General features: G+C 40.1%; 6 protein-coding genes across 9 annotated transcripts in view; 4 read left to right on the plus strand and 2 right to left on the minus strand.

Moving 5' to 3' along the window:
- The window catches only part of LOC137284799 (uncharacterized), a 5403-nt gene extending 2182 nt beyond the window's left edge, over positions 1 to 3221 (minus strand). Inside the window, exons 1-2 of the mRNA XM_067816783.1 lie at positions 3193 to 3221; positions 1 to 1734 (exon numbers count right to left, since the gene is read on the minus strand). The exon at positions 1 to 1734 is cut by the window's left edge and continues 2182 nt beyond it. Coding sequence (XP_067672884.1) covers positions 1 to 1734; positions 3193 to 3205 — 1747 coding nt within the window. The 5' untranslated portion in view covers positions 3206 to 3221. The remainder of the gene's footprint in view (positions 1735 to 3192) is intronic.
- Positions 3222 to 5973: 2752 nt separating this feature from the next.
- On the plus strand, positions 5974 to 7059 carry LOC137283955 (beta-1,3-galactosyltransferase 5-like). The gene has a single exon (XM_067815626.1). The coding sequence runs from the start codon at positions 5974 to 5976 to the stop codon at positions 7057 to 7059; it is 1086 nt and encodes a 361-aa protein (XP_067671727.1).
- A 4456-nt stretch (positions 7060 to 11515) lies between these two features.
- Positions 11516 to 13243, plus strand: LOC137283956 (beta-1,3-galactosyltransferase 5-like). The gene is made up of 2 exons (XM_067815627.1): positions 11516 to 11534; positions 12084 to 13243. Exons 1-2 carry the CDS (start codon positions 11516 to 11518, stop codon positions 13241 to 13243), a joined length of 1179 nt encoding a protein of 392 aa, XP_067671728.1.
- Positions 13244 to 25111: 11868 nt separating this feature from the next.
- Positions 25112 to 26545, plus strand: LOC137283957 (beta-1,3-galactosyltransferase 1-like). Its single transcript, XM_067815629.1, has one exon. It carries the CDS (start codon positions 25112 to 25114, stop codon positions 26543 to 26545), a length of 1434 nt encoding a protein of 477 aa, XP_067671730.1.
- A 3905-nt stretch (positions 26546 to 30450) lies between these two features.
- Positions 30451 to 47753, minus strand: LOC137285013 (E3 ubiquitin-protein ligase XIAP-like). Of its 4 annotated transcripts, none has more exons than XR_010956937.1 (7): positions 46667 to 47734; positions 45831 to 45994; positions 44974 to 45004; positions 42610 to 42708; positions 40973 to 41476; positions 32176 to 34097; positions 30453 to 32104 (listed from the first exon to the last, which is right to left on the minus strand). XR_010956937.1 is itself a non-coding variant. In XM_067817128.1 (6 exons), the coding sequence occupies exons 1-6, from the start codon at positions 47637 to 47639 to the stop codon at positions 34003 to 34005; spliced, it is 1935 nt and encodes a 644-aa protein (XP_067673229.1). In that variant the 5' UTR covers positions 47640 to 47734; the 3' UTR covers positions 30451 to 34002. The 4 variants fall into 4 exon arrangements, 2 of the variants coding, with proteins under 2 accessions (XP_067673229.1, XP_067673231.1); XR_010956936.1 differs by having other exon boundaries at positions 42541 to 42708; XM_067817128.1 differs by having other exon boundaries at positions 30451 to 34097; positions 42541 to 42708.
- A 6894-nt stretch (positions 47754 to 54647) lies between these two features.
- On the plus strand, positions 54648 to 66773 carry LOC137285014 (uncharacterized). The gene is made up of 3 exons (XM_067817131.1): positions 54648 to 55216; positions 60727 to 60882; positions 64159 to 66773. Exons 1-3 carry the CDS (start codon positions 55012 to 55014, stop codon positions 64518 to 64520), a joined length of 723 nt encoding a protein of 240 aa, XP_067673232.1. The 5' UTR covers positions 54648 to 55011; the 3' UTR covers positions 64521 to 66773.
- The last annotated feature ends 5316 nt before the right edge of the window (positions 66774 to 72089 follow it).

The raw sequence follows: 72089 nt of genomic DNA on the forward strand, positions 1-72089 counted from the left end.
CATCTCCGTTCTGTTTGTCCACTTTCAGCATTTGCACAGACTCATCTTTCAAAACGTTTTCTAAATCATCTGTAAATGACTCCTCCACAACGGAGTTATTATCATGTGGAAGAAAAATCTTTGACTTAAGACTTTCAGATTCTTGCACCTCTGGCCCTTGGGTTTCAGTTCGTTCTGAAACTGTTCCAGGGGTCAAATCTCTCTTCAGTTCGAGTTCCTCACGGTTTGTTGTAGAGGTATCGCCATTCCATGTCGACAGAATTCCACGGCTTGATGAACAGCTATGTTCTGTTTCAAGGTGCAGGGAAAGGTCAGTTCCATCGTGACGTTTCGTTGTTAAATTTGGAACTGACTGATGCATCTGCTCTGATTTGAGTGGAAATGCTTCTGTAAATACTGTCCCAAGTATCTTCACATCACCTGCCAGTGGTTTCTGTGTGTCAAACATGCCTCCATGAACTGATCCAACGTCCAAACACTCCTTGTCATTTGGAGCAGCCTTCACAGTAGTGTGCGAATCGCTGTTGAGCTGTGGGGCCGAGTTGTGCCTTTTTCTCGATCTCTGGAGCTTTGAGCTCTTTGCACACATTGTGACCATGTGTAGGCTGTCTGACTCGTCAGGACTCATGGACCAAAGCTTCGATTCACATGTCGCGTCTTTCTCCATATCTGTACCACCTTTGTCATTGTTCTTCATCGGACCGTCATGAAAATTTGCATCAAGTCCATTCCAGAAGTTACGTTTGGAATCTGTTTTGATCTGTTCGTCTGTGTCCAGCTTTGGTCCCTGTCTGTCAGACTCACTTTCCTGTTTAGTCTCAAGGTTTCCATGTATACCCGTGTCATCCGACTCTTCAACAGTACCAATGCAACCTCGGTCATCTCTAGCCTGCATGTCTTTGGCTATAGTCGACGATACACTACCTGCATTGTGAGACTCCGAACAGAGCAACAGTGACTCGTTCAGAATAGTTCTAATATTTTCCAACTCTGCTTTAACCTTGACCGCCAGGTTCGGCTGAATTTTAGTTATGGCATAATCTTCAATCGACGTTGCAAGAATCTCCCCCGATAAACAAGCCTGGTACACCTCATATATGTCCATGGTGTCCTCAGACTCCAGGGTTCTCTGAATGAATTCTACATGTTGTTTATGCATCACTTCTTCACTCTCCCCACTCTTGATGAGATCATGTAGAGTCTCCCTCTGTTCCCTCGTCCGTTTGTCGAGGTCCTTCAACATAACATCCTCTTTCTCTGTGATCAGTTCCCTCGTTAACTGACAGTAAGAGGTGATTTCAGACTGCAGACCAGTTATGCCCTGTTGCATCTGGGTGTAGATGCTCCTGTTGGCGCTTACCTTTGAATGAATATCTGTGATTTTAATAGAAATAATCTGCGAGTTTTCCTGCAAGGTGCTTCTCATTTCCGGAATCATAGACTGAAGAGTAACAACAGATTCACACTTCCGGTGGTACAGAACGCAGCAGACTGGACAGACGGTCTTCATGCAATCCTTGCAGTAAAATTCCAAAGTTCTGTTTGAATGTTTCTCGCATTTGTTCTTGTTCCTGATTCTGGTTCCTTCAACATCAGTAACTGTGTGATCACGTGACACGGGCAAGGTACTGTGGATTCTGTGACACGTTGTGCACAGGTAGATCTCACACGTACTGCACCAAACACTACCTTGAGAGCAGTTTCCATTCTCCCTGCAGCTGTAGCAGCTCATTTCTGAAACAGAGACTGGAATTGACAAGCATATAAAATGTTGATTGTTTATTATTATTACAAAGTGCTTGAAAAACCAGTGAAAATAAAGGAATGTACGTAAATGAAAAAGTTATATAGTCATGTATTCAGGTTCAAATGTTTTGTCGATTATCTATGGATTAATGTCTTTGTTCCAAGACATACCCACCAATTGGAAAGTGACGTCAACGTCGTAATTCTCGCTGACTTGTCACCACGGAGGGACACGCTCAAAGCACTGCAGTCTGATTATTATTACCCTGGATAACCCGAGCTGACTGTGAGGCTATAGACGATTGACAGGGAAATTACTACTTGTGTTGTTGCTACTACTACTACTGCTACTACTACTACTACTACTACTACTACTACTACTACTGATAAAGCAATCAGCATCAGTAACGACACCGGGTGTCTGGGAAATATTGTTGTTACAACCACAACATAAGACTGATGGGAATGTTGTTCCTACTTAAACTCTTTACATACATTGTGTCTATTTTGGTCTTTAGGTGTCTTACACTTTGAGTTTGGGTTCTAATCCCAGTTGGGCGAGAGTATAATTCCAAGTAGTACTACATGTGAAGTGGGAGGGACGGCTGACTTTGTGTGCTGCTGATTAGGTGCCTGACTCTGACTGTGAGTTTGAATCCCGGATTGGACTCAACGCAACAAAACAACCAGAATCCGTACTTTACTGGGGAAGTGTAATCCAAACTTTAACGTATGCTGCATTCGACAGCTGCATTGCTAAATGACATCGTGTAGTCAGTACTCCCGTTATACTTGAACAATATCCTGTTCATCTTCTCCAGGTATGGGATGCTTTTGTGATTATGTGTTTTCTTAAAATACGTTTGAGGCTAAATGTAGACTGCATTTCATATTGAACAAAACATTCCTGAAGAAATTATCAGTACACTCGGATGGTCAAAGTCCATTGTTATGCGCTATCTTAGTTTTGGGACGGCTTTGTCAGTTGGCCTAAAAATATCTAGGTGCAGGCAATGATAGGTGTGACAGTAAGCGATCTGACATCTAACAAGGGATCAGGTGCTCGCTGTCCGTTAGGAACAGTGGTATTTTGGATAGGGCAATAGCACCTCCCTCTGTATAGTTGTATCTTTGTGTCGCTCTCTTGCTCTCTCTTCCTTTGTCCTGCCTACCCTCTTTTATCCTAACGTGTCTCTCTCACTCTCTCCTTACTCTTTAACTGTTCCTTCTCTCTCCTTCCTTCCTTCAATCCCCCTCTGCATCCTCCTACCAATCTTTCTAAACACACATATTAACAGTCACGCAGACAAACACCTCACATCGGTTCAGCCCTTTCCTCCACAAATCCACATATACACCTGCCATATACCTTGAATATTGCAGATCGCGACGTAACAAACCTCACACACTTAAACACACCTGTACACAGCACACAGAGCTTCCTACCTGGAGCCTTCATCGGGTCGCCTCTCACCGCGTACGGCCGGGCCATGTGACCTACGTACTGGAACGTTATCTTTACGTATCACATGGTATAATCTACTAAATCAGGTGTGTAAGGGACGTCGATGAAGCAGCTACTTTACAGCTCTTCAGATGTGAGTGCACGTGTGTGTGCGATTGTGTGCATGCGTGTGTGTGAGCAAGCGATTGATCTGCTGAGTTTAAGGTGGGCGGAACTCATTTTTTACTTAGGAGGAATTTGTTCATGAAAAGCTGGAAGGGTCACTTAAGTTGAAGAATGAGAACTGTGATTTATGGATATACGACTTCTTTTATTCAATGAGTGCGACTTTTCAACATAGATACTAATGTCGTTGTCAAGCAAATGGTACAGGGTAATAAATTTGTGGAGTGAATATATACATTAATTGTTGTTAGAGAAGAATGAGAAGAAAATGTTTATACGTCACACTCACTGAGAAAGAAGTGTATATCCATAAATCATAGTCCTCATTCAACAGCTACTCAACTTCTAGAATGCTTATCAAAGATGTGACTTTATTTGTATATAATTCCGTGTGTGTGTGTGTGTGTGTATGTGCGTGTGCGTGTGCGTGTGCGTGTGCGTGTGAGTGTGCGTGTGCATGCGTGCTTGCCTGCGCGCGTGCGTGCGTGGGTGAAATAATTTTGTGTCCAATAACCTACCATCAATCTATACATACATTTCACTTGCCTATATTTTCAGACCATCTGTCTTGTTTCGTAACTAGATGGGAACACAAATCTAATTAAGACCAGTCGTGGCATGACTACTCAAGCAGCACTACCATCTCACTCCCTTATTCTCTCTCTCTCTCCCTCCACCCTCCCCTACCTCTCGTGTATTTAAGCATTGTCTCTGTACCGCATGCAGACATGATAACTCAAATAGCACAACAAGACTTTCCGCATCCTTTTTATCTTTTTTCTCCGCGTCTCTTTCCTCTATGTCCCCTATCGCGACATGATTACCACACACTGCTGTTCAAAGTTCAAGCAATATCGGTGACACACACTTATGTTCACTTGAGGTCATTTTCTGTATACTTGACATGCAAATTCATATTGCAAGTGTAACGGGAGTACTGAATACATAATGTCATTTAGCAAATTGTGGTCAGATGGAAGTAGTTTTCAAAATAACATTTGTTAATGAACGCTGAAGCGGCCTTAAAATCAGATGAACGTTAATTAAGAATTGATACCGCCTGATATTTCTGAACCGCCAATCAGAATCTAGTATTTTCTAAGGAAGGAGTGACTGAATGACGTGTTGTTCTACGATCCATATGGCTTTCATTTATTTTTCGCTGGCAGACACATTGGTCAATAGGACATCTTGATATCCTTGACTAATTGCCAATGTGGGTATCCCAGTCGCTGATGGGCGGATTTCGTTGGGCAGAGTCGCGTCCCCTTGCCGTGCCCAACTTGACCTGTTTAAGATCCATCAGCCTTCCGTTCAAAACGTCCAAGACATACATCACATCCTCCTTTACCACGTGTCATCTCACTGACAGCCTACTGATACACTAAAGACACATGGCAAGTTTCCAACGTGACCACACTTCCCTAGCAAACTCAACACCCGATGCATCCTGTTGCATATGGTCTCTGATTCATATTGCTGCATCAAGTGGTGGGATTGTAAAACAATCCTTTGAATATCCTGTTTGTAGGACTGTTCAGTCAAACAGGTTATACTACCAGAACATATATTTAACAGGACAACTTTACTATTTTACAGGGAACACTGACACTTTTCATTTTACTAACAGAATGTACATAGTTAACAAATTCTGAAAATTTTAACTCATTGTTTCAATTTAACATAATGGTTTGGGGTATGTGTTTTCCATGATGCACCATGAACACATCTATGAACCTTAGTGAAGACAAGCACAAATCAAGTTTCCGATTGTTAACAATGAACCATATGTTCTTAACTGTCTGGCAACAGAGGAACTACAAAGCCCGAGGCCCGACTGTTAACAATGAACCATATGTTCGTAACTGTCTGGCAACAGAGGAATAAAGCCCGATGGAAGACTGTTGACAATACCATATGTTCGTAACTGACCTGGCAACAGATGATCTACACAGCCCAAGATCCGACTGCTGACAATGAAACATTAGTCGCTAATCGACAATGTAGATGAAACAGCACGTCCATTGACTTTTGCCTCACACAGCTTGGAATACATATTAAACTGGACAGTGATGAAAGGTGAATGTTGCGAGAACATTTCGCTCCAGGAAGGTAGGGGACATGCTGTCTCAAGTCGCAGGTTTGTTGGTTCTGTTATTTACACATGTATATTTTCATTCGATCGTTTCTGGTCTTGTTTGATTTCGTCTTACAAGGTTACGGCACGGATGTCTTCGTATTTACTGCGTTGTTGCAGGATAAGTATGTGTCTGAAAGTCACCATCTGCTGAATCATGATGCCCATTATGTGAGGCGACCTTTTTATCCTGGAATTCCAATGCAGTGTTATTTTGTGTCTAATATGTAGTGTTTGACAAAGGGTTTTATTGCTGATTTTAGTAATAGTCCAGAAAATCACGGTTGGGAATATGTATGGTAAACTGTCAATATCAAAATCTATCTCAGCTGGGAGTTGTGTTTCTGTGATTCTGACATGTTGCCACTATTTTCTTCCAGATGTCATTCGCAGGATTATATCCATTTGCAACAGGAGGACCCGGAGGCGTGCGTTCCTCTTGTTTGTAACCGCGATTGTCATGGTGTCGCTTTACCTGTACCTTGTCGGATTCCCATCTCCTGCCATAGGTGTACAAAACGCGCGTACACGCCACCTGGGTACGGTCCTCGGGAACAGAAATGACAAGCAACATGCCATTGACATTGTCTCCAGTAAGATCCTTCCACTCAAACATCCCGCTTATGAACAGATACCTGGATTGTTCAACTATTCTGTGTTAAAGGAAGGTGAAGAGAGACATCCTCTTGTAAATCTGCATCAGTACCAGTTCACCTTGAACTCTGACCTCTGTCTGAGAGGTCACGTGTATCTGCTAATAATTGTTCACTCAGCCTTGGGTCATTTCAGTTATCGACGTCGAATCCGAGAAACCTTCGGAAGCGTTCGTAAAGCGTGGAATAAAACAGTCGTCCTTGTTTTTACCGTCGGGGTTTCAAATAATGAAACACTTCAAAACAGTGTCGTAAGAGAAGCTAACGAATTTAAAGATATAATTCAAGGGAATTTCATTGATGTATATAGAAATCTGAGTATAAAACACATAATGGGTTATCACTGGATGCTGAATCATTGTCCTGAAGCAGCCTTTGTGTTGAAGACAGATGATGACATGTTTGTAAACCCATATGTGATTGTTAAGTATCTAACTCAGCTAAAGGAATCTACCAATCAGCTCCTAGGTGCAATTGCTCACAGGTTTGCCCCATGGAGGGATCCAACAGTGAAATGGTTCGTCTCAGCTGCCCAATATCCTTTTAAAACGTGGCCCGATTTTTGTCAAGGACTTGGTTTTATTGTGTCCAAAGACGTGTTGCTGAAGCTTTACCATGCATCCTCGGTGACGCGCTTTGTCCCTATGGATGATGTATTTGTCACGGGCGTTATAAGATCAAATTTAGGCATTAATGCTACAGATTATGGGGACCTGAGATACAAATGTACGACAAGAGCAAGAGTGCCCGTGTCGAAATTTCTCAGGACTGGAGTGATGTTCACATTTGATTCCTGTCTAAAGAGTGCGTTCAAGAATGCGAGCGCAATGAAAATGTACACCAATGGTACATACCATTTGTCCATGTCGGACAAAAGTATATTTGTTTCATAAGTATATTTATGAACACAGAGTATCAGTTTGACACATGGAATAATACCATAGCGACTCATTCATGTATGTTTCTTACTGATAATTCGCATTCAACTTTAATATGTTTCTCAAAACTTAAAGGGAACATGGCCTACAAAGACGCTTAAGCGTTCCTGTTATCGATGACTGTTGACCTATTGAAATATCTACTAGACACTCATGTTTATCTGTCAGCTGACGTTATTTGTGACTTTGGTTTTGAAAGATAAGGAAGAGTGTTTTACAACGCTGCTTGAAATCGTGTAATCCGTTGTGTTTGGAATCAGGTTTGCAAACTTCTTTCAGCGGCACTTCAAAGGTTAGAAAGGACAGCGTTCGACATTTTGGCAATCCAGGTTTAGATTATTTGGATGCTATGCCCACAATTAACATCACCGCTAAGAATTTAATTAGTATGTGCTACTGTGCATTTCTCTTCCTGTTGTTTTGATTTTGTGCTTTTTAAACGAATTATATATTATTAAAATGTTCAACGTTCAACATAAACGAAAGAATGAGTTTTATGTAATAAGCTATGCACCTTCCAGATAATTATCGGAGTATATCATTAATGAGTATCTCGTTTACTTTGATACTGAACAATCAGACTAATAGACTGGGCGATATGCCGGATACGATTCCTGAATCCCAGGCAGGATTTAGAAAAGGATATTCTACTACGGATCACACGTTTACATTGTATGCACTGGTCCATTATCATTAAGAAAGCATAAGTTGTACATTTGTAGATTTAAAAAAACAACATTCGATTCGTACAATGGTACTTATGGCAGTGTTACTTAAAACATGTTAACAAGGGAAAATGGTTATCATTTTGAAATCTGAATGTATTCTAACGTTCGATCTTGTGTGCGTTGCAAAGGCGAAGTTAAAGATCTTTTCAACTGTCCACCTGGTTTAAGACAAGGTCTTTGGTTAAGTCTGTTCCTATTCACTAGTGTATTGTATCATGATATCAGTTTAGGTGGAAAACATGGAATCCTGATGTATCCAGATCTTGTAGAAGTCGTAGTGCTCCCTTTTGCTGACGAGTGAGTGAGTTAAAGTTCACACCACTCTCAGTAATGTTCCAACTATATGGCGGCGGTCTGAAAACAGTGGAGTCAGGACCAGACAATCCGGTGATCAAAGAAATAAAGAAAAAAAGGAACGCAAAACCCAAATATCAATGAAAGTTTGGTAGGTCAGCGGGGAAAACGAAATCGGTCCATATTTCATGAGAATAACAGTGATCAGTCATTACTGCTGTCCACCAGATGGTGTTGAAATCAGTACCTTGTACGACCACCCCCAGCTGCTACCACTGCCCGACACCTCCTGGGTACAGATCGAATCAGCTGTTGGATGTCTTCTTGTGGAATCCTTCTGCATTCCTCCTGCACGATGTGGAACAAGAGTTGAAGATTCCGTGGTGGATTACGACGTCGACGTACATGTCGATCGATCTGATCCCAAAGGTGTTCGACTGATGTTGTTATTGGCCCGGGAATCCACGGTGGCACCTTCTGTGTGGAGTGTGGCGTTGTCCTGTTGGAAGAGCTGTCGTTGACGGTCAACAAAGTGGAGGACGTGCGGACGGAGAATCTGGTCGCTGTATTGATTGGCCGTCGGATTGCCATGGACAAGCACAAGTTCCTATCTGCGGGTGTATGAGATCGTTCTACACACCGTAACACTTTTTCACAGAATCTGTCCACTTGTCTGATGCAGTCGTGAGCAAAACGATCATGAAGCCTTCTGTACACACTGTCTTCACCATGACTTAGCCTGAGGCGATAACGGGATTCATCGCTATACCATATGCGCCTCCAGTTTGTCAGGCTCGAAGGTAGCACCTTGTTACACCATCTCACTCGTCGATGTAGTCGTGTCAAAGAGGGGGCAACTTTTGGACCTTTGGCACGTATTCCTACTTCTCGGAGACGGTTCCTGATTGTCTGATCGGACACTCTTCTGGCTCTAAACTGTTCTTGTGCTGTGTCCCGGGCGGTACGATGGCGGTCACGTAGATGGGTTACCCGGATGTACCGATCTTGGGCAGGTGTGGTGACTCTAGGTCTTCCTGATCTTGGACGGTCATTTGTCGAATTGAGTTATTATGCTGGGATGAACGTTGAAGATCCTTGTCACCCTACTCTTTGATTTGCCAGCTTGCAGTCGTCCAATTTCCTGAGACGTCCCGTTTTCATGTGCAGTACTTGGAAAGATCGTGGATGAAATTGTGAGATTCACTGGGGCCTTTTATAGTCACATACTGTAATCATGCTTTGCACATGAGAAACAATCATTGTGCCTGATATTCGTGCTGCATGACATGCACGCACATCATGACAATCCTGATTGGTAAATAATTTTTGGTTGCGTTTGGTCAAGCATGATCTCCTAAAATATTCCAGAAACAATGTGCAACCCTAAAAATGTTTGAGTTTACATATGAGTACAAAATTGTAAGCATCATTTTTTAATTTCATTTTGCGTTTCTTTTTTTTTTTTGAGTGTATTTAGGAAATCACATCCAAACAGAAACACTCGTTTAACAAGAGGTTTCTGTGAGGACTGAATCATCTGACAACTGTGATTGAATGATTTGTTGTAAGGTGTTAGTTTTTTTATTACGTAAAATGTTGCATATGGTTTCTGACCACACCGTTCAATGTGTATTGTTGTGTTTTCAACATGGTGACTTGCTGAAAATGATCAGAGATAGCTTGTGCGAAACGGGGGTTAGTCTGTTTAGTTTCTTGTACTCGGATGCGGTGTTGGTTAAGCTATGCCTTTCCTTTGGTTTTCTTAAGGTAAGAGTGTGCACACATATAATTGTAATAGTTGTTCTTGACTCAGCTACAGTTAAATATGTAATGAAATAAAAACAAAAATAACGTGATGATTAGTGAGTCTTTCGGGTTTCGACATTCCACATTCAGTCTTCAATCCTTAGTCCACTAGCCAGTTGTTGTGTCCTTAGGGTCAGGCAGATAGGCATTCCATCGACACACTAACACTCTCTTTCCCCAAGTGATGAGAACGGTCTAAGTATTGGTACAGATTTGACTGATGCTGCTAACCGGATCAGGAGGACGGGGTCACTGAGATGATCAATGTCGTGAGGCCGTGTCCCAGCAGCTGAGATCTGTCACCTTGTATATTAAAGTATTCTGCCAGTGATGCTTATAGTCATGATGACTCAAAACTGACATAATGTTAAAGGCAGCGTTAAGCCAAACTCGTTCACTTCAAGCATGTACGAGATAACATCAGCTATCGCAGCAGTGTACTTATGTACTGTGCTTTACAGTTGGTAACATAACGATTATCTTACGTGTGAGCGAACAGATGGGACATGTGGTTTCAATCTATCAGGGAGTCTTGCCTTTACAGAAAGAATACATTGATCTATTTGTAATTCACAATACAACATGACGGCGCATTGATGATTTTCAATCCTTTCGTTCAGTCTAATACAAATAACGCGAAAAGATGACTAGGGTTACCCTAGTGCCCTTGAATGAATGAATGAATAAATAAATGAATGGGTGGATGGATGGATGGATGGTTGAAGTGTTGTTCTACGCTTTATATGTCTTTTAGCTGACTTAGTTGGGTTACTATTACTATTACTATTAGTTGAGTTACGTACCCTTGCCATGTACCATTTGACCGGGTGTATAATATCATTTATTACGTTTAAAACGTCCAAGACATATATCACACTCTACCACATCACTCTGAATTAAAAGATGTCAAAGAGTCCACACACACTAAAGACACATGGCATGTTTCCAACGTGGCCACACTTCCCTGGCAAACTAAACCCCCAATGCATCATTGTCTCTGATTCATACTGCTGCATCAAGTGGTAGGAAAGAAGAAAAACCCGTTTGAAGATCATATTTGTAGGGTTGTTCAATCAAACATATTATGCTACCAAAGCTTAACAGACTTTTATAATACAGTATAGTACACAGTAGCTCTATATACAAGGGATGGTTTACATGGAAGAAATACTGTTTTCATGAAGCTATTACAGAATGTGCATAGTTTTGATATACACGCATTTGTTAACTGTTAACACATTCTCAAAAGTTTGGGATATGTGTTTTCCGATGATGTTTTAGCATGAACACATCTATGAGATTGACTGAAGATAACCCGAGGTTCCCGACTGTTAACAATGAACTATGTGCTCGTAGCTAACCTGACAACAAAGAGACGTTTAAAGATTCACTGACAGCTACAAAACCCGATGCTCGACTGTTGACAATGAAACAGTAGACGCTAATCGACTATGGTGGTGACCCAGAACGTTTATTGACGTTATACTGACGCAGCTTGCAGTTTACATTGAACTGGACAGTGATGAAAAGTTCCGTGGAATGAAAATATTTTCTTCGAGGAACTGGACGGGTGGGAAGGAGAAATGGTCTCTCAAGCAGAAGGTATGTTGATTCTGTTATTTCGTCATGTGTATTTTAATTTGACCATGTGTGGTTTGGTTTGATTTCGCCTGACATGATCGCGGCACATGTCTCCATACATACTGCGTTGTATGAGGATAGTTACATGTCTGGAAGTCCCATCTCCTGATATGAAGCAGCGGCCATGATTTCAGGGCGAACTCCTTGAAAAGCATTTCATCCCATAACAGTGTATATCCTGGGTCAGATATAGAGTGTTTGAAAGAAGGTTTTATTGCTGATTTGAGTACTATTCCAACAGTATCAAGGCTGGGTACTCTGTCAGTTGGCTTCACATGTTGTACCCAAAGTCAGGTGTTGTACTGTTAGAGTCTCTGTAAAAACAAACGACCTCATGCTTTAAGTAAGATAGTTCTGGGGAAAACTAGGCTTTCAACACCATACATGGGGATAGAGAAAAATAAGTTTCTCCAATAAGGTATGGTAAACTGTCAATAGCAGAATCTATTTCAGCTGGGAGTTGTTGATGTGTTTCTCTCATTCTGACATACTGCCACTGTTTTCTTCCAGATGTCATTGGCAGGTTTATATCCATTTGCAAGAGGAGGACCCGGAAGCGTGGGTTCCTCTTGTTTCTAACCGTGATCGTCACGGTGTCACTCTACCTGTACCTTGTCGGATTCCCATCTCCTGCCCCAGGTGTACAAGACGCGGGTACACGCCACCTGGGTATGGTCCTCGGGAACAGAAATGACAAGCAACATGCCATTGACATTGTCTCCAATAAGATCTTTCCACTCAAACATCCCGCTTATGAACAGATACCTGGATTGTTCAACTATTCTCTGTTAAAGGAAGGTGAAGAGAGACATCCTCTTGTAAATCTGCATCAGTATCAGTTCACCTTGAACTCTGACCTCTGTCTGAGAGGTCACGTGTATCTGCTAATGATTGTTCACTCAGCCTTGGGTCATTTCAATTATCGACGTCGAATCCGAAAAACCTTCGGAAGCGTTCGTAAAGCGTGGAATAGAACAGTCGTCCTTGTTTTTACCGTCGGGGTTTCAAATAATGAAACGCTTCAAAACAGTGTCGTAAGAGAAGCTAACGAATTTAAAGATATAATTCAAGGGAATTTCATTGATGTATATAGAAATCTGAGTATAAAACACATAATGGGTTATCACTGGATGCTGAATCATTGTCCTGAAGCAGCCTTTGTGTTGAAGACAGATGATGACATGTTTGTAAACCCATATGTGATTGTCAAGTATCTAACTCAGCTAAAGGAACCCACCAACCAGCTCCTAGGTGCAATTGGTCATAGGTATGTCCCATGGAGGGATTCTACAGTGAAATGGTACGTTTCAACAGCCCAGTATCCGTTCAAAACGTGGCCCGATTTTTGTCGAGGACTTGGTTTTATTGTATCCAAAGACGTTTTGTCCAAACTTTACCATGCGTCCTCAGTTACGCGCTTTATCCCAATGGATGATGTGTTTGTCACGGGCGTTATAAGATCAAATTTAGGCATTAATGCTACAGATTATGGGGACCTGAGATATAGCTGTACCACAAGAGTGCCTGTGTCGAAATTTCTCAGGGCTGGAGTGATGTTTACATTTGATTCCTGTCTGAAGCTTGCGTTCAAGAATGCGAGCGCAATGAAAATGTACACCAACGGTACATACCGTTTCTCCATGTTGGACAGAAGCATATTTATTTCATAATTATATTATAAATCAGGTTAAAAACCAAACATAACGCAATAATACTTCGGCCAACCTGTCAAGTGTTTTTTTCCTGATGATCCGCCCCTGTGATAATTCACACACGGCATTAACAACTTTCTCAGAACATGCAGGGAACATAGCCTGCAGAAAGCGTACCTGTTATCGATGATTGTTGACCTATGGGAGTATTTCATAGACAATAATGTTTACATATCAACAGACGTTACGTGTGACTCTAGTTTTGACAGATAAAGAAGACTGCTTGAATCGCGCATTTCCATGTGATCCGTCGTGTTTGGAATTGGGTTTTGAAACGTCTTTGAGCGGCACTCGAGCGAGAAAATGAAAAAAACCCCAAATTCACAAGGTTTATGGACAACAACGTCTTGTATTTCGTAAGTGTGACGTTTCGATACAGATCAATTGGTGATGCAGGTTTGGAGTGGTTGGATTCTATGCCCACTGTTGACATCACCGTTATGAAGCATAATTAGTATGTGCAGCTGTGCCTGTATGTGCCAAATATGTTGATGTAAAGTGCTCTTAAAGTGAAGCATTACATGTGCAAAATGTTCATTGTTGAACATAAACAAATCAATTAGATATACACGGGGTTGAAATAAATTGAAATTCAAAAGACCAAGCCTCAACGGTTCCAAGAGGAACTGAAAGTGATGGAAATGACAAGATTACGTACAGATCAATCAGCCGTAGTTATGGAAACAGGAATGATGTTTATTCAACTAACTGCTGTAGTGGAAGTGAATAAACGACTTAAACTACGAGGACATACTTATTTCAAACGCATGTAAGGCATTAGACATGATGAAGATTTGTCTTCTCCAGATGCACCCAGACAGCTCATGGTTGTACCACACTAAATCAGAATCATTCTTTTAATACACAACCTTCACCGGAGATGGATTTTTTTTGAGAGCTGTGATTGGATGATTTTGTGCACGGTTCTTAGTGTTTATCCAAATATATAAAATTTAATTCAGTAATGCCGTTGGTAGCCTTCTTAATGTTCTAAATATGTGGATTTGTGCTCATGGACACTGGCTTTTCGAAAAGCTGTCTTAATACAAAGGGCGATACCATCATATAAACTAGAACATTGAAAGTGTATCTAGTACGTTTTTCACGATAGTGCTTTCATTGTTTAAAATTGTAGCCCTAACTACAACCAGAGCTGAAGAGATGGTTTAAATGCATGAATCAAAGGCCTATTTAGTCAGCCCGGTTCCCTGGGTCCGTTGCGCCTGCGCTAACTCTCTGACACTGACCCAGGCAACCACTGCCGAATGGCGGCGTTCACAGGGAGACGCACCAGCATTTACTATAGAAAAATCCGAGGACGGGTGGTTAAAAGTTTTTCATAGCATATTTATCGATACTATGGCAACGGCCATCGTTACTTTCAGTGTTGGAAAGCGTTCTTTAAGCAATTTCGAGACACGAAAAGCGTCGTTACATGGGCGATATATAAACAATGACATACCTCCTACTTTCATCACTGACGACTGCTCTCATATTTCGTATTAGCTCACTATTGCCACGAAATCGTCAATATAAAACATGGATCTGAACGACCACACTGATTGAATGTAGTTAGCATCCTCTTTTAACGCATTAAAATTATCGTTGTAGTCATCGTAATGAAACATTCGTGACGAACTTATCGTGATATTCTGGGACAAGCCGAATATGCTCTCTGGAAGGAGTGAGTGAGTTTAGTTTTATTGCAGTTATTTGGCGGCGGTCTATGAATAATCAAGTGTGAACCAGATAGTCCAGTGACCAACAACATGAGCATCGATCTGCGCAATTCGGAACCGATGGCAGCGAGCCTGACCACCCCATCCCGTTAGTCGCCTCTTACGACAGGCATAGTCGCCTTTTATGGCAAGCATGGGTTGCTGAAGGCCTATTCTACCCCGGCACCTTCACGTGTCACGGCAAGCATGGGTTGCTGAAGGCCTATTCTACCCCGGGACTTTCACGGGTCACGGCAAGCATGGGTTGCTGAAGGCCTATTCTACCCCGGGACCTTCACGGGTCACGGCAAGCATGGGTTGCTGAAGGCCTATTCTACCCGGGACCTTCACGGGTCACGGCAAGCATGGGTTGTTGAAGGCCTATTCTACCCCGGGACTTTCACGGGCCACGGCAAGCATGGGTTGTTGAAGGCCTATTCTACCCCGGCACTTTCACGTGTCACGGCAAGCATGGGTTGTTGAAGGTCTATTCTACCCCGGGACCTTCACGGGTCACGGCAAGCATGGGTTGTTGAAGGCCTATTCTACCCCGGGACCTTCACGGGTCACGGCAAGCATGGGTTGCTGAAGGTCTATTCTACCCCGGGACCTTCACGGGTCACGGCAAGCATGGGTAGCTGAAGGCCTATTCTATCCGGGACCTTCACGGGTCCCCTCTGGAAGGAATTAATTGATGTATGAACATCAGAACTACTTCAAACAAGAGCGGTAATCCTATTCATGTCTGAATCCAATGTCACTTACAATCACCGAAGCACTTGTATATCGTATTTGTGTTTTTGTGTATTTTGTATTTATTTTGGTGAAGTAAACCTCTTTCATACAACTAAATGAAGGAGAAACAAAAATGAAAAAGAAACATGCATGGGACTTGTTTTACGGATTGCTGAAATCAAACTTTTCAGTGGCATTAAATCCTAAATCAAACTCTGAAAATGACAATAAAAATATTTTCCAGATTGAACGTTCCTGTAACGTTGTTGTCATACCCCTTTTGCTGGAAATTTTAAATAGTTATGTTGAAAACATATGACCCAAGTAACGACAGACAAAAATATCAGATATGCGAAATGTAAATACAGAGTTAAAGATTAAAATGTATCACTTATATATAGACATATTGTTTTGAAAGTCAAAGCGATTACAAATATCATTTCCAAAACATGTTGGAAAGCGGACGTAAAATCTCCATAACCACCTCCGCAACATCGTCAAAAAACACTCAGCTGCACCCACGGGAACTTTTATGTGACAAACACACGTCACGTGTCTGTATTTGAACCTCATGACATTATTCTTAAAAAAAACAAAACAAAAAAAACAACAAACTTACATTGGTGATTGTTGACGAATGACAAGAACTATAGAGATGGACTATAAGAACATGGGGCCACGGGGATGTTTCAGTCTGAACGCAATAGCATCTGCTTCACAGAGGAACATTTAATGTAGAGTGAGTGAGTGAGTGAGTGAGTGAGTGAGTGAGTGAGTGAGTGAGTGAGTGAGTGAGTGAGTGAGTGAGTGAGTGAGTGAGTGAGTGAGTGAGTGAGTGAGTGAGTGAGTGAGTGAGTGAGTACATGCACGCACCTGTGATGGAAATTGAACCCTGGTCGTCAGCGTGACGAGCATAGCTTTAACCATTATGCTACCCCATCGTTACACGTGATGAAGAACTATAACAACAGCAGAAGAAATATTGCTTCAAATGTAAAACATTATGTGAGCACGTAGATGAACAGCTCGCTTGTAGGGTAAGGTTCATAAACAATGTACAGGTGTACGTTGTAGCAATATCCACTGACATATACAAAAAAACTTACTCATGACTTGACACGAGTTTTCGAAAACATGGATCACAATCTAACGCAGATTGATTTACGGTCCCAACATATTTGTTAAACCTGTGAGAATGGATAACAAATATATGCTTAGTCAGTCTCATGACATTGATTCTAAGCTTTCCTAATGATATTACAGACAACACAATGTATGTCGTCAATATCAGCCGGTCTCGGCATAGGTCGTGCCTCACAGAGGGAATTGTCATGTTACATATAATCATTATCAGGTATTCCTTATGCGCACAGGAGTTAATATCAACATTGCCAGACGTGTTAGATGCATGCTACATTCTCATATACATATTGACAGACCACGCCCACATGAACACTACCAAGCCGGCTGCCGTCTCTGAGGTTATGAAGTCTCCTGATGTGATCAGCAGAGCCTATGCTCAGTGAAGGAAATCTTGGCTTGTCCAGATTTGTTGAATGTATGAAACCGTTCCTACACGGACATGCAAAGGATTGGTATTTGCGCAAGTACCTGTTAGGAAGGGAGCTTCAAGCTGCCTTTGTAAAGTACAGATTCTAGTACTTTTATTGTGTTGAGTCCCATCTGGGATTCGAACCCACACAGGCACTTAAATCACCACGCAAAGTTAATAGTCAGGCACTTAATCGCCACCAAGCAAAATTAATCGCCAAACCCGCTCATTTTCGACTCGCCCACCTCAAGAATACAAGTGAAACAACTGGCACAGTTGGAAGTCTTGTGAACGCATGGGCCATTTTCACTTTAATCGAGAAATCATTCTTTCTTCTTGTCTTGATAAAAATATTATTACAACAATTAACTGTACATAGCATTTCACATTTCATGAGAGATAACACATATAACACAACGCATGTTATGTTACAGTTGATCAGTTATTGATACCATTACTAATACATAACTTGAAACATGCAAAAATGAGGATGGTGAATGAGAGAGACAACAGAAAGGGTCTGGGTAGAGATGCTCACTGTAGTATTGAGCAAATTAGAAGAATCATAACCATTTTGTTTCAAATCGGGGTGGTGTTCCTCGAAAATGTATTTTGTTCAAATAGTTCTGTTGTTTGTGAGATGTTGTTTGTTTGTTTATTTCATTGATGCATTCGTTGTTAATAATGAAACTAATGATTAGTAATACCCTTGCTTCGAAGTCCCTCGGAAACTTAGTAGTATCAATGTTTAGGCGAACGAAAGTCTTGGAATTGTTGCAAACTGAGAGATTATATGTTTAGTTTTCTCTCATAAAATGAACAAGTGCTAAAGAGTTTCTAATACTCTGCCAGATAAAATACTGAAATAGTCACGATTAACGCTTATTTTAAATAGAAATGACCTTCTTGACCTTGTTGTGCATAAATTCAGACTGGAAGTTCCTAGAAAAGTTTTCCTATTGTAGTAGTATATATGATTGTCACACAGCTGCAAATAAACAATTTACAATCAGCCGAGTTACATATTTGTTTAAGAATACTACAGTTTGTTGTAACCAAGCAGTCAGTAATAGGCGTTTCCTTAATATTGAGATATTGTTTAGGTACTATGCATTTAAGAAAATCTGAAAAAGAGGTATATATCATGAAGATTGAAATCCTCTTTAAGTATTTCAAAAGGTTTAAAAATCATCAGTAAATATTTGATAATTTTTCATTCCTTTTCTATACCACGAGACGAAAGAATCAATGTCACTGAACAGTGCAAAGTAAAGTTTCTCATGTTTTCAATATAGTTTCTATTAATACAAGAGTAATATTCTACAACATCTTTCCAAACGGATTTTTAAAATGTGTTTGCAATGTGATAGTTTTTTTCTCCGTTAGTTAACGAGGTCAATGTCCCTAGATTGCGGGTGTCGTGTGGATTTATGACAGAAAGCACTGAAAATATGGCTAGCTGTTCTATTCTGCGAGTGTCCTTAAAGAAGACATGGATTCCGGTGAAACCACGTCTTTATGAAGATGCAACAGCTGTACACGGCAACAACATCAGATACCGTGATTAACTGTCAACAATAATCAATTACATCTGTCACCCAATTCGCGAGTCAAAATATAGTGATTACAACCATTCAGTTGATAATGTTGCAGCGGACTCCCTTCTTTTACAAGAACCATCCTACATGCTATAACTGACACTGAGCCAAATCCATGATATTTTCATGCGTTCGCATACGATGTGCATAGTTTACTTTACCTGTCCATTTTTCAAAAGTTAAAGTCCATTAAGTTTCGAGACACAGACATTATTTGAAATTGTACGGTTTCTGATGATTTTCCCGTGGTTGCTAAGATACGTTTGGCAGCTAGGAGTTTGGAATGACATCACAAGGATGCCTTTCATTACGTTCCCCATAGGGACTATAAGCAGACATCAAAAATAAAAATCTTACTACAAGAAATATTCGTTTTACTGTGACACTATATACAAAATCTTTCGCTAGCAGTTAACTTGCAATGCCTTCCTGTTTCCATAGCTAGCCTGGAAGGAATGATTACACCCGAATTTACAGATAACAGTTCTGTGTGAATCTAGTGGAATGTCAACTGAAAGATAAGACTCGACATGCAACAAACATAGAGTTTTAAATTGACAATAAATTTGACATTTGCTCAACTGTGAAGTAATACAGTGCCATTAGTACAATAACCAGTCCAAAATACTGATACCAATTCATTCAACAGGATATATCAATATTCAATATAGAAATCAGTATTATTTGATACAACTTATCACCTGTATATTGCAAAACTGATCCTTGCAAGCACGTCGTACAGCGTGTCCTGTCGTACAGCGTGCTCTGTCGTACCGCGTGCTCTGTCGTACAACCTACTCTGACAAACGGATATCCGGAAATCATGGAAATTTCAAAACGAGGCTTGGCCGCTAGAAACGTTTGGGGGTCTTGTAGAGCCTTGATGTTTTATCAGTCACATAGTACATTACAAACATACATTTAATAAGCGAAAAGAACACATAACAGGTTAACGAGTGAGCCAGATGGATTGTGAATCATTTTACCACCTCATCACTCGGGGACAGTCCGTGATGTCTTAGTTAATGCCATGCTGCCAAAACATCGCCGTACAATATAGAAATACGATGTTTTAAAGGTTTGAAATTAAAATTCATTTGTAATTACCGTTTTCATATGAAACAAGGAATTGGGATTTCGTGTAACCAGAGTTGTTCGAAGTTTCTCTTTTCACTTTCAGGCGAGAAAAAGTAGGTCATTGTCTAAACTCATGTTTAGGTTGTGACCATTTATATGACTAGTTTGTTCATACTATAATCCTTACTGTTTATAATATAATGTTCAAATGAATCTCTAGGCTTCCATTTCAGTAAAACCTAATGCCATTCTAAGACTCTAAAGTGGCCCTCACACGACAAACTAAACACATGTTGTAAAAATATTAAACGTTGTCAAGTTCGCGCTTTCACACATCGAACACATGTTGGCAAACTTTCATGTCAGTTGGGCTCCATGTCTCTATCGGTTCGGTCATATGACAATTTCGCAGACTGCGATTTTTTTGTTCAACACGAGTTTGACACCACATCGGACGTCAAACACGAGTTTGACAACACCGAAAGTTTGATTGTGGAATTGTTGGTGAGAATAGAGACCGATCCTATTTCTCGACAACAGTTTGACAACTCTGAAGCTGGTGTTGGTGGCGAGTGTTGTTGGAATGCTCACACTGCCAAACTCGAGTTTTATTTTGCTGCGTGGAGGCCTCTTAAGACGCACACATACATACCGTTTTACGGTGTAAATATTTTGATTCACTAAAACATATCCTATACGCTGGGAGAGACAATCCCGTGATTGGCACCATCAGCAACATTCTCAGTAAATGGGATACATGACACATATCAATCAAGTCAGCCAGACTACCCGATCCTATGACTCCCTTCTTACAACGACCTTGGGTTGCTGAAGAACAGGTCAAATTAGAACTGCTCACGAAAAAAGATAATCAATGAGGGAACACCTGTTATCCGAACTTACTTGTAAGTCGAAGACGTCCAACAACGAAAAGAATGCCTACAATACAAAGCCAAAGAGGCCTTGGGTTCCCGTCTAACAAACCCGTTACTTAGATCTTACAAAGAAAGTCCTAGCATTATTTCAGTTAATAGACCCAAGTAAGGACTACATGTTGGCATTGATAATTAATTCCTATTTCCACTGTTGGGACACTTCTACCAAACATCATCAGAGATGTATATCTTTCACGTTCATAAAATGCGTTTGATTCAGGATTTTGGTGTTGCAGCATTTTTTACTGGATTCAATGGAACAATGTCTTCCTTCTATAGCATACATTTTTATTTACCGACTGAGTTCCGGAATCACATAACCTACCCTGCGCGTATTTCTTGTTGTAAAATGTTCCAAGAATTCACAACTGATAGTGAAATTCATAGTTCCTGCTAATGAAATCAGTGGCCAAACGTAATCTCATTTGGCTCGATAAGGATTTCAACAATGTCTGATTCAGAATATATCTTTTGTAAATGCGACATACAACAAGAAACAAATATGTGTTGTCACAAAATTTGTATGCATATTGTATACATTAGCTAGAGAAGGTTACAACGTACTAAACTAACGGGAAAAAGATACGAAACCAAGTCGTAATCACGACAAAATAAAACCAAACCAAAACAAAAAAACAAACTGCGACAAAACACCATTGTGAAAAAAGAAAAGTGAATTTTAATAACAGGTGTATGGGCAACATGCATTTGCACAGGGAAATACACCTTGGATAAGTAGTCCCGCCCCTCTCCAATTTCCTGTTGCTATAGAAAATACCATTCAATTTTAATTCCACGTTAGCCAATCAGAATTGTGGAAAATTGGATAACACACGTGCGAAGTTGTAATTATATAAGCATGTATAGGTTATTTTCACTACTTATGATTCCTGATTGAATAGTAATACTTTTACGAGTTTTTAAACGGGCAATGCCGTAGAAATAGCCAGGTGTGTGACGTAGTAGTTGCTATGGTAACTCCAGACAACAGAGTGTCTACTGTATCCCTGACACCCTCAAGGAAAGCAAGACAAATTAAAAAATCAGTGCTGATATCTGTTTGACGGTTTAACAGAAATATCAATTCCATTAAAATTGTACATTTTAACTATTTTTATCATGGTTAAACTTCTGTGCAGGTAAATGTGTGTGAGCAGACTGGTCTTTCTGCTACATAATCGCTACGCCACTGGTAGCACTCGTACTCATGCTGTTGCTTCGGTAAACGTCAATATGTGACAATTACTGTCCACACAACAGATGGTATGTCGAGTCCAGTCGAAAGACATAGCTCTGTCGTGATTACAGACTTCCCCAAGGTAAACGTTTGTTGTTTTGATGGTATATGTAAAGTAAATACATTTAAATATGCATTCACGTTTGACTGTAGCTAAATGCCTCCACAAATACTGTGTTATTTGATAAGATATTGCTATTTGGTGTCATGTTTGATATAACATGTGTTTAATAATTATTTTTTTTATCTCTCAACATGGCAGCCTGGGAACATTTTCATACCGTTTGTAATTTTCTGATGAAAGCTTTCTTAACAGGTCATTTATCTTATACATGTGCATATATTTAGACTACTAGTTCCTGTCTACATTCTCAGCAGTGTGCTCTATAGAGCATTGACATGCTAGGTTTGGGTTGGCAAAATCCCAACAAGGTAATCTGGCCAAGAGGTTTTAACTTAAGCTTCCGATACATCGATGATTTCATATCGTTCAATAACCGTCAGCTCGCCAGTTGAAGGAAAACCAAGTTCTGTGGATAGTCAACTTCTTTATTGCATGGGTTGCGACGTTTCGGTGCAGGTACGAACACCGTTATCGTGCAGATATCATCGCTTGCTCGATAACGTCGTTAGTGACTACACAGAAACGTCGCACCCAATGCAATAAAGAAGTTGACTATCCATAGAACTTGGTTCTATACAACTTCTAACATGCCCTTCAAAGAACTCGTCGATTGCCCTCCACTCATTAACCCATCTGAACTAAGGATTAAGGAGACAAGCGAGACAACCACAACTATTTTATCCTTAGAATTATGGATAAAGATTCGGAGCAACAAGAACCTCTCCAACAGGCTGTGTGTTTGTGGGTTTGTTTGTTTGTGTTAAACATGTGGAGGACATTTCCAAATCTGACGCATCGGTCACAAAAGTGATGCCCTATGCAATTCCCTATTTTGACTTATACCAAACGTTCCCAAACTATTTCAGGTGAGCAAATGACTCGACATGTCGCAAATGTTTATGGCGGGAGCCAGGATGCGGTCACCTTCTCACTAACACCTGGTATCATCACTGTTTCATAGTGATTCATAAACACATGCTCTGCCGTCGTATCGCCTAGTGACAGTCACTGAATTGTCTGGTTCAGACCCGATTTATAAACAAGATCATACTGCTGAAATATTGCTCAAACAAATACATACTCGTGATATGGTCTCAATTGTTCAATCAACTTTGATTTTGGCAGTGACTTCTTACTGATAAGAAAAGGGTTTTGTCTCGCGTATGAAAGGAGAATACCAACGCCTCATGTTTGGGTAAATCATTGAACAAGTAACCTTCCAAGATTAAAACTGAACAAAAGCGAAACTATATATATACCATCGTCTGCGTATATGGTGAAACGAATTTCTTTGGAAACTTATCATACAGGCACAAACTTTGCAGTCTATTGTTTTTCGCAATGTCTCTTTCGCTTTTATCAAAGGTACTTTTATCACATAAGCCCTTTTGTCTTCAACCAATATTCATCCCATTGTAATCAAATGCAATGAACACACTAGATGCCCGGGCTGAAGCATCTCTCAACACAGCAGGAAACTAGCACCATTACGTTCTGCTATGCACCATCTGTCAGAAGCATCTCTCAACACAGCAGGAAACTAGCACCATTACGTTCCGCTATGCACCATCTGTCAGAAGCATCTCTCAACAGAGCAGGAAACTAGCACCATTACGTTCCGCTATGCCCCATCTGTCAGAAGCATCTCTCAACAGAGCAGGAAACGAGCACCATTACGTTCCGCTATGCACCATCTGTCATAACGAACACAGACCTGCCTCTGATACGAGTATATACACACACTAATATGGTTTTGATCAAACACTGAACATTGACGTATGTGCATTACGGAAGATTCGTACGAAAATCTCACATCTCTGTATTTTGATATGGAAATAATGCCCTTAATTTTGGGGAATGAAAAAGATGTTGGGCAATTTCCTTCCACATCACCGCCAGGCATGACTTCATCTTCAGGCTTCATCTTGACCTCTTTGATGATCGTGCAGGGATTTACATTAACGTTTAGGAGAGCGTTTTAGCCTGATTGCTGTTTTTCAAGGTAGTCAGGTTTTGGGGTTGAGCTGTAATGGCATGGGGTGCCATCGTCGTTATGACAGTATCAGTGACCCGGGCACCTGGGACGATATCGTTCGAGACCATACTGTGCCCTTAATGCACATTCACATGGCTTTTTCAGTCATTATAAGTATTTAATGCACTGCCACTGTACCGCATGTATCTAATCATGCCTAATATTGAAATTGTTAGTGGAGATGCTTTACTTTAGAAAGTCTCATTTCTGTTTCCAGTTACAAAATTTGGGTTTCGCCTGGCAATGACTTGTGATGAATCATTGATTCGACTAATAACCAAAGTTTATGTTATTTCAATATCCAACTCATGATGGTAATCACAGTCACGTTTTTGCATAATATACAACTATCCGTACTGCCTGGATTCATTCTGCATCCTGACACTTGTTTTAAGAAGACAGCTGTATAATCGATTCTGCCCAATTATTTCTCTTACTATCGAAGTAAAATATTGACTTAAAGGACCACTAGACTCAATTTTTTGGTACTCTTTTTATCACTGCATATGAAAGAAGTTTGGTTAGTCATAAACGAAACACCATTTTTAAAAAAAAAATGTGGTTAATTAATACCAAGCGCTTAAAAGTTGCTAAAGAGCGGTGAGTGAGTATGATTTTAGCAATATTTCAGCAATATCGTGGCGAGGGACATCAGAAATGGGCCTACACATTTTGTACCAAAATAATCGTAAGAAATCATTTTGACACATGGATACAACACTCATCATCATATACCTCGGGTTATCAGGTTGCATGTCGTCGTGATGTTTTGTGGGTGTCACATGACAGTTTTGTCTTTCTGTATTTCAGTTAAAATGAGTGGATTTAACAGAAGGATAACGAGAAGGATATTTCTACTGAATGTTGCGGTATTGTGTGTATTGACATTACTGGTTATTATGCAGTATCAACGTATTCCGTTCCAGCACATGACACATGTTGGCGATGACCCCCGTAAGGTGGACAGCACCTACCATGGTTACGAACACTGGAAGCCATTTGACGGTAAAACCATTATCACAATCCAGAACTTCACTCAGCCTAAGGGCAAGGATGGGGAACATGCCTTGGAGAATAGAAATGACAAATATGACATTGAACCGAGGAGCCCACAGCAAGAGAACCACATTTTACCCACCGATCCTAATAAAACCGATCATAGGCAAATGAAGAGTAGCCATGGCGTTCTTGAAGTTACTCCCACTAGACGTAGAACATTTGACGTATCTAATCAGCATACCATACAAAGCAGGATTCACTCGGGTCATCAACGCACTCACAGTTCCTTGGTGAAAGGTCTCCCATTTAATATATCTACCACTGAACAGATACCTGGATTGTTCAACTATTCTGTGTTAAAGGAAGGTGAAGATAGGCATCCTCTTGTAAATCTGCATCAGTATCAGTTCACCTTGAACTCTGACCTCTGTCTGAGAGGTCACGTGTATCTGCTAATGATTGTTCACTCAGCCTTGGGTCATTTCAATTATCGACGTCGAATCCGAAAAACCTTTGGAAGCGTTCGTAAAGCGTGGAATAAAACAGTCGTCCTTGTTTTTACCGTCGGGGTTTCAAATGATGACACACTTCAAAACAGTGTCGTAAGAGAAGCTAACGAATTTAAAGATATAATTCAAGGGAATTTCATTGATGCGTATAGAAATCTGAGTATAAAACACATAATGGGTTATCACTGGATGCTGAATCATTGCCCTGAAGCAGCCTTTGTGTTAAAGATGGATGATGACATGTTTGTAAACCCATATGTGATTGTCAAGTATCTCACTCAGTTGAAGGAACCTACCAATCAGATGATATGTACAGTGTTTAAGGGGTTTCTCCCACAAAGGAAACAAAATCATAAATATCACGTTCCCAGAACAATGTATCCTTTTAATGTCTGGCCTGATTTCTGTCAGGGATTTGCATATATTATATCCCGGGATGTACTGTCCAAGCTTTACGATACTTCGTCTGTCACGCATTTTGTTGTCATGGATGATGTGTACGTGACTGGAATATTGAGATCAATCACTGGAATAAAGGCCAGGGGATTTGGAACCCTCAAAGGCCAGTGCCATTGGGAGAGAAACATCACAATTTCCCAATTAAATAGTATCGGAGTCATGATATCTTATACGTCTTATATCAGTCATGTATTCAAGAAGTGGAATTTGATTAGCGTATACACCGATGGTTCGTACCATTCGTCAGAGGTTGACAAGAGTAGTTTCATAAAACTGTGTTGAAGAACCATCAACGATGAGTTCTTTCCCACTCTTGTGGTGAGAGACCAGGGGTTCTCACAGCCAAGTGCGGAGTTTGTATAGATAAATAATTACGCGAATTTCGTTATCCAAAAATGTTATAACATGGAACCTATAAATTTTACCATAGTTTATATGGTTTGAGAGTGCGCTAAGACGCCAATTGTGAGACCCCTGTCACAGTTTATTATTCGAGCGTTGGGACGTGACGTGGACATTTCCTATTAATTATTTCATACACACGTACAAGTTTGGACAACTGGTAAAACATTCTTGGTTATAGTCTGAATGATCCATCAGTTATAAGTATAGTTGAACTGCTTTATAGCCTCTTGAAGTTTTCTACAGCTCTAAACACAAAAGATAAAGTCATCACCGGTCTCTGTCGTGCGCCGTGCGCTGAAACTGGTCACCTGTACCTCTGTGACACGTGGCCACTACTCAGTTTCTATCTGTGGCCTATGAAATCAGCGACGTGTGATAAAGACAAGTGTCTCAGAGGGAAGTTACCCTTCCATGATATGGCGCTGGCAAATGGCTGTTATCAGCGGACACAAGAACAGTCCTCGAAATGAATATCACAGTGATCCAGAATAGGCATCAATAAGATACACACCATTTGATATTCACGAATGCCCTTGCACATTGCAGAGGCAGGATATTATGTCCCAGGTGTTCTCTAAACAGAACAATATGACATCGGTCGTCCAACCACGGACACATAAAATCGGCAGCCGAATGCATTCTTTCGCAAACTGGAGGCCACGGCTCGATTGGGAACAGTTTGTTGAAGCCATGTTGACAATTTCTTGTGTTGCTAACATGTTGCTTAAAGCGGCGTAAAATAATACTCCCTTTCAGATCTGTGTGCATAAATAACAAACAATTTCACAATACCATCACTAAAATCACGGACATTGCTCGTCAAAGCTGAATCTAAAATATTAATGTGTAGAAACAGGAGTCGAATACAGAACATTAGAGAGCTCTGGTTCTCAGATTCCTATATACTATACACCAATCCAAAGCAATGCTGAAAGGTGACATTAACTACCTGTAATTACTGTAATTACTAATCTGTTCCTTCGCACCTGTGAAATGTATACTCTACTGTATGTATTCCACCATTGTTTTGTGCACAGACCTGTATTTGGTTATACTTGGCTTAATATCCATAGACTTCCATATTAATTTAGTGTAGTGTAAATAATTTTCATGAATTTAATTTTCGTAAAATACACGTACAGTCTTGCACATTTGTGAGGAATCATCACACCTACAATCAAATAATTTCTGTTTCATTTTCCTTTGCTAATTTATCGAATGACAACCATTTAATCACTGTGTGCACAGTGCCGTGAACGCCTATAACATGGCGGCCTATGAGATTTATGCTTTGTGTAACCATACCTAAGGTGATAAATGTGATGTCATTAGATAAATTGTGGCTTGAACATTATAATGAAACTATGTGAACAGACAGGGATAATTTCACATTTGCCTGTCAAATTTTTACAAAGATCCATCCTGAACGCACTTGTGAAAATTATTCATGCTGCGCTTTTAGCACGTGTTAATGAGTTATAGATTCAGTGACACTCGTTCTTACACACACTCATTCTTGTAGTGTACAAAAGGATGATCGGGACGCTGCCAAGTCGAAACTACTTTTTTCAATTGGCAATATAAAATTGTCGCGCGCACAAATAAAGGTCACGCGCCGATGCCCGAGAAACATTTCACCTTTTTATTTAGCCTTACTAGTTATTAAGTTTATGGATTGTCGGGCATTGGCCAAACATTACAAACCCTATGTAAACGTTCATAAACAGTCCTAGTAATTGTTTGATAGGAATTCTAGAAGTTGGTGAATCAGTGATAAAGTTTACGACTTTGTGGATAACAACTTCAAGATAACACCGTTGTAAGAATCTATACCAAAACGTCACTCTATGCAATAAAGAACCAGTTGTTTCATATAAAGTCGCATGCGTTTTTATTGAAAACAGTCCATCTTAGGATCCGACATATATCCGCGATATGAACACGTAATGCCTCTCAGAACGTAAGGTTAGGGAACATATGTTAAAGTCTGAGTTACTCTTTCTCAGTACCACCCGTGAATATATGCGTCTTCAGCAACCCATGCTTGCCATAAAAGGCGACAATACTTGTCGTTAGAGGCGACTTAACAGGATCGGTTGGTTAGATTCGCTGACTTGGTTGACACGTGTCATCGGTTACCAGTTGTGCAGATCGACGCTCCTAGTGTTGATCACTTGATTGTCTGGTCCAGACTCGATTATTTACAGATCGCCTCTATATAGCTGGAATATTGCTGAGTGCGGCATAAAACTAAACTCATTCACTTTCTCAGTACAGTACAAAGTACCTGCCACGGTCAGAACCCTAATACACAACACACAAGATCTGCTAAGAAACTCCAGTGTCAAACATAGCGTGTGTTTCATTTGACCGCCCGTATACGAGAGATCTCACTACCTAAATCTGTGAAACACATCGCAACAAACAGTATTGATATTGTGCTGTCTGAAAGAGAGACACCTGGCTGATACGAGATGTTCTCAAACCTTTTTGACCTGCCCTCGTAGTCTTGGGTTCATTATTGGCAAATCGCTTCCAAGCAAGTGAGACTTCAGTTTTCGAAACAGGTTAGTGATCACTGGGTGCCAGGTCAGGAGTCTGCTCGTGGATTCTGCTTGGGTTGGTGCCATCTAGTGTGAAGACATGAACTACAGCTCTGAACTCAGTTTTAAAATTCCCCATGATATCGACAGGGTATCTCTCTGTTTCACAAGTATAGGTATTGGGGTCTACGAACTTTTTCACCTCTCTTCGTATTTGCTGGTCGTGGCGTTTAACATTTGCAAAATAATGTACGAATATAATCAAGAATGCATTTGGCGTTAGGTACAGGTTTTGGTGACATTTCTTCACGAAACAGTTTTGCTAATTCAAAGTATGATTCGAAGTAATAAATCAGTATAATGGCATATTCATATAAATACAAAACACAAGATTTACATAAACTTACATTTTGAAATTATTCGTATACTCAGTTACAAATAGAAAGTTGGTAAGTTTTAATACTAGCGTGATATTCTTAGTTTCTTCAAATTGATTGAAAATGTATAAAATCAAATTAAATGCTCTAAACATAATGTGAATCTACATGTTCCGCATGAACTGATGGCCTATTGGAACTCACCAAAGGCGACAGCTTGTTAGCTGTGATAACCTATGAATTAATCGCTGCAACACACTGTTGATGAAGGCTGGCAACAGCTACAGAAATGACTAATGAGATGCTGTCTCCAGTCTAGCCATTACTGGATTGACGTTTGCTGTTGGAAAGGAGAGTGAGTGTTGTTTTACGCCGTTTTAGCAATATTCCACCATTATCCACGGCGGGATATTACCAGAAATAGGCTTTACTCGTATCCATGTGAAGTTCTGTGGAATAAATTGTGCTCTATTGTTATAAAGCGGTGTTGTTATCGGCATTATCTTTCTGCGTGGCCATGTGTATTTACAACATTCTGCATTAATCCTGTCTGATATTTATCAGGAATATACAGGTACGTGATGGGGACTGCAGTCTGATTTCCTTTCATTGAGGAAGCATCGCTGACTTCTTGTGCTTGGTGCCTCTCTCCGAAAACGGAATGGAGCTGTGCTATAAATCTGCACTTGTTACTGGGAAAGTAATCCGAAATATAAAACGTGATGTGTCTCCACGATTGGTGGGTGGGGTGCCGAAGACAGAATGAAACAGGCAACTGGACAACTATTCCTCATTTGAAACTCGTCAACCCTCAGCAGGTAAAATATGAACAATGTGCTTTGCTCAGAAAAATCAGAAAGGAAACAATATTTAGTATAGTTTATTTCATGAGATAAATATACAATATAGAAAAGATAAGAACGACAGACCACAGAAAGGGAGAATAAAATAGCAACATTTCACATGATTGTTGTTCGAAGATGAATTATTCTCTAAACAAAAGATATGATACAAAATAGAGATTATAGAGATATACAGATGGCATGTTCTGTACACCTAAATGTTGTTCAAAATGTCATAGGAAATGTTTAGTAAACTAAAATGTTGTTCAAAATATTTCTGATGAATTGTTCTAAAAGCTTCAAATAGTAAAATATGTTCAATTCAATAACAATACTTTTACAAAAAAATAACAAAGTATACAATAAATGTACTAAAATGTAAAATCTATTTAGCACTATTTAATACAAAAACACTCAAACGATGAACATGTTTGGTGTAAAGGGTAAATAAGCTGTCGCTAAGTATAAACCTAAAGCCCTTAAATGAACACAGAATGTCAAAGTGAAGCCCCAGACATACACTGACCTCTTGGATGAAGTAGGACACAAGGAAGACTCACTAGTAGAATGTGTGACTTAGTCACTTGCCAGGCACCCTGAAATAGTGGCTTAACCCAGTGGTTAAACCGTTGGTTCATCATGAAGACCTATGTTCAATTCACTATGTGAGCACAATGTGATACCTTTCTGGTGTCCCTTGCTGCAATATTGCTCAAAGCAGCATAGAACTGAATTCACTCTCACACTCCCTGAAATGGCCGATGTAAGTCACAGAACCCTTATTGGGTAGATCGATGTCATGATTCCAGTCACTGGATTGTCTGCTACAGACTTGATCATTTACAGTTCTCATTCATGTCGGTATCACTGAGAGCTACGAACACTACCACTAAGCACTACTTGTATGTTAAACATACAGACTTATACTTCATACATGAACTTGAGTAATGATATTTGTACAGCTGCCTTTACCTGTGAAATGTTAACCTTGACAATATGTATTCACGCTGTGGAATCAATGGTGACTGTTTATAGGTGATTATTGCTGCCTTAGTTGTGAGATATTGACCCATCACGGAACACATGTGAGTTTGATGACAAAGTATTGAACACAACAGTCATCTACAACAATGTGGTCTAATGAGAAGTGCAATGAAAGAAAGGAAGATAGACGGACAAGGTAACCCGTAACACCATCAGTTTGTATACCATGTTAGTATAAAGATCAATCACAAAGTCTGAACTACTGCTCCAAGCAACACCTGACCTAACTCTATAGTTACTCCACATTTAAGTAATTGTTAACAAAAAATTCATTTCTGACTATCAAATCCTAAAACTGTAGATTGTTGAATGATTCAACATCAGCATGAGTTGGCAAGTCTCTTGAGGTGCTACTTCTGGTACCAGATTTTTGCGGTGACAAGTATATATTCAAACAGTTCTAGTTCCAAACTGCAAAGCCACCAAATATGACTTTACTAGACCAGACCATGCACACAACCATGCACAGCTGCTGACAGTCCTAATAGTTGGCTAGTTTGGGATGATTAAATCGCAAGTTTGTTTCTGCTGCAATGACTATCGGTTCCTTACTGTCAACAGACAACCATAACACCATTTGAAAAGCTTTGTAACCTTGCTTGTCACTGGAAGTAGAGAACAATGTATAGTCTTGCAAAGTGACATGACCTACTAACAGGCACTATAGTAATGTGGTTTGTAGTGACGATCCTGCCAGCAGCCATCTGAACTAGAGTGGGATTGTATTCATACCTGGTGTGCGGGGCCCCATCAAGTAAAGGACAATAATGTACATGAAGATCATAGCACTGTTGGATGCTCTATGTATTTACATATTTACATATAATTAATGATAATGACTACATGCACTATGTATATGTACACATTTGTTCAGTTACATGTATGTACACGAAGTGATTTATGAGTTATGCATGTCACTAGCAGGGTGCACAGGATTGTAACAGCTGACAGATTGTGTACTCCATTAAAATGAATGTAAAGGTTTGTACACAAAAACTCGGCTCCATTCCATCCACGAATTTAGTGGCAAATATAATGGATATTTCCTTAAAAGTTTGTAACTTGTATGAATATTTACAAAATGGTGATGGGTGATCAGATACTAACAGATTGTAAGAAATAACTCTGGCCAGCACTATCATACAATCTGCTTGATGACCATGAAACACTTTACTATTACAATGAGTAAGTTTTCAGAAATGTAACATTGTACACATTGATGTTTTTGTAAATGACATTTAAGCTTAATGAAGCTAACGAAACCTTATTTTCTGCCCTATTCTAGCAAGACATAACTAACATCTTAACACAACAAACATGCAAACAAAAAATGCATAAATAGGTCTATATATTACAGTTTTGTTCTAATCTGTACTTAGAATCTGTAAAAGTGTAACAAAAATGCTTTCATAACAAATATTCTAATAAGCATTATTTATACAAAGCATTTCATGAAAAATGGGCATATAGCGCGACTCCCTTGAGGATTCGAATTTAGAATATTAGTTCACTTTCTAACAAAAACACCAAGAACATGTTTACTCAAGAGCATTTAACAAACTGTATTGACAACCAAATGAATGTTCAAATCAATTTTTAAATGAGCCCTTAAATTGTCATTGCGCCATACAATCTCATTGACTGCAACATGGAACACCTGATAGTCCCTAAGTACATAACAGACAAATCTACCAGCCACAGCAGTAACAGACCTCATGCTGTATCAGATCTTTGGGTATAACAGCAGTGTAGAAAAACTCTGAATTTATTGCTAATTTATATATTGCTGGGACACGCCATCAGTTTTGAACATGAATCACTGAAACAAGCTCCGACTTCTCACACAGTGCTGTTGCAATTTATCGATACATCAATCTTTCCAAAGTAAACTGAACAACAAATATGAACTTTCACATTGGTTGACAATGACAAAAACAAAGAATGTACACAAAAACAAAGCACTAGCTGATATTAGAGCGAGACATTTCATAAATGTATGTGCAACATGCTGGGGGATTATGTACAATGACTCATGAGATGTCAAGCATTGTGGTGCTCACTGTATGGTGACCTCCATTTTGAATTATTCAATTATTATTGATTAGTAAAATGATAGGTATATGTAAATGTCAAACATGGTATCTGTTCAGCTGCCATTGTGTATTGAGCAAAGGATGGTCGGGTAGTTTATGGTTACTCTTGCTTTCAATTAAATCTGCTGCTACTTAATCTGAACATATTTTCGGTTTAATTCTGATGTTTGAGATAAGGATATTAACTTAACATATGCACCTCATAGCGAAACATACAACTTAAGTGATTTCAGGAGCCAATACTTCACCGGGATCAATTACACATAAGTTCGGTCAACATTAACGTATGACTGATTTCCTAACATGCAGAAACTTTGTCCAATAAAGGACAAGCTAAACAAAACCCCAAATTTCATTACATACAAACACGTGACTAAAGTCACACAGGACATTAGTTAACCATTGATAACAAATCTGCAAACCAGCTGGACTAACTCATCCACGTCGGGAGGTGGACGCCTGCAACTCCCGCCGGAGCTGCATGATGAGGTTCTGCATTCTGATGTTGTCGTCCTCTAGTTGGTCGATTCCTGGAAATGAAGCAGTGTGGATGATGAGAGATGTCATTTCTAATGTATGTTCAGACTAACTTAAAGAAGAAGGACAGATTCCTCATGATTGTGAAAATAGAAGTAAGTCTGTGCAGATTGTGAAAATCCACATGACTAAACAAAGTTAATTTAACACAAGTCTGGAGACTCTAAATGAGTGAGTGAGTGAGTTAATGTTTAACGTCACATCGGCAATATCTCAGCCATATCGTGACGAGAACATTTAAATTAAATATATGCATATGGAAAAATCTGTCAACGGAGGACAGTAAAACAACTAGCATATCACAGTTTTAAGTAAAACTAGTATGGAAAGTTAAAACTAATAGCACTATTTAGACAATACATAATAAAAACAGACTATAGATCGCCAACAACTGAAGGTAGATCACCACACTAGGGACCATGGGGACTTACAGTACCTTTGCTACCTGCATGGACCCTAGTTGGATTTACATCATCCCCTCAGCTGCTGGCGATTGTACGAAAGGTTAGCCAAAATTAAAACAACATGAATACTACGATTAAAAACCTGGCAGACTTAAATTTACTGTGAATGTTTGTGGACTTACGTACCCTCTCAGGAGGACAATAATTTTACAATACTTCAACCCCCTTTGAGGGTACAGCCACCAACAATTCAAGTTACTAATTCAAACTACCAATCATTAAAATACATCTATTTACAGAAACATACTATTCAAAATTCACCCAAAAAATCAATTTCTTTTAAAAAACCTATAATAAAATGAGAATTAACGTTGGTAAAAAGATCCTTCATTGTTTTAACTGTAAAATATTTATCCCTTGTGATGGAGAATTCAACACAGTCAAGCAGAATATGCTTGACCGTGACTCATCACAAGGGATGCAAAATCGAGGATCCTCACCTTTCAACAGGTATGCATGAGTATATCTAGTGTGGCCAACACGACATCGTCGTAGTATGACCTCTTCAAATCTGGATTGACAACCCAAGTGGGTATAACCAATGTAAGGTTTTATCTCATGTAATTTATTTATACCCACTTGGGTGTCCCACTTCTTTTGCATCAGATCACGGATGTAAGATCTAATGGTGGCTTTGTAATCACTGTAGGGAATAAGAAGCGGTGTCACAGATTTGTTGAGTGCTGCCTTGGCAGCAAGATCGGCCATTGTGTTCCCTGAAATGCCTACATGGCTGGGTAACCAACAGAAGACGATGTCGTATTGGCCAGTAGCAAGATTATTATACAATTCAATAATGTCAATTAAAAGTGGATGTTTACATGATAAATTTTTAATCGCCTGGAGACAAGAAAGAGAGTCTGAATAGATTATATATTGTTTACGTTTAGGGTGTCTTTGAATATATTTGAGAGCTGTTAATATGGCGTTAGCTTCAGCTGTAAAAATAGAACTACTAACTGGTAATCTAGAAGATATTGTTCTGGATCCAATGACAGTGGCACAAGCCACAGCGCCACCATCCTTGGACCCATCTGTAAATAAGGATTTATAATTGCTATATTTATGTTTTAATTGATTATATTTTTGCTTATATTGTAATTCATTAGTCTCTGATTTTTTAAATGTGGTCAATGTTAGGTCTACTTGAGGCCTGACCAACTGCCAGGGAGTAGAAGAAAGAAGACGGGAGGGAGCTATGTTTTCCAGCTGAATCCCAGCAGCAGAAAGAAAAGGTGTAATTCTATGTCCCAGAGGCGGGACAAGAGAAGACTTTTTGTTGTATAAATCCTCATAAAGGGGATTGAAAACACAGTTATATGCAGGGTTAGAATGATTAGAGTATAATTTAGTAATGTATTGTAAAGCTAACTTTATACGGCGCTGCTCAAGAGAAGGTTCATCAGCTTCAACATAGAGACTGTCAATAGGTGAAGTTCTAAAAGATCCAAGACAAAGTCTCAGACCTTGATGATGGACAGGATCAAGAAGTTTAAGATTGCTTTTGCAGGCTCCCCCGTAAACGATTGAGCCATAATCAAGTTTAGAACGAACTAGTGATCGATAGAGATGGAGAAGGGTAGCTTGATCCCCTCCCCATTTTGAATTTGAAACAACTTTCAACAAGTCAAGTGCTTTCAGGCAATTAGTTTTAAGTGATTTAATATGTGGTAAAAAAGTTAAATGTGAATCAAAGATTAGACCCAAGAACTTGGCTTCCTTCACAACTTTAATGGGCTTCCTTCACAACTTTAATGGGCGTCCCATCTAGAGACAGTTCAGGATCTTTATGGGGTTTATATCTACGACAAAAATGTATGCAGTTAGTTTTCGATTTAGAAAATTTGAAGCCGTTTTCAAGACACCATTTATTTATTTTGTTTAAACAAAGCTGCAGTTGCCGTTCAATGGTATGCATATTTTTCCCATGACAAGAAATATTAAAATCATCCACAAATAACGATCCATCAATTGAATCGTTTAAAACTTTTGATAAACTATTTATCTTGATGCTAAAAAGTGTGACAGACAGAATACTGCCTTGTGGAACACCCTGATCCTGATTGTAATGATCAGACAGGGTAGAACCCACTCGAACTTGAAACTGTCTGTTATTTAAAAAGTTGGCAATAAATTGAGGGAAACGACCTCGCAAGCCGAAGTCATGTAAATCTCTTAAAATACCCTATTTCCAGGTTGTGTCATATGCCTTCTCAAGATCAAAAAAGATAGACACAGCATGTTGATTATTAATCAGTGCATTTTTAACAAATGATTCCAGTCGCACTAAGTGATCGACAGTACTTCTGTTTTTACGGAAACCACACTGTATATCAGTTATAAGGTTATTTGTTTCCAAGTACCAAACAAGTCGATTATTTATCATGCGTTCCATGGTCTTGCAAACACAGCTAGTTAACGAAATCGGACGATAATTGGATGGATCGGTATGATCACGTCCAGGTTTAGGTATGGGTACTACTATGGCGTCACGCCATGATGAAGGAAAGTTACCCGATGTCCAAATATCATCAAAAATATTTAGGAGAGTTTCTAGGCAGGATTCTGGTAAGTGCTTCAGGAGTTGATAATGTATGTTATCAGCTCCTGTAGCAGTATCATGAGCTTGATCAAGAGCAGTATGGAGCTCATGAATAGAAAAAGTTTCATTATAATCTTCCCCATTATCTGAGTTGAAATTAATAGTTTTCTTTTCTTGTTGTTTTTGATACTGCTGGAATTTAGGTAAATAATTAGAAGAGGAAGAGTGTTTAGCAAGGGTTTCACCCAGTTTATTTGCGATATCTGATTTATCGGTAAGTACTTGATCTCCATGTTTAAGATGATTGACAGTAGATTTAGTACCTTTACCTTTAATTTTCTGGACCATATTCCATACCTTGGACATGGGTGTCCGAGAATTTATTTTAGATACATAATTTTGCCAAGATTGGCGTTTGTTCTGTTTAAAAGTACGCCGTGCTTTAGCATTTAAAATTCTAAATTTATTCAAATTATGCACCATAGGATGGCGACGGAAATAATGTTCTGCTTTTTTCCTTGCCTTCCTAGCTTGTTTGCATTCATCGTTGAACCATGGTTTTCTTATGTGTGGAACTGCAGAGGACTTTGGTATACACTCATCAGCTATGGAGTTCAATTCATCAGAAAAACATTTAATAGCATCAGGAACGTCAGTAAAACGTTCAGGTTTAAGCTTTTCAGCACACAGTGTTTCATATAAAGTCCAGTTAGCCTCTTTAAAATTCCGTCTTGATGATGGAGGAACATCGGATGGGGTTACAGCTTTTAATATAGTAGGAAAATGGTCACTTCCACAGAGGTCATCATGGACTGACCATTCGAATTCATTAAGTAGTTCTGAATTTGTGAGTGACAGGTCAAGAGCAGAATAGGTCCCTGTCCCAGGGTGTAAATACGTATTGGAGCCATCATTATAAATACATAAATCGTTGTCAGAACAGAGGTCCTCCAACAACTTACCTTTAGCGTTTATATTTACACTACCCCAGAGAGGGTTGTGCCCATTTAAATCTCCCATTATAATACAGGGCTTCGGGAGTTGGTCATAGAGAGCTTGCAGATCAGTTTTGGCAAACGTCGAAGACGGCGAAATATACAGCGAGCATAGCGTAAACGCTACATGTAAAGTAATTCTCACAGCAACAGCCTGCATATTAGTATTAAGTGATACAGGGCTTTGAATAACGTTTTGTCTGACTAGAACGGATGACCCGCCAGTGGCTCTATCACCCGGAGGTGAAAAAGAATGATATGCATTAAAATGGCGAAGGTCAAATGCATCTGTTTGTTTTAAATATGTCTCTTGGAGACATAACGCTGAAGGTGTGAAATCTTGGACTAATAGCTGTAATTCATGTAAATTAGTCCTCAAACCTCTGCAGTTCCATTGTACAATATTGTTGGAATAAACTATCTTTTGGGGGGATTTTTGGGGGATCTACCCCGCACTCTTTTGGAGGGCGACAAGCTATGCGCCCTAGAATGGACGTTTTCAGAAACGTCCATATCTTCAAGAGACCCATATTTATTAAACAATTGAATTTTATTTTGTGACCCCTTAGGAGCTCTGCCACTTTGTTGCTTTGAAGCATCAGACTTAGGTTTGGGTTTAGTTTTAACAATTTGTTGTCTATCAGCTGTTGAATGAGACTCAGAGCGTGACTGAAGATGACTTATGATCATGGGACTTTGATGTAGTAGGAAGTGATTCCTCAGTCTGGGATGATATAGCAGGGTATAAAACCTGTGGGGAGTCGGAACTGACCCAAGTCAAGGTAGTTTGGCATCCTGTGGATGATTTTGTTATTTTAGAGTTGGATTCAGATGATGATTTTGCTACTGTAGCATAACTTTCTAGAAGGTCAGATCTCTTCACCAGTTTCTTTGCCTCAGAAAAAGATATTTTGGGTGAACTTTATTTTGTTAATCGCCATTTGCTCTTTCCATATTGGACACTGTTTTGACGAAGATGAATGGTCGCCAGAGCAGTTAGTGCATTTTTTAAAGTCACTGTCACAATCTTCTGTTGTGTGTGTCTTCTCACCACAGTGAGCACACACAACAGACAATGTGCAGGTAGATACACCGTGTCCATATTTCTGACATTTAAAACACCTGAGCGGGTTGGGGATGTAGGTTTCAACTTGGATATTGCAGTAACCCGCCTTTACTGATTTGGGAGCATTTGGCAATGAAAAAGAAAACAGATAGGTATTTGTTTGGATTGTTTCATTGTTTTTTCGGGTGGAAAAGCGCTTCACATACAGCACACCTTGATCCTTCATTTCGCATGCTATATCAAGCTCGGACATGTCAGCAAACAACCGATCACGATCTCTGACGATACCTTTACTTGTGTTCAAGGTCTTGTGAGCAGAGACCGTGACCGGAATGCCCACAAAAGATTCAATGTTCATCAGATTGGTTGTCTGCTGTTTCTTGCCACACTATTAGTAATGCACCCGAACGCAAGCGTCTAATGTTCTTGACATCCCCAGCAATACCTTGAATGCCCTTAGATACTGCGAAAGGGTTCAACTTCAATGGTGTCTTGTCCGGAGTCTCAATAACGAGGAAACGTGGCCAATACTCAATCGATAGAGACGGTCTATGAGAAGTATCAACGGGATCAATTTCAAGTGGACGTTTGGTTTTTTTGGGGGGTATTTCATAAGCCATGATTGGTGTCATATGATTCATCATCCGAGCTCCCCACCCACCATGGAGTAGCACAAGGACAATGCTAAAGCAAGCGGGCCTCCAGCTTGCAGCACCAAGGATACCCGGATGATATACTCCAGCAGAAGAATTAAGAGATTAATAATTCTACCAGATTGGCCCATGAGCCACCGCCTTCTGGCATAGGACTCTAGGCAAATTACAGAACAACATACTTCAAATTCAAAATGTTTTAGATTATATAGTCAAGTCCAAATTTACAACGATTCCAAATGATATATGTGCATTGATAAATATAATAATGCCCCATGCACAGGGCTTGGCATGACCAGCCGATTGGTCGAACCGGGCCTATTCGACCACCCGTCTAGGCGAAGTCAGGGCCGAAGTGGTGTATTGAGCAACAGGAACACCGTTGCAAGCTCCTATTGCTCTCAACCACCAGGATCCCCTCCTCCGCCGACACAGGGCTGCAACCGACGGCAAACGGGTTGGTGGACCAAATATCCTCCCGGGTCCACTACGGGGATGTCGGCGAGCTCTTGGCGTTACCCAGCACCCACCACGAGGAGGTGGCTCGCCACGGGTGCCGGAGACTCTAAATAGCCTAATAGCCTCAAAACGTCTTCTCAAAAGGGATTTCACTGAATAGGAATTTCACTTCCAGACTCAATATTTACTGTCAAATAATGCCAGCATCTCTAATATTATGCATAACAAAACCATTCCCTATTATAGTTGTCATTTGATTTGCAGTTACACAAATTCGTCTCAAATACATGTGATGACTCAAGAAGGAAATTTGTTCCCGTGAGATTCAAACAGCAGCAATCTTGAATTCAAAAGCCCAAGTAAGTCAATGAGAAGCTAATTGGTGTTGGTAACTGATCCAATTAACAAACACACCTTTCCACCATTAATGGAGAGTTAAAAAGGCAGATTAGTGTTTTTCCCATCCACTACAGGAATGCAACTCTTGACTGCTACATACACAATCATTTTTTCTACCCTCACAGTTATACCTATGTCTAAAATACATCGATAAGACAAATCTATTACTTGGCCCCAAGCAGTTCCACTCATTTGACTGTACTGACTTTAGGGCATGACAAGGAAATGAGTGTGCACCTGGATGACATAACTAAACTGAAATGATACTGATAATTTGAACTATCACTTACGTCCACTTTGAACTTGAAGTAATTCATTCTTGTTCATGATCAACCTGTTCTTTTGCTGCGTAATCTGAGAGATCTGCTGGTTTTGCAAATTAAGTCTAAGTCTGAGCTGACTGATTTCTTCATCTTTGCTGGATAGCTCCTCCAGCTGCTGGTCCTTGTGATGTATCTGCTGGTCCTTGTGATGTATCTGCTGGTCCTTGTGATGTATCTGCTGGTCCTTGTGATGTATCTGCTGGTCCTTGTGATGTATCTGCTGCCTGTGTTCATGTATCTGCTGCCTGTGTTCATGTATCTGCTGCCTGTGTTCATGTATCTGCTGCCTGTGTTCATGTATCTGCTGCCTGTGTTCATGTATCTGCTGCCTGTGTTCATGTATCTGCTGGTCCTTGATCCCCAGTGTCACCCCCTGACTGTGGATGTTGCTTCTCATCTCCCTCATCAGCTGGAACTCCTTCCTTGTGGTCAACATCCAGCCCACCAGCAGGTCATAGTTAGGGTAGCTGTCTGTAATGTAGGAACATCAGACTTAGTCTACACATACATAACCATCCACACTATCCACATTATCTCCAGCATAACAGGATAAAAATTCAAATCAGATCAGTTAAATGTAGTGCAGTGGTTATATGTATGGCATTCTGCATCATCACGACCCTAAATACATGCTTCATTATTACATTTGTAAAAGCAACAATGAGGCAGGGAGAATAATCGTGAAGTCAGGTGTTTAGGTGACAAATTCATATTTTAGATATTAAAGCAGGAACTCCATACTTCTTGTTCAACAATCAACAAAATATATTTTTGGACACCATTATACAAGCATTTTACTTCTACTTCAGACATGTTCAGACAAATGTAAAACCTAATATACTAGCTCAACACTTGTAACCTATGAATAAAAAAGATAAGTTTTCTGCCATTTCCTTTTCACAACTTCAGATTATCAATATCAACATGTTAATCTCTGGATTGGTTACATTTTCTGCCGAGTTATCCAACATGTATTTGAATGTTCTGTTGCTGTTTCCAGTCACACAGAGCAATATTCCACCTACAACGGCAGTCTGTGGTAAACCATAACTGGATCAGAAAATCCAGTGACTGATGTGAGGAACTGTCAAGCCTACTGAGGTATATCAATCCAGTTGGATCAAATGGCCACCACAGGTTACTCATTCAATTTCCAAAGAGGAATCCCCGTGGCTGTCTGCACACATACTTTATGACTGCATTATCTCAAAATATGACAAGCAATGGGTCCAATTTACTTACTTCAGAAACCTTTGGCCAAAAATGTGGTACAGTACGAATTAGTTATTGGCTTAAGGTTTCTGACAATGCATGGAGTGAGACAGTGAGTAAGCATGATTTTTTTGTAACTGTGGGGGGGGGACACCAGAAAGGGGCTTCACACATTGTATACAAGTGGGGATTCAAACCTGGGTCTTCAATGATGAATGAATACCTTAAACACTGGCTACCCAACTGCCAAAACAAGTCATGAAAGTACTTGTACATGATAAACACTATGGATATAAGATATGTATCATAACAGTAGAACTCACTGAAAATAGCATAAAATTCACAGATAGCTTCACGAATAACTTGTAGTTCTACTTGAAAGCCAAACTGACTTGATAGCGCTGCCTGACAGTTGGTGAGTATTGATGGGTCGACTGTCGGCTTGAAGGGGAAAGGCAGCTTCACTGGAGACTCGTTGCTTACTGGGCCTTCTGAAACACGAAGTTACAGTGACAATATTGCAGATATCAGTACCGAACACATTAAAAGCTTAATCTTTATTCACAGTGTCCATAACTGTTCTGTAACCTCACTTGAGAGTATCAGAGGCACCACAATTCATATTAATGTCATACACAAGCAATAAAGTCAACTTAGTCAAACAATGTGATAATTTTAAAAAGGTAAGAAAGTAATTCCTAAAGAAAATCAAACGATGTAGCCTAAGTAAACGATGTACTTAGGCTAGTTTAATATCAAATTCACAACATAAGTCACATCATGGGCAGGAAAACGACTTATACAAATACCATGGCTTACTAAATTTACAGGTTTTATGTTAAATACACAATGATGAACTTTCAGGGTCATCTCGTTCAAGCATCCAGGTTATGGAAACAAAAAATTAATAACATGCCTATCGCTAAGAGTAAGATTCTTTATGGATAACAACTTCATTATTACATATGATGTGACTTTTCGGTATGGATCCTTATACCGTTGTCAAGCATGAGTGAGGCAATACAGCACAGAACAGGCTTATATACATGAACAGGGATAAAGCATGTGGTATGAATCAGAGGGGATTAACAACAACAATGGATGGAGGTAATGATCTGACAATAAGAGGAGGTCAATGGTAGCTGTAGCCGAAACAAAGTATACATGGCTGATAGGGTAATTAGTAATGATGGCTCGTGATTTCTAATCTGTTTTCATCAGTTCATTGTATGCAGTTGGGATGAGATATCCATGATCTGTAGATTGGGGGCTTGTGTCACTGGATTTGAACTGCTGCCACTTTCTAGGTGAAGTCCTGGTGGTTTTTGGATATCATCTCTACATTGTCCCAAAATTATGATGTCATGATGTGGTCAGATAATGCTGATTTTCGATCTGATATCGTTGTAGATGATAAGTGTTCTTTGATTCTGAACGCTCCAGACTTCCATAACATGGTCAACAAGATCCTCCATGACAGCTCCACCTACCACAAGATCAAGAAAGTCCCCATCGCTAAACTCAACTGCCAACATAAAGCCAGCCTCAATCAACTGGAAGATAAGTATGAAATTAGCCAGCAGCTATACTACAAGCAAACCACATCCCACCCACAGCCACCATATGCCAGGGCCACCATAAAAATCCACAGAACTCCCAAGGCCAGACTGCTTGTGTGCTCCAGAGACACTGTTCTGTTCAGAAATCCCTGGCCCACTCAGAAAAACAGTGGACTCCTTTATCTCTGACTCCAGTGACTTAGTACTAAACTCCTGAATATAACCGAAGCTGATCAAATCCTGTTATGATGTGGACCTCTTCACAAGTGTCCACATAGATGAAACTCTACAAATCTTCTGGGGATGCATCTCTGAATTGGAAACACCCCTTGACACCAACCTCACCATTGACTATCCCCTCGATGTCTGCCTGCATCACTTCGACATACTTCACCTTGGGAGACAACTACTATGAACAAACCCACGACCTGCCCATGGGCTCTCCTCTGACCCCATCACTCACAGAAATCTACATGACCTTTGAAAAGCAACCTCTCAGCACCTCAACCATCAAATCTACATGCTGGTACAGAAAGGATGACAAATGTGTCATTCTATGTCAAGACCAAGACCCATCTACAACAAAATCAGATCGAAAATCAGCAATATCCGACCACATCAAATGATCCAATCACAACAATTTGGAAAACTGGCAGAGTTAGTTCAAACCCGGAGACACAAAGCCTCAATCAACAGATCAGGGATATCTCACCCCAAATGCATACAATGAACTGATAAAAACAGATTGGAGCTCCCCAGCCTTCATTACTAATTACCCTATCAGCCGTATATACTTTGTTTCAGCTACAGTTACCATTGGCTTCCTCTTATTGTAACATTACCACCATCCATTGTTAATCCCTTTGATTCATACCTTCAAGTTGTTATTGCTTAATCCCTGTTCATGTATATAGGTCTGTATTACCTCACTCCTGCTTGACAATGGTATAAGGGTCCATACCAAAAATCATGCTTATCGCTCTCCATTTACAGACACTGTACACTAATATTAAGAGTAAATAACAATGTACAGTCAAACACTGTCTTGTTGAGACATGAAAATACTTCGAGCTATCAGACTACTGCAAAATGATTAAAGAAGGCATTCAAACCTTTAACTTTAAAAGAAACACAAATTTGACAGTAGTGTTCGACTGCTGGTTTCAAAATTATAACTGTGAGAAAGAAATCTCTTACCTTCAGTTGGCATTTCACAGGATGTCATCTCCTATTGAAGAAAAGTTCAAAGTCGTCGTTACAACCAGATTAACTGGAATACTTTAACAGATACTTGAGACACAAACATTCACTACGTGTAGTGCTGATAATCTATCAATTCTAATTGTCGGATATGTATCAGATTTAATGTTTCTGTTTACACATGGCATGCTGGTCAACTAGTACTTGAACAAAAAAACTGTATTGGGAGCAGGTTGAAAAAACCAAAAACAAACTCTTAAAATTTTTCAATTGGAAAATCAGCAGACCTGTAAACTAAGTATAAATGAAAGTATTGTATGATTACATATGTTATAGTCTACAAAACAACCCAACAACCCTGTATTGTTGATGCACACATATCATGCTCTGTGCTTTTCCAAACTTATCTCCCTTGCCTGACATGAACAAAGTAGGCCTTGCTGAAGCATAAATCATCTTCTGTTCAGACAGAGCGTCTCCAGTGATGTCATGGTTATGTTCATTCTCAACATTTGATTAAGCATGAACTGGATAATGAAAATTATTTGAAAACTTTATATAATATTGTATTAATACATGATCACATACTTTCATTTCTGGAATTTGGAATTTGTTCCGGTGTCTATGAGCACTGTGTCCTCTGTCCTCACACATAAAACTGCATCTATCAGGCTCATTTGCACTTGCTGACCAAAGGTTGTAAGACTCTAAGGTTGTGTTGCAAGGTGACTCTTCAGAGTGTTCAACGATGTATTTGTTTAGAGGGCCCTCACTTATTTGAAACCTACCAGAATTTGTACTTTTCTAAGAAAGTAAATATGTTATGTTTTGGGATTGCACTAAGTCCAGAATACCTGTGTCTCCATGGCGAGCTGCTTGATGTCATGATACTGAGGCAGTTGCTGCAGGTAGAGACAGCTGGGGGAGTGTTTGGCATGTTGGACCAGAGCATCAGCATCTGTCTGCCACTTGCTGACACTGCAGCCACAGGTGAAACAGGTCACTTTGTCAAAGGTACCTGCAACAATCAACACAATAATATGCATTTGCACCGCAAATGTTGAGGGGAAAGTAATGATAAATATTATCAATAACATTAAATCACATGCATTAGCCTATTTAACAGAAGCTTCTCAAAACCACCAAAATTGTATTTCCAAATGATAACCAGAACCAAACACTGATGAATCCTGATATATAGACCATGGTAAATTTTGGATCTCTAAATCCTTGAAACAAAAGTAAAAAGTCATGTCATGTTTAAGAATCTTTATGAAAATGAAAAGTATTTTATTATAATACTGCTTGAATGTATATTCATTGCTATTTTTTTTATTACCTTGATTATGTTCATCTTAATACAATATAACTGAAAAGGCATGCATACACACATACAGTTAACATGTATAGCCCTATAAAATATCAAGAATATTGCAGTAATAAGGGTTAATGCTGGGGAATGATGTCCCAACGATTGACTACTTTAACACTGAATATGTTAACACTAAACATCCCCACTGTTTAAATGACCATGATGATAAAATATTACACCGATAGAATCATATAAATGCCCTTATAACAAAGTCCAAGTTCTTCTTAATTATAATTATAGCATGATAAATATGTCAGTGTAGATGTGGTATGAAAATATGATAGAAAAATGGCAAAGTGGTAAATTAAGATGGTAAACCTGAGTAATAGAAACCAGCTTCGGTAAGCTGCTGTGCTGTTGGCTTCATCTGTGGAGGCCAATCCTTGAATGTTTCCTTCCGAACAGTGAAATCTTCAAAAAAGGGATTGTGAAACATGTGTGGCACACTTGAACTTGTAGTGTTATCTCCATCACTATCACTGGATATGATACTGTCACTATGCTCACTGTCTCTGTTCATCGACTCTTCCAGTCCACATGACACATTGCTTACATCAAACCCTCTAAAGAAGGGGCAATTTGGGTTCAGTGCTCTATGTATATCGTTCACAGGGGTAGTACACTCAGTAGGACAGGTGGTTTGCTCACCACAGAATACACATCCAATTTTATCATCTGTCAACATGACAAAACCACTCGACGCAAGTTCCTTTGCTTTGAGACATGGTTTAGCTGCAAATGTGGCATATCGCTTGCATTCGAAAAGCATGCTGTTGCTACCAAATTTGGGGATGAATGGCAGCTTGATCATTGACTGAACCTGTGCATTTGTCAAACTATTGTCGTTCGTGCGTACATTATCATCCTCTGGAAACAGCTGACGCCTTACGATTGTAGATTCAGCAGAAGTGAGGAACAATTCCGGTGACAGTGGGGGCAGAGATCTTGTAGAGTAGGGACTAGACACATCTGTTTCAGCACTCGTATCATCGACACTTTGACAGCTGAGGAAGGGACATTCTGGACTGCGACACAAGTGTACAGCGAACGGGGACTCGCCATAATATGCACTCCAGTTCTCCATGACAAGACCACATGAAAAGCATCTTACTTCGTCCCCATCCGAGCTGGCATCCCGGTAGAATCCTGCTTTTGAAAGCATCAAAGACGATGGAATTGGTGCAAAATTGGAGATTCCCTCAATTGAGGTCACCGGTTTTAGGGGGTTTTGACCAAATGATGCGACCCTAAACATCTCGAACGACATGTCAGTGCCTGAAGAAGACTCCATTGCGATATACTCCACCGATGATAACGACGTATAATCCAGTATTTTGCAAATGTAAACAAAAGTAACGATGTACCCTCAGTTGTCAAACAATGCGGGAAAACACCATTTTGTGTTGTGGATATGACGTCAGGAACATCAGGGGAGATAATATTTTGTTTCTACTTGAATGTGTACCACTAAACCACTTTCCACAAATGTATCACATTTTGATGTTATTTGGAAACCTTAGTAGCTGAACAAACTAACTAATGGCCCATGTTCTTAGTCCGTAAGGCAACCATTTTTTTTAAACAACAACCCATTCATGAGTTGGAAATTTGATAGCTGTTATGCAAACAACATTTCAGATATGCCATATTTATATAATGACCGTTCAATACCTAATGACGGAGGGTGTCATTTTATGGAAAGTAATTATCACCCCATAGCCATAGGTTATGAATAGTCCCTAATGTAGATTTCAGGTAAATAGATGTATAGACATAAGCATATCACATCAACGCATTCTGAACTGATGTGCAAAAGTCGTTCGACGGCTAAAACAGACAGAAAAAAGCTTCCGAGATCATCCGTACCTTTGTAAAACAACATGTCACAGCTAATGGCGCCGATAAGCATAACTTCGACTCGCTGTTCGGTGTGAATCAGTTTATTTCAACATATCGCGGGACGAATACCCAGTATACGAGACGAAATTACCCCTATTATAGACACCTGCTCGATGTGAGGAACACGTGACTGGCATGAAATACAGTGAATCCATCAGTAGCACACGCGAGTGAATATCTGTCTCAACACTCACCACTACAGCTCGCACAACATACACGCTCGACACCCATGCAATGCACATTAAATGGGAACATAGACAATAACAAATCCTATTAAAGGCTTAAACAGCATAACCTGGATTAGCACATATTTTAATAGACGTTTTTAGTCAAGAACTTTATTTTACATGTACTGCTGAGATAGAACACCCTAAAATGTTGGAAACCACTTTACAACCAAGCATAACTGACCTGGTGACTTCTCCGGCCCAACCTCACATTGTCAGCTCTCAGAATCCAATGCCAGCCACAAGACACGAGGTATGATCACGTTGAAGCAGATGATACAATCAACCAATCAAAATCCTCCGTGTTATAACAACGATTTCCATAAACATGGAATGCACGTGAAATGCGTATTCATTAACCTGGCCCACACAGAACAAGCACAAATACTGTTGGCCACAAAACTGAATAACATCAAGAAATGTTTTGTATGATTTTTATTGACATTTAAAAAACCAAAATATAAAATACAACGTGAAACATCACTGCTACACTTACACAGTGGGTTATTCGCCTGAACTTTTATCTTCAGCATATTTTAACAAGTTTCAGACACTCTTCGCAGATGTAGGCCCGCGTTACGTGAACATTGCACCCTTCTGACAATAGCGGTGACTGACAAACATCTGTCTTAGCTCTTTCTGACAAGAATCCCACGCTGATCCATCCATCCATCCTGAGTGAGTAGGGTTTTGCGCCGCTTTTAACAATATTCAAGCAATATCGCCGCGAGGAACACCAGAAATGGGCTTCATGTCTAATATTCATTGTACTCGTGTCGGGAATCGAACCCGTGTCTTCGGCGAGACGGACAAACGCTTTAACCACTAGGCAACCTCCGTGCCCCGATCCTTTCTTGATCTTCACGCACTGAGGTGTTGTGAGAAACATTTTCATCTCTGAGAAGAGAAAGAAGAAGAAGATATTTGACTCATTTAAGTCGCACACCACAGCTTGTCCCGCTTGACTTGAGCTACTCTACATATGCATTCCCCGGAAGGTCAGTTGGCACAAGTGGCATGTGGAGTTCACTTCATTAAAAAGGCGACCTTGTCTCGGCTGTTACGAATGCCATTCAAACAAACGTTCCGACATGTTGACGATCAACTGACAACGGTGCACCCCTTCACAATCATAAACTCAACCAGCTGTGACACGGTCACACTATGGATTAGTATTCACTTGATCAGGTCAAGCTGAGCAAGCTGCACACAAGGTTCAGTATAGATACACATAGCCTAACATCATCTGTATCCAAACACACATCCATCAGCATGAACGTCCAACCACTCTAGCACCCGTAAATGCCACTCCTACTTTTGAACTATCAAAGTATGGATCGTATTTAGTTTTTACTTTACTGAATTTCTTTTCCTGGTCAGTTATTACGACTGGTTCGAATTGGATTCGGCGCTATTTTGGCTGCGCTGCGCGTATCCCAGTGGAGGTTCTAAGAAGGAGAAGCCTGTTCTCTAATAAAAAGGAAAACAGATACACACACAAATAAATAAATAAATAAATAAATAAATAAATAAATAAATAAAAGAGAAGCAACAACAAAAAATAGAAAAAAAAGAAGAAAAGACACCCCAAAAAAACAAACAAAAAACCCAATAAAAACCAACGACAACAACAACCACAACAAAACAACAAAAAAACAAACAATGACAATAGCGAAACCGTACTGACACAGGTTTATTGTTGTTATAATGCATACTAGATTTATAATGTGAAGTGTCGATCGGTGAAATGATATATGATTATTCACCTACATAGGCATTCTCCTCCCACATGTACAGTGGTTACTTGATACATCTTCCTACGTAGGAAGATATGACAAGTAACCTCTGTGGGAAGAGAATGCTACATAGGATGACTTCGGAGAATTTAATGTCTAGATTTTCGAAGCTCTCTTAGCGCTATGAGAGTCCTAAGAGCCATACATTAACATTAACTTACGACTATCTTAGCGCTAAGACACTTTCGAAAATCTAGGCCCTGGTTTACAAGTAAATAGGCGATAACACACTCAGTTGATAAAAACGAAACATTCTGAGACAAATTATCCCTAAACGTGATGATTCACCATTTAATTTGACTGTTCTTCTAAACATGTGCCATACGCTGGTATAAGGTTTACCGTGTTCATGGTCTAGCAAGCGAAGACGGAAACTAGGAATTGGGGGTGGGGGGATGGGGAGAGAGTATAACAACGAACAGCACAAGTAATAAAACCAATACAGAATTGATTTGTTAGCTGATTGGATGTCAGCTGAATAGTTGATAAACAGAGTCTGTTACCTGATTACCCTTTCGCATGCTGATGGTAGGTAATTATACATAAAGGGAAACGTTTTGAAAAGCATAATCCGATCAGATATGAGAATTCAAGAGCTCTGGTTGTCAACAAGTTCCTTCCCGGCTGGTCCGGATCCCAGTTTGTCCAGTCGCTAACGCTGTTCAGTGATTGCGGGGCGTAATTTCAATGTCGCCGGCTAGTCGCCTTTGAGATGGAGGTGTGTTCTAAGACTCTAATTAGTTCCTGTAAGCCCCGACAGGTTCACCTTCACGTGATAGGAGTTACATGAGTTCGTCAAATATGTTATCCATAAAGTTTTAATCTTTGTTATTATCGTCATGCTTAGCTGTAGGTGTCCGTCAGGTGTGAATAGCGGACTAAGTAAGTGGTTGTGATTGTTAAGGGTCACTGAAGCAGTCGGTGTTAACAAACTCATTAGTTACTGATTAGTGTATGAGATTAGTGCTTGGATCCAGGCGCCGCAATTCGCTGTTCAGAGTTGCCTCCCTTGGAGATCTCAGTAACCTGTTTCTGTTTTTTCACTCTCCCACCCATTCAGCTGACAGAACATTGCCATGTTCATTTTCTACCCTATACTCATATATACAGATGATAAAAAAAGAAACGACTTTCATATATGGTGAAAAGATATGCATTAAGTTAAGAAGATCAGATCTGAATGAATTCGCAGCGTATTTCACGACTTAAAGAGATTTCACTAAAAGGGGTAGTATACCTGGATAATTGTAACACCTATATTTATGTATAGACTCTCTATACAAACACAGAAATATCGCATAAATTCCACATGCGGTATTGCCAGATACGCTCTCGATATTCCTAAACGCTGTTGTATAGAGAGACTTGTTTATATTACAGTCGATGTGTAAAATTGTGATGCACTTAGGTAATTTATACAATGCCGAAATATTTCTGTCATTTTACAAGTTGACTGAACATTCTGTGGCCTGACTATAAATTATGAAAAAGTTCAAAAGGGCTTAAACAATATTATAGAATTAACATGCTAGAACTAGGGACTCTTACACAGGGTAAATAACAACAGAAAAACAATTCGCATTTTCATTAACATACTTTGAGTTTCGTTTTCCAACACAATAATCATTCACTGTGTTTTTAAATTCAACATAAACATGCATCAAATTCTCATCATAACAATGTACATTGACATGGACATTTTCAGTCAATTTGGAAAACGACTGAAACGACTGTAAATGGTCTTAGTCCAAATAACAGTAATTCTACACATCATCTCTCACAGGTATACACATAGAGTGCGCATTATTAGATTATTTAAATTGTACTGACGAACGATTTGAGATTCAAAAACGTCTTGTCAAAGTTATAAACGCAGGTGTGAACATCTTCAGTTGAAACTCTCGCAAAATCCCCAGACATTTTATCAGCATAACACGGCACTATTCTGTTCAAGCTGTTACTGAACATACTAAGTGTGAACGTAAATTTGCTTCACATTGCACGAATGACTATTGTCTGATTGCAGTGAAAACATACCGATGAATTTCACTTTAAACAAAAAGTAATTCGAATAAAGTTAACTTAAGATCGTGACTCCTCATAATTCCCCATGCCAATTGAAAACTGAACTCCTAGAATTTTATTTAACTTAGGATAAAAGTTGTTTAGCAAACGATCATAGAGTCAGATCGTTATTATTGGTTTGTATTACAAGATGGTAAGCGCAGTATTTGGAACAGTGAAAAAATGCACGTGCGGGACGTGATGAGCGTTAACTTAGACCATCCCTACTTGTTCTCGGTGTCTCATTTAATATGCATGTAGCACATGTAGTACATGTAGTACAAACAAATAAAGCGATTCGAAACTGTGATCGTTTGTTAAACAACTTATATCCTAAGTTGACTAAAATTCTGGGATTTAAATGTTCAAGGTAAAATTAAGAGGATTCGCAATCTTGATTTCACTTTATTCGAATTTCTTTTTTGTTTAACGTGAAATTCATCGGTACGTTTTCACTGCAAACAGACTATAGCTACATATTTGAGAATGAACGTGATAACGCGTGTTATGAGAATCGCCGTTGGCTGTATAATTATGTGATTTACCAGTACATATACACTGTGTTATTGACCGCTACCTACAGGTCGCATAATCACCATATGGACCTCCACAGTGTGCGATCGACATTTACCTACATTATGTACCTGCTTATTTTGTGACTGTGTTTGAACTTTACCGATAGACTGTATATGTGACTACCCAATACAGCTTGTATTCCACCTTCACCTACATTTTGTGCCGTTATCTACACAAGCCCTATACTAATATAGACCCCACTCAGTGCGTTATCAGTCCTATATTTAGTAACACATTACGAACATCATGATGAATAGTTATCACACGTAGCTGCGTTCTGTATGGATTATCGTTACTTAAACATGCTTTGCCTTGATCTGGGTTTTGTTGTTGCAAGATTCGATACTTAGTAATTGGTGCCTATCCGCACTAAACGGAATACCCTTATCTATGCGTGTAAAACGTGGTAGCCTACATATCAATGCATATCATAGTATCTTAACTGTTTAGATAAATGTACGTAATGCCTATCACTGGATTGTCTGGTTCAGTCTCAAATAGTTGGACTATTGGTGAGCGCGGACTTAAACAGCTAACAAACAAACAAACACATTAGAATAACTATTGTGAATGCATGTTCAGCGCATGGCAGTTGCAAACAAAACCTGTTTGATTTTTCATTATTCGTACCAGAAACCCACAAGTAATTTTCTTATAGGTTAAGAATAAGCGACTCTATATTAAAAAAAACTCCCCCCCCCCCCCCAAAAAAAAAAAACCGCTTGAATTAAATACGACTCCTGTTATTTTATCAATTGTGGGCAGCACTGTAACTATAGTAACGCCATTTACGGAGAATACATGCATACAAGCACAAGGCCCGGATTAAAGTCATTCACTGACTCGCCATACTTTAACTCGGGAAACTTAATGCGATTCCTGATCCTTCTGTACCGGTTCTTTAATGCCGGACTGAATGCATGAGGTCACATCAACATAAATTCACGCTCTGCTGTTTTCAGCGAATAATGGCAGAGAACTTAGATCGGCAAGGACTGTTTATTTTATCACCTCACTCAGCTGTATTCCAGCTTACGATAGTCATCTGGAAATAATCGAGACTGGGCAAGATAACAGGTGGCTCACATTATCAACTTTATTACGATGACATGGGTCAACCAAGTCAGCGAGGTTGACAACCGATCCCGTCAAGCGTCTCGTTCGACAGAGTTGCTGAAGCATAGTTCTACCTTGGAATGTCCAAGAAAGCCTTCACATTATAAACAGACTAATCACACATTGAAAATGCGAATGTCAGGGTGATTATACAGGCGACATGTTGTAATGCGTAATATAAAATACATAGCTAAGTTGTATCATTGCTGAAGGGGAATGGTTTCACTACATGAATATGCACATACATTTGATTAAAAGTTAGGAATGCAAATTGTAACATATCAAGCGTGTTATCACTCCAGGAAATAATACAACACAGTGCCATGTCAACCGTATGTCATACCTACCTTGAAGCGGAGTAGTTTTCGCTGACCTAGTTATATTTATAAGGATTACGTCTCATGCTACGATAGACAATTTTACGTTGCGTAACACACTCATGAAACGATTTATTGAAAACCCCGCAAACGTTAAACACGATTAAATGATGTAATTGTGAACATATTATTTTGCTATCGGCGCGCAACACGCATCAGTCAAGTGTTCTAATCATTGCATTATACGTGTAATGTGCGACACACTTAACCGGTTTCATAAACCGTTTTCGGTTTACCTCTCCCGGATTCAGGAACTCGTTGATTTACATGGCAGTAGTATGGCAGGGGAGGCCGTAGCGCGTTGGTTGAACTGTAAAGGCGAGCGCCCTACTCATGAACACGGTTTGTCTGTACAGGTAGATTTCGAGCGGTGACTGTCTATAGCCCACAGGTGCCCGCTGCCAGTTGCGTCAACCGTTTGTTATCATCAGTGAAATAGCCATTGTTCAAAGGCTCCACCTGTCTCACATATGAGGCTTGAAATTGACAAAGCGTTGTGGATTTCAGGTAGATTTGAGATACCTGACGCTAGTGCGTGGATTAACATTTCACACTACGAAATGAACATGTAGTCAGTTTCACCCGGTGACGTTCATTTCATTTTCAAAATGCCTCACTGGTCGGAAAAAGGCCTCCGGTATCAGTCAGGTGTGATGATTCAGGTGGCTGGACTGTGTGTGTACCTGGTGGGATTCGGGAGCCCTGCCTGGACCCAAATATACTCGCTGTATAAAGAGGACAGTGTCACGGAATACCATGGATTGTGGCAAATATGTGGACAGACAATATCTTCGTGCAAGTTGTTCAGCCATGGTGAGTGACAGCTGTCAAGTAAACATTGTTTCATTACTGTAATTAGGTGAACATTTGTGGTAAACAGATGTGCTTCACCTGGCTAATTGTTACGTGACTCTTGTGAGTTGTGATTAAACACGGGGAGGTCTATTACAGGGATCGACTCTGCATTCACTGCATGCGGTAATATGTATTGTGGAGACCCACGCCCTCTTGATATACAATATGTGTTCGGTGTGTGAAACGTATTTCTTTTTATGGTCTAGTTTTCTGCCAAAAGGTATAATAACTATCTAGTCTACAAAAACTCCGGTTAAGTTTCTGAAATGATGGAATTACTGCATGAAATATTTTTATTTTCTAAAACCATAAAAAGATGCCTTGTATATATGAAATGTTGAACATACGCTAAAAACATTTTCACCCTTCTCAAGTGTACATGAACAAACACGACAACTATCTCGTGGGTGATTAACTCAGAGGTTTAAGCGTGAACTCTTTTTGCTGGTGTTCGACATACCTGCTAGCCCGACCGCCCGGGACGGGTTAATTTAAACACGGACTGCCACATTCTCAAATTCGCCTGCCCGACGGTCGGGTTAAAATTTAGACAAGTGTATGAAGATAGTCATCATAAATCGTTATTAATTCACTCGTAAAAATGACTGGTGTATTCCAGTCGGATGATATAAACTATATCGCTTGTCAAACCTAAGTTATTTGCTGGCAGGTTAATGTTGGTAAGGACTGGCAGGTTTTGAATCTAACCAGCCCTGTGGTCTTCCTAAAATATTCAGGAGTTTCATACCCTGGTTTTCTCGAATCCCTGGTTCGATTCTCCACATGGTTATGGCATTCTGGTGGAATATTATTGGACTACTGCGATAGAGGCGACTTAAACCTACACAAAAAACTCGCTTGTTAAATCACAACAATCACGTTCAGTCCTGTTCATCTGCTGGAACAAAGAGCATGGAATCAACAACGTTGACCCTCTCCTTTGAACTCAAGTGGTGTATTTCACACTTTGGTAACTGACAGGTTGATTGTGGCAATGATATGCTAGCGACCTACTTTGGTGGTGTAGTTACATATGCCAGTGTTGAGTCTCCAGCTGTATGCATATGCCTCTGACCGAGTTTTACGATATTCAAATAGTACTGCTATACTGAAATATATAACATGTAATCGTTTAAATGTATTTTTGACGCATTTGGATGCACCTTGTCTAATTGAAAACTTGTTATTGTCAACATATATAGAAGGCCACCTTATATTTCCACTCACTCACCCACCCACCGACCCACTCACTCACTCACTCACGCCGACATCCGGTCCCCACTTGCCCGTCTCACGCGGGTATGATGCATTACCGGAGGGGAGCGGTATGTTGTAAACCAGACTAAGTACTGGTGCGTACAACATGAGTAATGTAACTGAGTTAGCCCCTTTGTTCCGACCAGCGAGGCACTACGTAGTTCTGGGTTCCAGGGTGGCCCCGTTGGTTGTCGACTGAAATGTGGGTTGTAGTGACGCCAGAAACCTATAGCGGGTTTGAATCCCAGTTTATCCCGATTAAATTTCCAGGTTCGTCAGTAACAAAATACAGAAGTATTTCAAAAAGTATTTAAAAAGAAAGTATCTAATACCTTCCATCCAACATTAAGCTGATACGACGTGATGTAACTGAAAAATGGGACTTTGCAAAGTGGCACGAAACCAAACTCACTCACTCATTCAACTGATAGCTTTCGCTTTCATCCCGCCATACTTGGATGTGTATTTGAACTCATTAGAACTTCATCACACCCACTACTCTCATCCTTTGCGACCCACTCCTGCCTTTCAGGGACAGACATTCATGTCAGGGTAAGGGTTATACTATGTCTCCTGATTTGCTGAAAAGGATAAGCAGGAAGTGGTGGGCTGTCCCATCAGATCTGTCACGTTGACTTATCAGATACATCCGGGTCTCCTTTTGTGACGTCAGCCTTAAAGTGTGTCGACTAGATTTCAAATAATTTTGCTGAAGTCGACTTTGTTTTAACTTGTACATGCTAATTCGTCTTTGGGGAGGTCTACTTTCAAATAAGCGAAGGGCTGAGCTTTATACGATTAAAATGTCTTTGACAAACCCACTCCTTTATATACATGTTGAAATGAATGCAACTGTAAACGGTTGGCGAATCCAACTTCATATCATCGAAGATGGCGTGGATTTAAATCTAAATGTGTTAAACCGATATGATTTTATTTAAAAATATTTTAAACGTTGATCTAATGAGACACACAAGCTATGACACAGACAATTATGCAACCGTTATTTACCATCACCGAAAAATCGTTTATTTTATTTTTATATTTCCTTGTATATCATGCATTATTCATGACACACGTGACATTAATCGACCCGGTCAATGACGTTACTAGTGACTAATCACCACTTCACAGTCTCTCACTAAAGGAACACCCTTATCACCTGAAGAAAGTATTTTCAGGTACTGAGGCTCTACAGTGGTGTTATGAATCTTTGCGTGTATTAACTTGATGATCCTCTGTAGATGATCGCCACGTGTCAAGATAAAAGCAAGGAAGTTGACCGTGAGGTTAACTGCGCCATGGTTGTTGTACAAGATATTAGTGCTGAAGTTGATTTTGTTGACAGCGATGTTCTGCTGAAGTGTAAAGCGTGGCGAAATCTTTCAGCAAGTCATCAGAAGCAGCTTTCATGGAAACCACTACACCGTGAACGTAGGCAGTGTTTGGAATAGAATAACAATCTTACAAGTGAAACAGGAACTTCTGACGCCCAGGACAAATCATATTCCATCAATTTTGCAATTGCCAAAAATGTGATTCTTGGAGAGAAGGAGGGGGACTATTCAGGAAAATCATGATTAAAGAGGTAGCCTAGTGGTTAAAGTGTTCGCACGTCACTCCGAAGTCCGAGTTTCATTCAACACATGGGTACAATGTGTGAAACCCATGTCTGGTGTCACACACCCCCTCCCCCCACCCCCACCGTTTTATTACTACTAATATTACTAAAATCGTCGTAAAACCAACCTCACTCTCTTAACGACCGCCAGTACCTGTTTCCCTCCCCACCACCCCCGTTAATGATAAATGTCTGTACTTAAATTAATCAGCTTTTCTAAACCTCAGTTAAAACGAAAAGACGTCCAGCACAAGTTGACAAACCAGTCGAAATGGCCTCCAAATAGCGGTGGAATTCACGCAAGACTAACTTTAGATTATGCAAATAGTTCAAGCAACGTAGTCGATATTTGTCGCCCTGGTTTTATATGATCACCTGCCCAGCGCTGCCAGTAAGACAACCATGCAGATAATGCTTCTTTGAGGATATTTTAATGTACGACTTTCCGTCAACGTTCCAGATTCGACCTCGTTCTTCGACTAGAGCTGCCAGGCACTGTAAAATCGTTACGAGGCATGGTGCTTTATAAAGGCAGATCTGGCGAGACTGCTTTCGTAAACATATCCCGTTTCTTCATTGATTTGTAATACCTAGGCTACAGAGATTCATGAATGCGGTTATTCACCACCAGCCTTTAAATCCAGGAGTATCAATCAGCCTTAATTAACATGCAGCGATTATAGCATAGAACAAGTTTTCGAATCTAAAACTCAGTTTCATGCTGTATTGTTGCCACAGCAACAACATATTTATTTCTTTAACAATAGTATTGATCAAAGATCTGCAGAAATAATTACTGGAAAAAACATCAAGTCATACTGGGCTATAGTAATTCTATCACACTGTCTTAATGGAGCCACATTACTCTTCAATCATTACTGGTACGCCTGCTTGTCATTATAATCTCAGTATGAGATATGAATCGATGCATTTAGACGTAAGGTACTATTATAGTCTGATCTTGGACGTGCCTGATTGTATTGGTAATTACTTTACCGTTATGTGCGTGTAATGGTAATGCTAGAATGATATGTGATGGTACGTGTGTCTGTGTGGCAGTTCAACATGGAGAACGTACCCTGGACATTGTTTTAACCAGTACACATATAATGTATTGTATTTCATCACGCCGCAGATCTCACCCCTTACAAAATCGAGTTTGTTATACAAAAAAACCCACCAAACTCGAATTTCTCGTATCTGCCTGTAGAAAACACTGAGTACCTGAATATATATAATATTGGTAGAAACAAACAATATGTTTTTAAATTGAAAAGGCGCCCACTGAGATGTGAGATTCAGAACTTGAGGCAAACTAGACTTGCTTCAGTTGCAGTTTTAGCATTGCAGAAAAAGCCAGGCTGACGGGAGATAATGGACACAAGGGAATGTGAGACAGACTATGGCAGGTCTTACTAATGCGGGTTTCTTGTTAACCCGGATGCCGTAAGCCGGGTCTGTTTTCCTCAGAACGCGATTAACACATGATACATATCTGTTACCTACAATTAGTGTCCATGTGTACTCGAGTGTTTTGTCAGTGTCGCCCTGCTCTGGACACTTCATTGTCGGAATTTCCTTACTCCATGAAATTGTCAGTATGGACCTCGTTACTACGACCACCGCAGTCGTACGGACATCTAAGTCTATGGATACTGTTGACATCTGTACTATTGACACCTCTGCAGCTCCTTAGTTCATGAATAATACAGTCTGAGATTTATTACGTCGAGTTCCTGTGTTGTAAAGACAAATTAGTCAGTGACTGAGTGGGTGAGGTTTACGCCGCATTTAGAGATATTCCAGCAGTATCACGGCGGGAGACACCAGAAATAAGCTTCAAACACTGTACCCATGTGAGGAATCGAACCCGGATCTTCGGTGTGACGAGCGCCTATCCACTAGGCGACCCCATGGCCCCTATTACGCCATTAAAAATGAACGCGAACCTATATCGGTCTAATACTCTACTGTCCTGAAGTCGTGTCTCCGGGAGACTACCTCAGTTCGAGTCGACTGTGGTCTATATTCGTCACATTATTTGATTTTTCCCTCAAGTCATTCATTCAGTTCATTAAAATGTGAATAGTGATTTCCTACATTTATTAGAGGAGTTGGGGTAGCCTAGTGGTTAAAGCATAAGCGCGTCGGGTTCGATTTCCCATGTGTGAAGTCCATGCGTGAATCAATATTCCTTCATTTCGGCTATAATGACACTGAACAAAAAATAGCTGTTTAATTAAACACAGTCGCATCCCGGTGAACCTCTGTGTATTTAGCAACACTGACGTCAAGACAGAAGTGACACCATTGTGGCTGTAGTCATAGGGCTTATTATATATGAATGGCCGGCACAATGCACTGAATAGCCCGTGATTATTTGGTCGTAGCTTGTTGAGGAAATAGTATCAAATAACGTTAGACAAACATGAAACCGAAATTATTCACTTAAACAGTAACGAAATAAGAGACCCAAACTTGATATGTATATCTGATGATACATGTATTTTGATGAAGATTTTTGATTAGAAATATCCGTTCTTTATCACGCGTGATATGTTATTCTCAATGTATCTCACTTCAATTTCAGAGGTACATTCCTGGCACCAAGCCACTCGAGGTCTGACCACAATCAGTCTGATATTTTCTGTGATATCAATACTACTGCTGATACGATACAACTTTACTCAGTATGCACGGAATGCAGTGGACACGAGGTCCGTGAAGGCGCTGCCTACTCTTGCAGGTAAATATACAGAACCATTTCCATGGTGATAAAGTAGTGACTGAGTGAGTTAAATTTTTCGTCACATGGGCAAAATTTCAGCCATATCGTGACGAGAACCAATAATATTATACATAATAGTGAATGGTAGGTGAAAACATCAGTCAACGAAGGACAGTAAAACAACTAGATTATCACAAATAGATATTTAAAACTGGTAATTACATCTCAAACAGTTTAACTATTGAGGACGAGACAATTTTATAAACGGGCTATAGACCGCCAGCAGCTGAAGGCAGACCACCATACCAGGGTCAATGCTACCTGCATGGACCCTAGCTGGACTTACATCATCCCCTCAGCTGCTGGCGATTGTGTCGCGTTTAAGCCAACATCAATATAGCCAATAGGTTACGATTAAAAGTATGGTATATAGTACTAAACTGACCTTGAATAATTTTGCTTCAACCCCCTTTGAGGGTACAGCCTCTAACAATCGAAGTAACTAATGCCAACTACCAATCATTAAAATACAATACATATTAATCAAAATCAATCATGAAATATTTAAAACAAACCCAAAACAACTACCAGTGGTAAAAAGATCCTTAATAGTTTTGACATAGATGAACTAACTCTTATGGACACGTGTCATGAATGGCTATGAAACTGTGATGATGTCACAAAGACGAGACGTTCGTTCACAAAAAACAAAAACGGCAACATAAGCGAAAATTTGGAATTGCATCGAACAACAATTTGTTATTGGTGATTTAAAAAAAATTCCCGAAATATCTGCCGTACAGCTTTTCTAAAAGTTTATAGAGGCCTTGAATGTTTTAACCAGTGATAACATATGAGACGACGGGAGGCTGCAGGTAGCGTTTATTAGAGAGAACACGCCGAAGCGACACACCGACGAGTTACGCTGGATGACCAGGCAAACCCTACCCACTGTGCTAAGGATGTTGTCATTAGTTGTTCCTATGGTGTTTGGTTATCTCCTAAGTAAATTCCTATTAATATCATTAAAAGCAATCAGCCTGACCCAGGCAGTTGAAACGGCGAACAGCAACTCACGGTGCCGAGCCACTAAAATGGATATGTTACGTATGGACAATATACAATGCGTACACTGTGCCATTAATAGGGGATACTAAATGACCCTCCGTGTAATACCATTTTCATCATATGAGTAAATGATTTGCTGTCAAATGAGCGAAAGTGTCACAATGCAATCCTGTCACAATGGTATTAGACTTTGTTTGAATGGCGCAAAGCTCACCAAAGTCACCACACTGTGGGCAGTTTCTTCCAATTTATGTTCTAGTTCTAAACTCGCTTCGGCGAAATACCGTTTATATAAAACTCGTGAAAAATCGTAAATGACAGATTTGTTTAGTAAAGATGACATTAAACAGAAGGTCGTTTATTATCCTCGTATAGTCATAATTTCATCTCAATGTTTACTTTTCCTGCGCAAGTTGCGATCTTTTAACGTAAAATAAACGGTATTATCCCTCTTTTATCATTGTTTCGTTGAAAGCGTTTAACGTTTTCGTTTCAGTGTTCGTATACTTCCGTCTACCTAGTTAACAAATCTCGTTTAGAAAAAATTGTTTTCATCCCATGTAAAAGAGTTTCGCTTAACAATTTGTCGTATCTTTATAAAAAAGAGTTTTGATATTTTGCTATGAAAATATTGTCTGATCCAGATCATGTGTTATTACACAGTGAATTTGTCAAGCTGCCCTCTAGAAGGAGATATCTATTATCGCGTTTTAAAACAAATGGATGTAATAATACATTACATAATACATAATTTCCCAAATGTCTCAGCGTGGTCGTATCCAGATGACGTGTTTCCAGTCATCGGATTGTCTAGATTCATTTCTTACAGGCTACTGTTACGTATTGCCCAATGTGGCGTAAAACAACATTCACACATTAGCTTTGTTAAATTGCCTTGTGAGGTCGCAAACACAATGCATGGATATAGAGGCAGTGGGTGTTAAGGGATATCGGCCTGCAATGAAATTTATACAAGGGTATTTATAACATTCAGGTGGCGTAAAATCGAAACTAACTTTATTATATCCTTTCCTATGACAAATGTCTCTTTGGTATTGAAATGAAACTTAAAAATACAAAAACCGAAGTATAGAGGAAAGAAAATTAGGAAAAAGCTACTCTAATCAGACCTCCAATGATGCCCCCTAGTCCACAGTTATCCGTATTCAGTAATATTACTGTGACCCACCCGTTCGCGTGCATGCACGAGAGGATCAACATGTAACATAGTAACATTGTTACACCATCATATTAGATGTAATGCATATTGTTTACTCAAAATGACATCGATCATGATAAATATTACCTTCTTCGGACCAGTTGGCCACCCGATCCTTTAGAACAACACAATCACCAAGTTCAAGCACACTGTACATGTTATGAGAGAACTACAATAACATTTTAGGACATGACGGTATGGATAATTTACACTGTTACTTAGCATCCCTGACTGAAACTGGAATGGCATGTTTATACGGTGCCACATGGTTTTTATTGTTGTTTGCGTTGTCGTACAGTAACAATCAACGCTTGCACGTGCGAGGACAAGAACATATCCGCATCCCACATTTTGTCAAATCGATGTTCTATATGCTACAACTCATAGAAGCTTGATGACAGAGACAAGGACCTATTCCGGGGAACATTAAACACTATAGATGTGTTTTGTGTCCATTGTCGGTGCGTGCTGAGATGCCGTTATATTTTTAATAGTTTATCAAAAAGCCGGAATGAGCTTTCGAGGGAGGCGAGATGTCATCAAATTCAAACACATACATGTTTTAACACAGGATGTTGTCAAATGGATTGTATTTAATGGCTGTCTGAAATGTCTGGAAGGGGACTGGCAGACTGACTAAATGAGTTACACATTGTATCATTGTGGGGAATAGAACTCGGGTCTTCCGCGTGACGAGCGACCGCTTTACCCATTAAGCTACCCAACTGCCTGCATGAAGCTGGTGACGCATTACTCTCGTTATTTACACTATTTGGCCCATCTCGTAAAAACCTTCTTATATTAATCTACAGTAAATCTCTGCAGAGGAAGATATAACAAGCGCTAAGACAGCTTTGTGAAAGTTGGCCCCGGTTCATTCGTCGCAAACAGCTGCAAAATGAGGCGACAATAAGCAGTATTCACTTATTTACATCGCGACTGATTTCTCTATTGTCATTGTATGCCCTGGGTGGTTCATACTGTAACCTGGTATGTTTTTTCCGAAGGTATCACCGGGATCATCGGCTCCTCTATCTACGCAATACGGACACAGCTGCTGGTGTCTCGGAACAACGTTACGCTATCCTGGGGGTTCGCCCTGGCGGTGCTAGGGAACGCTATGATGATACTGAGTGCCTGTCTCCTGTCTCCCCGACAGAGACGTCCACCCAACCCCCCGGCCAACAGGACGCAGACTTGGTCGACTGGGGTCAACTTGCCGCCAGGTGGCTCTGCAGGATTTGCCTACTGGGAAGGGTCAGGAGGTCCTATGGTTAACCCAGCCTTCCAGGACGCCTCGTTCGTGAAACCACCCGACTTTGCTGACGCCCCTCCGAGTTATGAGGAAGCAATGAGGGGTACAGCATGATATAATCGACTCAGAACCCGAGGCCAAATGTATTGTGTCGTGTTAACGCTGACGTGAAGCCCTGAAATGTTTTGAAATGAAATTATAGTGTTCTTAAAGTGTTCCTCGACTACCATCGCAAAGAGCATAGGATACGTGGACAATACTGATCGATATGTATTGACTGTAACCTTTAATTAATGAGGGACAAGGGACTGGCAAATGTACAGATCTATCAAATTTCATTTAAATCTATCAAAACCATCTTTGTTGCTCTCCTTGTTCAGTACAAGGAGTACTAGCGATGTTTATCAATTCAACAGTTAAAGATTAATATTAAGTACACAGGTCAAGGTCAAGACCAGACAAGACATACATGGGCATAGTGTCTGACAGGAGGGCGGAATATGGTTTTACGCCACTTTCAGTAATATTCCAGAAATTTTGTTGAAGGGAGACCAGAAGTTACCTTTACACGTCGTACGGACGAATCGAACCCGGATTTTCAGCGTTACGAGCGAACACCTTTACAACTAGGCTACCCAACCGCCCGGCATAGTGCCTGAAGTCAGTAGAATATGAATGATGAGTTATTACGTACTATCCTTGAGGTGAGGTGTTGTATATCGTTAATAAATCTTCAAGGCGTATGATTAGATCCTGGTCTCCTTCAAAGACGTCTGTGGAGCAGGTCAGTGCTTTGTTTATCACGTCACGTGGGAAAAGACGAGCTTGGTGGAGTCCATATCATGTGATACGTTCCATGTTAACATATTTAATGTAGAGTTCTACTTGTCTTTGCATAAATGCAATTGAATGTAACTGTTACCTGTTTGTAACATGAAACCATATGCATTATCCTGCATAATATGCCATGCCTCATAAGTGATCAGGGAACGCTACAATACTGACATGAGTGTCCACTTAACGACCAAATTCGACACTGTGCTGGGTTTAATCAGGGGAACTCATTGTTCTTAGAGAACATTACTGTTGAGGTTGCAAGTGGTCAACTGTTAATCAGTCTCAGTATTTATGACGGATGTTATCAGTAGATATTTCTACACGTTATTCGATTCTTTCACTAATGCAGATCAAACAGTTAACCGGTGATGTTGTATGCGTCATATTTGTAACATACTGCACAAGCCATGTGGTTTAACAGACTCACGAGTGTCAAAATAATACATATATTTTTATTACTGCTTCCTGTGGACAACATTGCTGAAGTTCGTCCACTAAGATGACTGTTCATTGTGTCAAAAATAATGCATGCAGTATATTTCCAAAAGCATATTGTAGAATGATGCTACGTCAATTAATGTATACATTATGTATAAACCTCAAATAATGTATACATATATTGCAACTGTGATGAATGCAATGTTTTTTCGTCAACAGTGATGTGTGCATAATATTACGCCAAAAACAATGGATGCATTTATACATCAACAATAAAGTATACATTTTATTTCGTCAATAATAATGAATGCATTTTTCCCTCAACAGTAATGTATGCATTATATCATATTTTATGTTAACAGTAAACTTTGCATGATATCACGTCAACAAGAATGTCTTTGTTTGTTCATGTCAGCAATGTGTTTGCCATGAATATTTTCTGCATTACTTTACGTCATGCATACTAATTGTGTAGAGTTCTTGCTGCTTTGTCGAACTACCCATAGTTATTATAACCAAAGATAACGTATGGTCGAACCCAAACATTGGATCTTTCAAGAATGTCTCGGGCATTACAAACATGTCTATTATTTATGGGAGCTTTAACCGCTTTCCAGTTTTGATTAAACTATGTCCAAATTTGAGAACATATACGCATCTAGGCTGAGGACACATGAACATTTATCTGGTTGAATGTTTTGTCCAACATGCTTATTGTTCTAGCAATCAGAAAAAAAGATAATGTATTTGTTTTGTCTGGCTTTTAATGCTTGGACGTTCATGCACATTGTCAAACACTGATTGTATGGAGTTTATGGTTTGGTTTTGTCTGCTGTCGTCCAGATGCCAGAGTATGCACCCCACCAATCAGCAGATGGCCTGTGGCACCAATCCTATTCCCCACATGGTACAATCTACCAATCATCATGGCCTTCGATGACTGTCACTATCGTCACTGTCTCTATGAGACATGAATCAACATTTTGCTTGATGCCAATCAAAAGCATATCCGTTTTCATTTGTTATAGATGTATTTACTTCTGTTGTGTGTGATTATGATTTATTTGTAAATACTATGTGTTATTTCGTATATGTGTCATGTTTTGTGCTTCTTTCTGAATCATTTACTAACTGGGGGTGGGATAACTCAGTGGTTATACATTCGCTTGCACGCCAAAGATCCGGGTTCTGTTCCCCACATGGGCACAATGTGTGAAGCCTATTTCCGGTGTCCCCCGCCGTGATATTGCTGGAATATTGCTAAAAGCGGCGTAAACCAAACTCACTCACTCATGTACTAACTGGGTTGGCTCCATGAGTTTAGTTTTACGCCGCACTCAGCAATATTCCAGCTAAATGGCGGCGGCCTGTAAATAATCGAATCTGGACCAGACAATCTGGTGGTCAACAGTATGTGCATCGATCTGTACAACTGTGATCCGATGGCGTGTGTCAACCAAGTCAGCGGGCCTAACCACCCTATCCCATTATTCGACTGTTACGACATTCATGGGTTACTGAAGAGCAATTCTAAACCACATCTCCGGGTTAAGGGAGAGGTCACTGGTTCGATTACCAGTTACCATAAAATATGGTTAGCGTGATTAACCTAACAAGGGACAACAATAACCGGTCGGATATGAGAGGAGTATCCTTGTTAAACAGTGGCTAGGTGGCACAGGAGATTAACACCATAACACCGACATACGTCCGGACAAGTACAAGCTGTCATACACCGACACGTGCATCATGTCACTATATTTTGGAAGGCGACATCGCCTACCTTATTGGTATGTGTCTTTGTGGTCATACAGTGACATAAGCTAACGTTCACTCACGGACCGCAACAAACATTATGGCTGCATAAACTAGAACGTCTTACCGAGGGGTCAAGATAAACATGAAAAATCCAAGGATGTAAATTTTACCCAGTACATTCTAATCTTGGTACACGTTTTACAGTTTTTAGATACACCAGATTCACCTAAACCATTGGCTTGGAGTGAGTGAGTTTTTGGTTTTACGCAATATCAGCAATATCACGGCGGGGTGAACCTTTAACCCTATAACCCACTTTTTAGGTTACCCCACCGCCCTGCAGTGGCTAAGAAGCACAAATACTCAAGACTTAATCTGTCATAACATCCAAAACACATATGAACATTCAAGCCAAACAGGCACATATTTCTTATCATGCATAACAAAGGACATGGTTTAATAAGGGACCTTTTGGCCAACGGGAAGAGCACAATTTCAGAAATCAGGAAAACGTGCACTTCTCATCATGGATGTTATCTCACGAATAAGCTTCTCATGCGATGTATTATAATTGGAGTGATTTATGGAGGCGCCTTTGAACACCTGGAATGTGAGCACAAATATATGACAAAATATTCATCTTTGATTAACCACTTGCTTGTTCGACTATTTTCTCTGGAAGTTAGAAACTACCGTCACCGTCTTTTCATTCATGTTTTTCTATGTCAGAAACCATATTTTCCAGTGTGCAACAAAACAAAATTCTTAATTTACAAAAGGGTACACGTTTACAACTAGGACAGTGTTAAAAATGGCCTTCTTGCTAACTCTTCCTTTGAGTGAAAGCAAATTCAGTTTGTGAAAACTAAACGCCAGAGCACAACCTGCCTGAATCATTTACCAAACAGACTTCAACAGGTGTCACTAATCTAAACACACCACTGAAAGATAGCAGAGACAGCACATGTTTTAAACAGAGTAAACGTTTGCTTTCCTTCCATTGGGTGCAAGGAAAAACTATTGCTCATCTTCATCTGAAGGATAAATATATGACAAAGAAGAGCAAGTCAAAGCAAACGTTCAAGTTCTAGAGAAAGTTCCAGTTCTCTTCTTTCAGTTTTACGCCGCACTCAGTAATATTCCAGTTATATGGCGGCGGTCTGTAATCGAGTCTGGACCAGACAATCTGGTGGTCAACAGCATAAGCATCGATCTGCGCAACTGGAATACGATGATACGTGTTAACTAAGTCAGCGAGTATGACCACCCGAAGCTGTTAGTCAGCTCTTATGACAAGCAAGCGTCACTGAAGATCAATTCAAACCCGGGTCTTCTCGAGTTTGGTTATACAGAACCCGCTGCTTGAATTATTAAAGTCAAAATAGAGAATTACAGCTGGCATCATTTTTGTAACTGATGCATCACATTTGGAAATTTCCTCCACATGTCTACCATAAAACGTTTTGAAGTCTTTGTGTTTTCATAAAACCTGAGGACCTGGATTCGAACTCATGATCATGCGTTTCAGCACGCCCCAGGGAGGCAACTCTGACCAGCGAATGGTGCCGTCTCAGAGGACTGCGCTTGTTACAAATGTGACAAGTAAACGACTCTATGGATCACAAGTTATGTCTCTCATACAAACAGTAGATAGTATGTGTTGCCCTGAACATTGCGTAACACTGCAATCAAACAGTGTGCTTCGCCACACTTGTGTATACAACACAACATTGCCTTGGCTGATGACCATGTCTCGAATACCGCCCACTGTAAATGTTTCAATCTTGAGACAGTCACGAAGATTAACTAAGGCGAAGAGGATATCGCTATATCGGAGTAAACTAGCTGTTACTGGTACGTTTACTGTAAGCTTTATCGAAAGCCTCATGTTTGAAGAGAATCATTCTCCTCGATCAATACGAGGTATCACATCACATGGTAAACACATTGATTTTACGTCCGCTTTACATTTATACGATAAACTAGGGAGAGTTAGTGAGTTTACCTTTACGCCGCACTCAGCAAGATTCCAGCAATATGGCGTCGATCTGTAAATAATCGAGTCTAGACCAGACAATCCAGTGATCACCATCATGAGCATTGACGTAATTGGGAACCGATGACTGTCATCGATCAAGTCAGCGAGCCTTACCACTTGCTCCTGTTAATCTCCTCTTACGACAGGCATATTCGCCTTTTGTGGCAAGCAAGGGATCCTCAAGACCTATTCTAACCTGGATCTAGAACTTCTGGAAAAAATCTGAAATCTTTGACTTTGTATTGACATTGTATTTGACTCCTACATGCGATACAACCTTTCCCGATCTCAGTTCTATCAGTTTGACGAAATGAAGAAAGTGAAACGCATAATCGAGAAATGGCTTACGAAAATGTTGTATTTTCTAACATGTACAACTCGTCCACAAACAGACTTTGGTGCATGACATTTTACACCAGTTTCGAAGAAGGTAATGTGTGAACAAACAAGTGGATGTTTTAAGATGACGGACACGCTGAGGACGAAGGTTACGACGTAGGATGACCTCGACGTCGGGTTTCCTGGCTCTCAGACCAATGTCTTTCAACCTCTTTGAGTTTGACCGGTCATCCTTTGAAGTCCAGGCACCCTGGCAGCTGTGCTCTCACCCGTGGCAGTACAATCACGCAACGATCGAGGGGCGGTCATTTGTCATACCTTTTGGTTGCAACTAGCTGCAGGTCATATCTTTCTCAGACTAATATTCAGACGCCTGGCAACCGAAGGTTGGTGATCTCCGGTACGCTTTCTTTCAATGGCGATGTTCCGTGTCGCAAAGCCAAGGCTTGACGAAGTGATTTGACATTGAAACTCTTTTAAAACGAATACCAATTTCTGAAAATAATCTGGATTTTTATTGCCAGACAGTGAATGTTCTTTGCAGCACAATTTCAATTGGAAGGTGATTTCTGTTGTGGCGATGCCTTTCTAATCCTTGTAAGAAAATCTTGTCAAAATCAATATTGTCACTTAAAATTGATTTTTGTACTGTAAAATCATGCTATCGACACTTTTGTTACATATTTTGACGATTTTTAACACATTAGGTAATTAATGGATTTTTAGAATTACAAATCGGCTGTGCGTTTCTTTTTGGGATAGTATATTAAGAGACGAATTCGATCTAACTTGCTTCAGTTATGCCTTATATAGAAAGGGTGGGCGGAGGGGAAGTGATATGGTTCAGGGACTGAGAGACACACTGCATCGGCAGCCAGACTGGCTTACCAGTCGTAGCTTAGTCAGAAATATCTAAATGTGACAGCCTTCAGCGGCGAGAGTCGACATTTATGATCACATTCAACTTAAAATTTAGTTGGCATCCAAAAACGTAATGGTTGTGTTTCTATTATGACAGCCATCACATTTACGAGCTGTTTTTGCTAATAGCGTCCGTCAGAAGGAAAGCGTGAGTGTTTTGACATTTGTCATGGCTTTGTCCATTCGAGAAGAAAACACGCGTTCTTGACGTGTGTGGCAGTGACACATTTATTTCAACGACAAATTCCAGATAACATGTACGCATATAGAAATTCAGTGTAATGAAATAGAAATCACCACTGTATCTTCATGGCTGATAATCGATGATAATGTGATAATCAGTGTCATCTGCACTTATCTCCTCACCACTATGGCGCTCATATACCCTTCCCTCAGTCTGTAACACACAACCGCGCCCTTTACACACAGTCTGTAACACACATGCTCTCCTTTCACGCTCAGTCTGTAACACACACACACACACACACACACTCACACACACTCCCTCAGACTCCCTTCATCCACAGTCTGTAACACACAGTCTCACCCTCACAGTCTGTAACACACACAGTCTCGCCCTTCACACACACTCTGTGCCGCATGGGGCTTCCCCTTCACACACGGTCTGTATCATACAGTCTCGCTCTTCACACACGATCTGTAACACACACGCTTTCTCTTCACACAATGTTTGTAACACAGTCTCCCCCTTCACAAACAGTTCGTAACACGCAGTCTCGCCCTTCCCACACAGTCTGTAACACACAGCCTCGCCCTTCACACACTGCAACACACCGCCTTTTCCTCTCACACAGTCTGTAACACACCGCCTTGTCCTTCACACAATGTTTGTGACACACAATCTCTTTCTTCACACACAGTCTCTAATACACAGCCTTGTCCTTCACACACAGTCTGTGACACACAATCTCTTTCTTCATACACAGTCTCTAATACACAGCCTTGTCTTTCACACAATGTTTGTGACACACAATCTCTTTCTTCACACACAGTACGTGACACACAGCCTTGTCCTTCACACAGTCTGTGACACACCGTCTCGTCCTTCACACACAGTCTGTAACACACAGCCTCGCCCTTCACACACTGTAACACACCGGCTTTTCTTCTTTTCTGCGATGCTGTATGTTCGTCTTCTCTGCTAAGCCTGCATGGCCCTTGACACACACGAAAGCTTTAAACTAGGGACTTCGTTCATCGACTTGAACGACAGACAGCAACACGAAGAGGTGAGTGACGACACGTGCACTTGTCCTGAAACTCCACTGGATACTACATAGCAGTCAGTGATGATAGATATTGTGATTACACCTTTAAATGGAATTTACGAG

The sequence above is a fragment of the Haliotis asinina genome, chromosome 5 (genome assembly GCF_037392515.1).
Source record: "Haliotis asinina isolate JCU_RB_2024 chromosome 5, JCU_Hal_asi_v2, whole genome shotgun sequence".
NCBI classification, from domain to species: domain Eukaryota; kingdom Metazoa; phylum Mollusca; class Gastropoda; order Lepetellida; family Haliotidae; genus Haliotis; species Haliotis asinina.

What these genes read in the sequence shown, in the direction of transcription:
- LOC137283955 (XM_067815626.1), top strand. Translation starts at nt 5,974, where the DNA reads ATGGTGTCGCTTTACCTGTACCTTGTCGGATTCCCATCTCCTGCCATA.
- LOC137283957 (XM_067815629.1), top strand. Translation starts at nt 25,112, where the DNA reads ATGAGTGGATTTAACAGAAGGATAACGAGAAGGATATTTCTACTGAAT.
- LOC137285013 (XM_067817128.1), bottom strand. Translation starts at nt 47,639, where the DNA reads ATGGAGTCTTCTTCAGGCACTGACATGTCGTTCGAGATGTTTAGGGTC. An exon ending in AGCTGGTTTCTATTACTCAG is followed by an intron (nt 45,995 to 46,666) that starts GTTTACCATCTT and finishes TGATTGTTGCAG; the next exon opens with GTACCTTTGACAAAGTGACC. An exon ending in ACTTCAAGTTCAAAGTGGAC is followed by an intron (nt 34,098 to 40,972) that starts GTAAGTGATAGT and finishes CTTCATTTCCAG; the next exon opens with GAATCGACCAACTAGAGGAC.
- LOC137285014 (XM_067817131.1), top strand. Translation starts at nt 55,012, where the DNA reads ATGCCTCACTGGTCGGAAAAAGGCCTCCGGTATCAGTCAGGTGTGATG. An exon ending in GTGCAAGTTGTTCAGCCATG is followed by an intron (nt 55,217 to 60,726) that starts GTGAGTGACAGC and finishes CTTCAATTTCAG; the next exon opens with AGGTACATTCCTGGCACCAA. An exon ending in GGCGCTGCCTACTCTTGCAG is followed by an intron (nt 60,883 to 64,158) that starts GTAAATATACAG and finishes TTTTTTCCGAAG; the next exon opens with GTATCACCGGGATCATCGGC.